The 67,415-nt window shown below is 65.7% G+C and overlaps 1 protein-coding gene across 3 annotated transcripts; it reads left to right on the top strand.

The window, feature by feature from the left end:
* The first annotated feature begins 19,109 nt into the window (after positions 1-19,109).
* SDK2 (sidekick cell adhesion molecule 2) lies at positions 19,110-67,167 on the top strand. Of its 3 annotated transcripts, XM_083805076.1 has the most exons (45): positions 34,020-35,664; positions 39,115-39,274; positions 46,872-46,978; positions 48,328-48,475; positions 49,335-49,468; positions 50,415-50,526; positions 50,736-50,926; positions 51,077-51,160; positions 51,250-51,444; positions 51,626-51,742; positions 51,894-52,061; positions 52,288-52,390; positions 52,554-52,730; positions 52,811-52,947; positions 53,189-53,336; positions 53,412-53,552; positions 53,653-53,834; positions 54,087-54,202; positions 54,882-55,077; positions 55,274-55,372; positions 55,491-55,682; positions 55,771-55,892; positions 55,962-56,071; positions 56,163-56,313; positions 56,481-56,718; positions 56,810-56,925; positions 57,092-57,281; positions 57,479-57,577; positions 57,808-58,002; positions 58,088-58,289; positions 58,511-58,614; positions 58,721-58,791; positions 59,003-59,138; positions 59,876-59,932; positions 60,154-60,255; positions 60,463-60,578; positions 61,310-61,496; positions 61,609-61,746; positions 61,813-61,974; positions 62,118-62,243; positions 62,939-63,103; positions 63,278-63,418; positions 64,184-64,322; positions 64,545-64,671; positions 65,845-67,167. In XM_083805076.1, the coding sequence occupies exons 1-45, from the start codon at positions 35,496-35,498 to the stop codon at positions 66,196-66,198; spliced, it is 6,624 nt and encodes a 2,207-aa protein (XP_083661202.1). In that variant the 5' UTR covers positions 34,020-35,495; the 3' UTR covers positions 66,199-67,167. The 3 variants fall into 3 exon arrangements, with proteins under 3 accessions (XP_083661203.1, XP_083661201.1, XP_083661202.1); XM_083805077.1 differs by lacking the exon at positions 34,020-35,664 and adding an exon at positions 19,110-19,647 and having other exon boundaries at positions 61,609-61,974; XM_083805075.1 differs by having other exon boundaries at positions 34,019-35,664; positions 61,609-61,974.
* Positions 67,168-67,415: the final 248 nt, after the last annotated feature.

Raw genomic sequence — 67,415 nt, 5'->3', positions numbered from 1 at the left:
TCCCCCGCCTGCAGGGGCTGCGGCTCTGGTGGGGTGGCGGTGGGGATGGGGACGGGGCTGGGGACGGGTTTGGGGACAGTGGCAGCATTGCAGGGGCTGCCCGTGCTGGCTGCGAGCCCCCTGTCCCCGAGGTCCTTGGCTCTGCCTGCTCGCATTCCCACGCAAACCTGACAGCCGAGGGATTTTTGTTCCCCAAAGGATTTTCTTAATTAGGAGCCTTCATAAATCAGCATCGCACGCACATGCGCTTATCTCCAGCTCTTCAAAGGCTCTGCCCACCCACCCTGCTGGGGCTCCGGGGGTGGATGGATGGAGCAGCGTGGGGGCACCACGGGGGGCCGGGCACAGACCCTGTCCCCAGCCCGGGGTGGGGGTCCCGTCCCCGCCGTGGTGCTGAGCGAGACAAAGGGAGCTCAGGGCACATCTCTGGCCCCTGAAGTTCTCTCCCCCATAATTAGGTCTGCGCTAAGATGATTAAGAAGAACTTTAATGATGGATTTTATAATCCTGCCTGAAAGAGAAACGAGCCTCCGGTTTCCATCCCCATGTCCTCTGCCCTGTCCCCTGCGGGGACCTTCCTGCGTGGTGACCCCGTGCCCACGTCCTCCCCAGCACCTCCAGGTGGGTTTTGCTCCTTCGTCGGCTTTCCCCAAACCCGGTGCTGCACACGGAGCCCAGCGCTGGCGGTTTCGGGAGGTGCAGGGGTCACTGTGTGCCGCGAGCCTCCCTGCATCCTCCTCCAGGCGGGATTTTTGGGGCCAAACTGAGCCGGGTTGGGACAGCCCGGTGGCAGTGCCAGGCGGTGCGCAGCCGGCACGGGGACGTCGGCATCGGGCGAGCAACGTGGAGCTGCCAGAGCTGCAGCAGCAGCAGCAAATAATCGCGGCGTTGAGTTTCCCGCAGCCTGTTGAGCACATTGCGAGGAGGGAATTGATCCCTGCTGTTTCATTTATTAGATGGTGTAATGCCACGGAAACCGTTTCCACCAGATCCCAAACTAAATCATTTATTCTCGACAAAAATCCAATAAAGAGCTCAGTCCTTCTCCATAGGCAGATAAAGCCCAGATTAACAGGGCTGCCTAGATCAAGAAAAAAAAAAAAAAAAGGAAAAAAAGAAAAAGAAGGAGGAAATGCTGGGAAAATGAGAGTGGGATGTAAAGGAGACTTCTTCCACCTTCTCGCTTTCCGAAATCTGCTGCAGCTCAGGGTTTTATTACAAAAAGCCACCTAAGTATTACGGGCTAATCCGTAAATCCCAGCCTAGTAAAATATGTGATGGATTTTGTAAATTGTGCCCTTTACAAATCTGATTGAACTTCTTTTTCCCTGCTAGTTCACTTTTCTTCTCCGTCCCCCCCTCCTCCTGGGGTTTTTTTTTTATTTTCTCCCTGTGGGCCGTGACGCCTCTTGGTGCTGGTGTTCTGCCTCCGCTCCCTGGTCCCTGTTTGTGGCCGTGCGCTGGTGGGAGCGACGTGGGCACAGCCTGGACCCTGGTGGAGCTGGTGGGGATGGGGACAGGGATGGGATGGGGATGGGGATGGGATGGGATGGGATGGGATGGGGATGGGATGGGATGGGATGGGATGGACGGGATGGGGATGGGATGGGATGGGACGGACGGGATGGGACAGGACCAGACAGGACGGGATGGGACAGGGAGCCCTCCCACAGCCCTGGGGATGGAGCCAGCTGCCTGCATTATTAATAGCTCCTCTCCCCATCCGTCCCCCGCAGCCTGCTGGCAGCCGGCTGAGCGGAGGCAGGGAGGCGGCTGCGAGCGCCAAGACCCGTGGGCGAAGCCCCCATCCTCGCCCTGTCCTGATTTTAGGGCTTTCTGCCTTCCCCAAGCTGCCCCGGGTGTTTGGGGGCTGGCAGGGCGCAGAGGGGTCCGTGTCCCCGTGGGGACAGACATCCCCTGGGTGCTCTGGTGCCAGCGAGGAAAGGAACATTGGAAACAGGGTTTCATGTAACTAACCATTTTGTGGAAAAAAAATCAGCCCAGCATCGCTGTGGCTATTGCAGATCCTCCTCGAACGGAGCACATTGCTGCACAGGAGGGGGATAAACTTGGGCGCATCTCCTTCCTCCAGCAATATTTCCTGTGTTGTTTTTTTTTTTTTAATTTTATTATTAAAGCAAGATGTTGCTGGCGGATCTCGTGCTCCCTTCCCTGTTTTTCCATCAAATAATTCTGCAGAGGAACATCTGGCTGCAGCGAGCGAGGGGGAACAGCTCCCTGCCTGCCGCGGCGGTGCCGATTTCCCTGCCGCGGCCGGGGGCAGCTGGTAAGTGCCACCTGCCAGCGCCGTGCCCGTCACCCCGTGCCACACGGGGACACGGGTGGCAGTGGGGACGGGAACCCCCCGGCACCGCACCCCGTGGAGCAAACCGGGAGAGGGAGAGAGGAGGAGCAGCTGCCACGTCTCTAGTTTGACTTCGTTCCACCCTGAGCTGCTTTTTGCTGTTGGTTTCGCGCTGCGGCCGGCGGGGAGCTGGGATCAGACCGGGCGGCGCTGAGCTGGGCTCCAGCGCTCGACAGCCGGAGCCGAGCCCAGGTCCCTGCCAAAGGGCTCAGACCTGTCTGAGGAGGCTGAGCAGCCACAGGTTTTGGGGGGTGACGGGTACCCACGGCACCCGGCAGCCTGGCCAGGCTGGTGCCTTCCCCCCCCAAATTGTGCCCTGTGAAAATAAACACCAGAATGAGCTCACCCTGCAAATCCGGGGTGTCGTACCTTCCCTCAAAGGGATGAGGGCTGGATTAGAGCCCGCTCGTGCAGCAAAGGGCATCCAGGCTCCTGCTGGCAATGATGGTGGGGACAGCAAGGCAGGGCCGTGCCTCAGTTTCCCCCGCACCATCGGCCACGGTGTCCGGGGCTGCCCAGAGCCCCCCGGCCCTTCTTTCCCCCTACAAACCACCCCGGCAGCAAAGGCCGCCTTCACATGTGCTCCGAGCCAGCGCCGGTGGATGCTCTGCTGGTAACCATGGCAACTGCCAGGTTTCTCTCTCCTTGCCCTTGCCACTCACCTTGAGGTGCCACCGGGTCCCGGCCACCAGCCGGGCACCCCCACGCAGCTGCCCCGGCGTGCGGGGATGCGGCACCCGAGGGGCCGTGCCGGGACCCCCAGCACCCCCGGCCGGATCCTGGCGTCGGGCAGCAGCCGCAGGGCCCTGCCCCGGGCCGGGTGCCCGCGGGGAGGAGCGGGGAGCCCCGCGCCAGGCGCACGCAGCAACATCTGCAAGCGTTTACCCAGGCAGCCCGGGCCAGGTCCTGCCAGAAATAGCTCTCGGCGAGCTCTCCCGTGCCAGCAAGTGATGTCATTTGCTTTTATTTCCCTCCCGCCCGCTCCTTCCCACTGGAGCCCACCGTACACTTGTCAGCCCTGCGCCGCGCCGGGGCTTTTGCTGCCCGCACTGACGCAGCCTCGGCGCTGCCAGACGGTGCCGGCCCCTCGTGCGGACGCGCGCGGCCGATGCTGCCCGCGGCGGGACCAGCCCTGCTCCTTCTCCCGGCAGCGTGGGCGCTGTGGATGCGGGGAAATGTTGGAAATCCAGGCTGACGGCTCCTCCGTGGGGTCAGGGAGCGCTGGAGGGGGGTCCTGGGGCCCCACGGAGCTCTACGGGGTGGGGGTACCCTGGGTGCTGCAGGGTTTGGTCGGGGAATCCGATGGCTTTGCAGCCCAGCACGGTCCCACAGCCCCGGCTGCTCTTAGCCCGGGGTTCACTTGGCCCCCGCTGCGCAGGCACAGGCACAGCCCGGGCTCGGAGGCAGCCAGCTGGCTGCGGCCCCTCGGCTCGCTCCAGCACAAGCACATGCCTCCGGAGCGACGTCTCCGCGCCGCGAGCCGCCAGCGCGGCCTCTCAGGGCTTGTCTCCATCCCTGCCGCTGCCTTCCCGCCAGCTCCGGGCCGCCAGCCAGCACCGGCGGCTCCCAGGGCCAGGAAGCAGCCTCTCCCCTGGGCTGGGGGCCGCGGGGGTGCGGGCGTCCCGAGGTGCCTCTGCTGGTGGCAAAGCTCCCGCAGCAGGCGCAGCCCGGCCCTGCTGCGCGCGCGGGGCTCCAGCACGAAGGGGACCACCGGGCACCGCATCCCTCCCGCCCCAGTGGCTTCTCATTGCTGCAGGTCGCTGTTACTGCCGGACCTCGTCCTCGTGCACAACCCGCTGGTGCCAGGGAAGGTGGCGATGCACCCAGAGGGGCTGGGGGCACGGCAGAGCGCAGGCAGCACTGCCAGAGGAGGAGCGAGCAGGGGCCGGCACGGCCCGAGCACGGCGCCGGGCGTCTGCCAGCTCAGCCACCCCCGCTGCCGCTCGGAAGTGGAGCTTCGTGCGGAGGTTTGCTGCCATTTCGCGGAAAAATGGGTGGAGCGAAACGAATCCTCCTCGTACGGCTCAGCCGGGCAGACCTGACTGCCTCTTCTTTTCCCCAGTTTCCAGCTCCTCTTCTCAGTGCTGCCTCCCCCAGCAGAGGGGGGGTGCTTGGGGGTGCTGCGCACCCACACCCGCAGGACTCAGTGCCAGCCCTGTCCCCTGCCTGGCACGGGGTGTCACCGGGGGCCTCAGTGTCACCCAGCAGGATGTGATCAGACCCACGCCGTCCATGCCAGAGCAGGATTTCTGCCCCGCAATAGCACGGCGGGAGGGGACTTGGGGGTCTCCTCGCCCTGAACACAGCTGCTGGGGAGCATCCCCTTGGATGCATGGGGGGGCAAAGCCCGCAGCCCCTCCGTCATTCACCTGTGCTCCCCCCGGGACGTGCTGGCTGTATCCACCTCTCCCCTTGTCCTCTTCCCCTGCAGGAACACATGGCATCACGTCCTCAAATAATTGCACAATTATGGGCTAATGAGTGCAATTAGGTGAGCAGCGCTCCTGTGAGTGCGCGCCAGACCCGTGCCCGGAGCCACGTCTCCTCCAGCCCCTTGCAGCCCTGCCAGGCACAGCCTGGATGGACGCGAGGGCCGAGCTCAGCACCCTGAAGGGCGCTCACCCCCCATGGGGACCCCGAGAAGAGCGCAGGGCCGGGCGTGTGAGTTTTCTGGCCCCTTGTAGCTGCCTCGGCCAGCACACGCCTCCCTGCAGGTCACCGCCGGCCGGGCACGTGCCCGCAGCGCTGCGCGGCTCTGCTCCCCGGGCTCTGCGGTGGCACTGGTGACATTCACGAAGGGGCTGCCGTTCTCCACTGACCTTTCATGCCTTTGCTCGTACGCTGTGGCTCCTGGCACCCCTGGCAGCTCCGTGAGCGGGGCCAGGGATGTGCCAGCGGCCGCAGCCCGGTGCCGGCCGGGAGCAGGGCTATCTGAGGGCTATCCGTTTCAATTAGCGCAAGCGGGGGAGCGGCTATTAAGTGCCTGGCTATTATGGTAATGGATCTGCTCTGCATGCACGGGGGAAGCCCCGCGCCCTCCCACTAGTGTCCAATTTTTTATCTTTAATTTCTCCCCTGGGTCTCCTCCCGTACGTGGCATGAAAGAAGAGAACCGCGGATGGCTGCAGCCCAAGGGGAGAAGCAGCTCCTCTCCCGTGCCCTTCAGCGCTCCCAGCCCAGGGACAGAGTGACGGGTTCCCGCACCGCGTGCCTTGGGGTTCCTCTCAAAGCAACGGGAAGGGGACCCTGGGTGTGTGGAGGCAGGATGCGGCCCTGCAGGCTGGGCTGGCACACGGGACCCCGCACTCCTGAGAGGCTCCAGTCTGCGCCACCAGTGGGGTGTTGCGGGGGGATGCTGCGGAGCCGTGGGGTCCTTTCATCTGCTGCCGCGCGCTGTCACAACGGGTGCGTAATTGGGCTGCGCTGCACCGGTGCGGCGGCACGCATCCCTCCCGCCCCGGTGCGCCGCTGCGCTCGCGGGGAGCCGGACGGGTGACAGGATATTTTCCCGTAATTGGCTTATTTGCTTTCCTTTGTAGCTGCGTTGTTGATACAGGAATCGCTTACGGTGACACGGCCGTGGGCGGTGTGCGGCTGCTGAATGGGGGCCCCCCCCTCTGCATGCAGGCAAGAACCAGATCTGCTGCTGGGGGTGCAGCGGGCGCAGAGCACGCGTGTCCCCGGCTGTCCCCCAGCACAGGGAGCGAGCAAGGAGTTGGGGTGACAGGCGGTGGCCCCCAGGTGCACCCACCGTCCCGGTGCCGCCGTGCGGGCAGGGAGCGCTGGGCACAGCGCGTCCCGTGCCAGCGACCGGCTCAGCGCCGCTGTCAGCACCGCTGCCTGAGCCACGGCGATGCTTATGAATAAATGAAGTGAGAGCAAAGCGTCTGCCTAATGGAATGATGACAAATGTGCACCGAAACCGAAGGGAAAAGGGAACGATTTGAGGAATTCAATTATTTAACAGAAGCTTGTTACTGGTGTGCACCGGAGAGCTGTGCCAAGCGCATTCCCGAGTGCCAGCGGCGGGAGGCACGGCATGTCCCGAGGCGCCCCATGGGACACTGGGGACCGCATCGGGGACCGCAGGGGACGGGAGCACCCCAGGGTGGGGACCTGGGGGAAGCTGGTGGCCAGGCAAAAGTGGGCAGAGCAGGGGCAGCGCAGGGACAGCGCCATCAGCATTGGGACCGCGCGGGGAGCGTGAGGGATTCATTCGCACCTCGCCTGGGCTGGCGGGGCCGGGGCAGCCTTGCTAGGGAGGTGCAAATGGATTCAGTGGGAGTCCAGTGCGTGCTGCAAACCCCCCTTTGCTCAGCTGAATTGCAGGCAGCTGAAAGTGGCTCGGGGCCTGATCCTGCTCAGCGGGGCCCCGCACACTGCGGTGCCCATGGATGCTGATCCTGTGGTGCGTGGTGACCAGTCCAGCCCCAGGGATGCCGGGGTTTGACGTCACATTGCTCAGTGCCAGGTCTCGTGCAAGGGAAAGTGCATTTCAGAGTGATTTCAGCCAGTCTGTGCCACCAGCACCCAGCGACCTGTGTCCCCACGGCCAGGCTGGAGTCAGTTCTGCATGGCACAGGGGACGAGGGGCACAGACGGGGGCTCGGATGGGTCCGTTCTTCCCTTGGGGAGTCGCAGCGGTGATGGGGACCACTTTTTCCACCCCGTACCACCGCAGGGAGCTGTGGATCAGCGCCTGTCCCTCTCCCTCGTGCAGCTGGCAGTGACAAAACCTGGCAGGGGACGAGAGCGTGTCAACACGGGCAGGCTGCTGGCAGGGGCCGCGGGCTCTGGCAGCCAGCTCCCCGCGCACGCCCGGCTGCTCGCCGCGCTGCCTGGGGACCGCTCGCTCCCGGCTTGCATATGCTGCGGGGTGACTCGCTTTGTTCCCCTCCTGCCTCCTCTGGCCGCAAGCCACCAGCACCCGGGACCGAGCCAGGGCAATGACAGCCCAGCACGGCCCCGCTCCCCCCTGGTCCTGCTGGGCGGGGGCACGCGGCGTTGCATGGAGCAGACCCCGTATGAGGCCCCGCGTGGATGCTGGGGGACGTGCCCCCATCCTGACGGTGCCAGCAGGCGCTGGCAGCTCGGTTACATGATGAAGTGAATGCGAACCTCGCACAGGTGGCTGAGCGCTGACAGCCGGTCACCTTCAGGGGGACAAGCAGCGCTGGAAGGAGGGCCCGTGCCCTGCCAAGACAGGGAGGGAGCAGCAAGGACGTCCCTGCTAATCGTCAGGGGCACTTTTCAGCAGGAGCCATCGGGCGTTTGGATGCCGGCATCTTGTGAGCACAAACCCGGTGCTTCCAGGTGCCCGTGCTGGGGGAGCCGGGCTTGGCTGTGCCTCTGAACAGCCCCGGGGGTGCTGGTTTTTGGGGTCCCCTTTGCAGGGCCTGAAGAGGCACAAGTGCCCCATGGGCTGGGTGCCCACGGTGCCCCTGTTCCCACTCCCCAGGCCTCCAGCAGAGCCCAGCGGGCTGGGCGCCCGTCTGGAGGGAAGACAAATGCCGGCATCAATCAGAGCCGGGAGCGGGAGCGCAGCCGGGTGATTTAGGTGACTGGTCACTGCCGTAACCGATGATGAGCTGCGAGTCGAGGAGAGAGAAATAAGGAAGCGACACAGCCTGGCGTCTGTTTGCATAAACTATCTTATCCGCACAGAGGATACGGCACCGGGGGAGGTGATAAATCCCCCTCTCCGCGGCTGTGCGCGGAGATTAGATGGCTTTTGAAGCGAGGCAGCGGCTCAGCCAGGAGTTATTGGCGGGGAGAGCGCGCGTGCAGACAGCAGGGTGGGGGTCCTGGGCTGCGGGGACCCCAAGGATGCCGGCTTGTGGCGGGGAGGCTGGCTGTGACTGAGCTGTGCAGGGGACCCCCGGCCGCCCCAGTGCCACCCCATGTCAGGGCCACGCTGTGACGCCTCGCAGAGCCCGGTGGGGGTGGCACCACGCCGCACCAGGTGGGCCCCCCGCCTCCATCCCTCCCAGCCCTTCCGTCTTCTTCAGCTCTCATTTGCGAGCGGGCTGCGGCCAAGTGAAGGCACGAGGAGGAAATACGAGCCAGCTTTGCCGGAGCTGGGTATTTCATTACCTGCACACCTGTTCCGCAGCGCCATATGGGCAGAGGTAAATAGGCGGTAATTGTTTATCCAGAAGCGGCTCTGCGATGCGGCGAGAGCCGTCTCCCGAGGAGTCACCTTCCTCCGCAGCAATGGGGCAGGAGCTCAGGTGCGGGCGCTGGGGCTCCTGCACCTCCTGCTCCTTGGCACTGCCTCCGGGTGACACTGGCGCAGCCCCCGCGGAACACCCCCGGCGGTGCCGTGCGATGTGCGATGGGTGCTGCTGCTCGCCCCGGCCTCGGCACCTCTGTCTGCTTCGTGCCAGCTCTGCGGGCTCCCCGTCCCGCCCAGGGCTGCCTCCTCGCCGGGGGGAGGCTGTGCAATCACAGCCGTGGGCCCCCAGCCAGGCCTTGGTGGCACAGGGCGATCGCTCCCTGCTCTGCCGGTGGCCGAAGCCTGTCCCGGCTCTCGGAGGCGGTGAGGCTGCACGGTGCTGAGCAGAATGCAGAGAGGAACGAGGGTGTCCTGGTGCCTCAACCCCGTGCCCTGCTCCCGGTGTGGCGGGGAGGCCGTGCTGCTTTCGGGGACAATCAATCATGGGCAAAATAAAAGCGTTTATTCGCGCCCAAGCAGTCCCTGGGCAGGCGGGGAGCCACGTGCTGCAGTCCGCCTGCCTCCTCGGTGCGGTGTCGGGGAATTGCTCTCCCCCGCCGCTCCGAGTTTACATTTCTCTCCTCTGCTCTCCCTCAGCTGTGTAAATTTCCCCTCTTTTTATTTAGGCGCACGAGCCGCTCTCAGTCCCCAGGCCCTGATGCTCACGTAGCCGAGCACAGCAGACGATTTGCGCTGGAATAATGTACGACCTGCTCGCTCATCGAAGTTCGTGGCTAAGGCTGTGGCTGCAATTTCCCTGCGGGGAGAAGGGACGGCTTTGAGGAGGGGGAGCCTCCTCGCACGCTCTCTCTCGGCTGTTTTGATCGTGCTGTTTGAGGAGGGGCTGGGGCACGGCAGCAGCACATCCTGGCACCACTTGCCTGCTGGAGGTTTCGCTTTTCCCTTTAAATGAGGTTTTTAAACAGCTCCGCAAATCGATCCCCGGTCACCCATTGCCTGCTTCTGCCTTGGGTTAATGGCAGGCAAACGGGTCCCTGGCTCCCAGGCAGGAGCACAGGCTCTGCCCTGAGGCTGGTGCTGGCGGTGGGGGCTGCATGGCCCCGTGTGAGCCCGGGGGGCACAGATCTGCCCCGTGTGCGTGTGCGTGAGCAACGTGTGTGTGCACGGAGCCTCCCCGTGTGCCACGTCTGTGTGCACGTGTGCCGGGACTTGCCGTGCATGTGTCTGCACATCCATATTTCTGAGCGTGCGTCCTCGCTCCCTCTCTCTCTCTCTATGGGTGTGCACAGCTTTATGACATCTGAAATAGAAAAGACAATTGGATGTCAAAACCTATCTGAGGAGCCCATTTATACCCACCGACTTTTATGGGATTCCCACTGATTGATTCGGGCCCCATAAAACTTCCCGCAGCAGCTCCCACCCCTCGCAGCCGCCTCTGCCTCCCCGCACCACGGCGGCGTGATTGACTCCCCGGCCGCACCGGGATGGGATCAGGGAACCCAGGGCCGTGCGGCTGATTTCCAGCTCCCCCCCCCACACACCCCGCAGCCGCGCCAGATAACGGATGCGGCGCATGTGCCGCGGTGGCAGGGGCTCCGCCGCCGCCATCCATCACGCTGTCAAAGCATCCATCAGGACGGCTGGGCCCCCGCAGCCCCCTCCGCGGGGGGCCGCGACTTTCCATTCAGAGCCGCTTTCGTCTCCTCGCTGAGGTGAACCTCGCGCCCTGCTGACAGCCTCCAAGTGCCACCTGTGCGTTAGAGGCAGGAGCCTGGCGCCGTCCCAGCAGGACCACAGCTCTTGCCCCGTGCCAGTGTCGCAGGGCGCAGGCTCCCCAGAGTCCCTGCAGCCCCCCGGAGACCCCCGGTGTCCGAGGGTCGAGCGGGGGCTGCGGGCGGTGGTGTGCCGTGGAGATGCTGGCGGCGTGTGCGGGAGGGACGGGGACGCGCTCGCCTGAGGCTCACCGGCATCAATCAGCGCAGCTGCTCTCGGGTAACGGGCAGCAGGCAGATTGGGGAAGGCACTGAATCTCCGCGTTGACACAGTGCATCTCTGTCAAACTCCAGGAGCGAGGAGGAGGGCAGCCTGGCCGGCAGGAGTTGGGATGGGGACAGGGAGCTCTGCTCCCCGCGCACCTGCAGAGCGGCTGGTCCCCAGCCTTTGGGACACACCAGGCTGTGTCCCCCACCCAGAACGGGACAGGGATGCAGGGCTCAGCCTCGTCCTGCATTTATCTGCAAGAAAACCCAGCAAACCTCTTTACAAATGAGCGCGCAGCTGCGAAGGTCCCCATTACCCGTGCAGACAGCGCAATGACGAGGAGCACACGGGATCGGTGGCTGTCCCTGGGGCGGGCATGGCCGGGGGGGCTGGTGCAGGTCTCCCTGTGTCACCGGGAATCACACAAGCTGTGCAAACCCTGCACAAGTCTGCGTGAGGCGCAACACATCCCTCTGGCCTTGTTCGCTGGGTGCTGGCCCCGTGCTGTCGCTCCCTGCTGCGGGGCGGGGGGGGGAGCTGTGGCAGTGACAGACCCTCCCTGGCGTCCCCGAGCTGCTGGCACTTGTCGGAGCGACTCGGGCAGCCGCTGCCCGGCAGCGCTCTCCTTCCCCTGGCTGAGCACGCTGACCTTTCCCTTTCCCAGCATTTCACAGCTCAGCCCCCAGCCCGCTGCTCCTGCCGGCTGCAGCGAGGGGCGGGGGGCACGGGGGAGCTGCTGCAGACGGGCAGCCCGATCCCTTCCCCCCCCCTCGCTCTCCTCCCAGCCCTCTCCTCCCCAGCACTCATCCGGCACCTATGAATATTTATACCTCCCGGTGTGCAGTGAGAGCTTGGACACAATCAGGACACTGAAATCGTTACGCGGGAGCTGCCGGCGTGTGCCCGGTGAGGGGGGGGGCACCTGTGGCACCCAGGGAGTGACGGCGGCAGACGAGGGTGAAAGGCAGAGCCTGATCTTCCTGCTCCACGGAGAGGATGGGGAACACCACCCCCCAGGACTCCCGAAATTCGGCCTGAAGAAGCTCGGCACAGCCTTCTTCCTGGGCAGGCCACCCGATTTCGAGAGCACGGGAGCGCAGCTGCTGCGTCGCCATCGCATTGCCGCTGTGCTGCCGTTGCGCTGCGGCTGCACAAAGCCCTGGATAAACCCCCCTGCCCCCTGCTCCCTGCAGCCCTGAACCCTGGCCGCATCCTGACGCCCGCGGAGCCCCTCGGCAGCACAGCCCTGGGGCTGGCACTCAGCCCCGGGTGTCACGGGAAGGGCAGGCACACGTCGGCTCCGCCGTGCACCGCGCAGGGCGACATCTTCCCACCCCCTTTTATAAGGAGCAACGCTCCTGTAATAAAGAATTTAATAACCCGCTGTGCCTGTGTGGATAGAAAACTCATTTGTTTAATAGGCAGCAGTTTGGCTTTGTCATGTTCATTTAGTTTTTAATGACGCACAGTTGTGCCAATATTGATTTTAGCTTATAGGGACTCAAAAAATTTACTATCTGGAATTATCTGAAATGTAGCCGTTTTATCTGGCAGTCAGGAAGACGGATCGCTCCCCTGCCTCGCTGCCGGGGCCGGCACGGCTGCACAAGCTGCACGTGATGGGCTCCGCGTGGTCCTGAGCCTCTCCGTGTCTCACCAGGGTGCTGGGGACACGGGGCAGGGCTGGGCTGCAGCCCCCGTCCCCACGGATGCACCAGGTCACCCAGCTGAGCGCCACCAGCTGCTGGTGCTGGCCGGCCCCATGCATGGGGAAACTGAGGCAGGGGGCAGCGGGGTGGCCCTAGGTCAGCCTCTGCCTCCATGGAGAGGACTGGGCACACGCTGGGGCTCTCCGCCTGATTTTGTGAGGCTGTTTGGGGCAGGAATAAACATTTTGGTGGATCCGGGACCGGATTGCCTGCTGGCTCCCGGGGGCTGCAGGCGGTGAACCCCCGGGTAAGCAGGGGGTGCTGGGGGCAGAAGCAGCCCCGTGGCTCTCCACCGCCAGCCCTTGCAGCACAGTCCTGCCTCGACTGCTCCAGCACGGAGCCGTCTCCATTTCCTCGGCTCCTTTTTAATGAGTCAGCAGTCGGTGCGCAGCCCGTCCCCCTCCCCGCCTGCCCCCAGTCGGCTGCTCGCTGCGCGGGGTGACAATTGGCAGCGGATCGCATCGACAGGCTCTTATCGAGCGTAATCACTCGGCAGGAACCGGCCACGATCCATTTCCCACATGTCTGCGCACATCTCTGCGCCCGGCCCCGGGGGAACGCGGGGATGGCTCGGGGTGCACCCCCCTGCCCAAAACCCAGCAGAGGGGAGAACCGGAGGGGCGCAGAGCCCACCCGGCAGCACGGCCATCCTGCTGGGTGCTGGGCACGGGGAGGGGGCTGCGCAGAGCCCCCCATGCCCAGATTCCCCCGGGGTCCTGATCCCAACCTGACTTTTTGCCAGTGCGCGCGGAATAATTCACTTTGAGGTTTTGCTGCTGTTAACAGGATTGATTGAGGAGCTGGTAACTGCGTCTCCCTTAAATGCCCCCGGGGCTTTGTGGGCACGCAGGCAGGGGTAAGGAATGGCTGGTATTTGGGGTGGGGAGGCTCTGGGGGCCCCGCAAAGCAGCCTGCTCCCCTCCCCAGCTCCCCGCTTGTGCCCAGTCCCCTTTGCGGGTTCAGCAGCGCTGCTGCAGCCAGCTCCACCAGGCATGGCGATTCATGCTCAGCATTATTCATTATGCAAGCCTGTAAATATATTATTTACTATTTCTACTATTATTATCCATTATTTATGACCTAATCCTGTAGTGCTGGAAATCAGTGCAGCACCTGAAGTGCCCTGTGCTGGGAAAGCACCCACCAAGTGACGGAGAGCCCCCCGCACCGCGCTGGGCTGGAGCACCGAGGCTGGGGCCGAGGCGGGCAGGCACGGTGAGGTGGGGGCAGCTGGGGTGCAGGGGGCTCATGGGGGGAGGGTGGATGTGGCCTCGCTGGAGGAGATGGTTCCTGCAGTGGCATCACGTGGAGAGCCAGCAGCGTGACCCACATTGCGCGGCGAGCAGGCGGGCGAGCCCCGCTGAGCGTCACGGCACACGAGGGCACACAGGGCTGGACCTGATGGCCATGGGGAGCAGCCCCCCACTTCGGGCACTCCTCTGTAGTTTTCTAACTACAGCATATCAGGGACCAAAACACACTGCGGCCCACCGCGGGCGTGCAGCGGAAGGAGCCAGCAGCCCCCTGCCCTTGTTGTAGTCGGGGGCCTGATCCTGCCTGAGGCACAGCAGCGCCCAGCGAGGTCCCCATCCTTTGCTACGGGCTGTGACCCTGTCAGCGAGGGGACGGGGCTTCCCCTCCCCTCCATATCAGCCGGGGCAGGAGGCTGGCACAGGGAGATGCCGAGGGGCTGAGCACACAGGTGTGTCGCATCTCCCCGCTGAAGGCAGATGCATTAAGTGAGCCTGAGCCAGCAGCGCTTGGAGGTGCCTGCAAGGCTGGGGCCAGGAGCCTGGGAAGGAGCAGGCATGGGCCGAGCTCTGCATAGAGCCCGGTGAGGACCGGTAAGAGGGGCTTTGGCTCTTGTTTCTCTCTTTGTGCTGGTGCCGTGAATTGGGGTGCCCAGGGCCGCCATGGGTCTGCGCGGCTCTGCGCACACTTCAGTGCGGTGCGGTAGTTCCGAGGCCCAGGGGTGCTGTAGAGAGCTTGGGTGGTTTTGATGCGTGCTCCCTAAAAAGGGAGCTGGCATCCTACCAAGTGCTTTGCTTTTGGGTGGGGTGTGTCCGTCAAAAATCCCTTCTCTGAGTTTCAGATATGTGGGGAGCTGGGGGTCAGAAGTGTGGTTACTGCAGGTGCCCTGCCCAGGGGCACAGAGCCGGGGGGGCTCAGACCTGGCCAGCTTGTGGGGCTGCCAGCACACGAGGCTCAGCAGTGGGCACCTCTAAAACCTCACCTTGCGGGTGCTGGCGATTAAGCGAGAGCCTTGGATCCAGCTCCCAGCAAACCCGGCCGGTCCCCAGCTGCTGTTAGCGAGAAGCACTCAGGAAGATGGCCTTTAAATGTTAAGCAACCATTTAAAATGAGCCAAAGCCTTCGTTTAAATTTTTAATCTCTTGATTTAAAAGTCAGCCTTGTGGCTGGGGCTGCTGGTGGAAACCAGTGCTGGCTCATGGGCATTTCCGTGCTGGTGGCTGTGGAGTGGTTTCACCTTCATCCTGCCCACATGAAGAGGAGCCAGCTTTCCCCAAACCCATCCTGGGGGCTCCTCTCGGCTCCTTGCAGCCTGCAGGAAAAGCACAGCTCAGCTTTGGGGTGGCGGAGGAGCCGTTGGTGTGTCCAAGCCTCAGCAGTGACTTTGGGGTGGGGAGCCAACCCCACAAAGCCCGTGTGCAGGGTGCTCTTTAGCCCTAATAACAGGGGAGGGCTGTGGGGCTCGTGGTCCCTGGGCTGCGGTTTGGGCAGTTCGCTTTAACGTGGGCATGTTTAGAAATGCTTCCGCTCCCCGGTAGCTGCTCCAGAGGAGGATTTCTCCCCAGTTGGAGAAGGGCTGAAGAGTTTGGAGCTGTCGGAGCAGGGCTTCCCTGCCGTGGGGCTCAAGAAGCCCCCTGCCTGCCGCAGCACTGGGGTCCTGCTGTGCTCCCGAGCCCCCTGCTGCCCTCCCCATGGGGAGAGGGGCTGGCAGCTGCCCCCCTGCCCTGCCCGGAGCTATGGGGGAGCTGATAAAAGCTCTGTGCCGGAGCGAAGGCTCCTGTTCATGCCCGCTTCCCAGCGGAGCACGGCTGCGGGGATGAACGCTGCCTCCTCTTGCATCTCTGGCGCGGTGGGGACTGATGGCGTGAGGGTGGAGCGGGGCTGTGGAAACGTTTCCCTGCTCCGGGGAGTTTCTGGCTCTTTCTGGCTCGTTCCCAAACCACTGCTCGGCACGGGGAGAGAAGGATCCTGCTCAGAAATGGGGCGGGAAGATGTCCCTGCTTTGCTCTGCCGGCTCAGGAGCCCCTCAGCTCTGCAGCCCCTGCACCGAGCATGGGGATGTGCGGCTCGGGCTCAGGGAGGGTTTGAAGGACGGTCTTAATTGGGCTGAGACACCCCGAGCAGCTGATGCTGGGAGAGAGCTCCCGGCTGGGAAAGGGAGCAGAGCTGGCAGGTAGAAGGCGTTCACTCCTCTTGCTATTCCTCCTCCTGGTATTTTATTTTAAAGTCATCAAATATTAAAGATGTTTCTGTTCTGAGCCGCTTCGGAGGCCCCTTGCACAGCATCCGGGGGCAGCGTGGAGCCCCGTTTGATGCCCTTCAGTGGGAGGCAGCTTCAGTCCTGCTGAGAGCGGAGCATCTGCTGTGTGCAGCCCTGCCTGGGGGCTGGGAAGCCGTCCCGCAGCCCGAGGTGCGCGGTGGCTGCCTCGCCCCGTGCTGCCTGGGCTCTCCTGGGGAGCAGGGAAGTGCCTGAAGCCCAGCTTTTAAAGAGAGGAGCTAGCAGATCAGAGTCTGCTCGTGGTCTGTTGAACCACCTTGAATTCACCCCTCCAGGAGAGCAGATGCTTCTGGAAAAAAAAAATAAACTAGAAAAACAAAACACAACTTCCAATCTTAATTACAAAGGAGAAGTATCGGGGAGCCTTGCTGCAGCCAGTCAGTTATCCTGGCTGCTAGGAACGTGCACCTTATTGCTAGTCTGGGTATGTCTGGCTTCAGCTTCTGCCGGTGGGAGCTTGTTATACCTCTATCTGCGAGACTGCAGAGCCTCCATTATCCAATTTCTCTGCCCTGCGCCGGTGCCGACAGCCTGTGGTTACATCTGCCGCCTCTCCCCTCGCATGGCAGGAGAGGGCTGAGGGGCTTCCAGCCCCTTCCTGGGGCTCTGGGGCCCTGGGTCCCCGTGGCACTCGGGGACGGGAGGTGGCATGCTGCTTTCCTGCTCATGGAGCTGTGCCGAGAGAGCTGGGGCCTCGTCTGAGGAAGACAAGGGGTGCCGAGGACGGCTGAAGGAAGCTCTTGGCTGTTGTCCTGTAGCCTTTGGATAGCGCTGACTCTTGGTCCCCAAAGCGCCTGACATCTGAGCAAAGACTTCTACATTTCAAACAGCCTTGATCTTTTTTTGGAACTTGCCTTGGTTTCAGACAGGAGTTTTTTAATTCAAGCCTAGCGACGTATTTTGGGTTTGACTTTGATGCGCCCTCTTCAAGCAGGAGGCAAAATAACAGCTTTCAGTTCTACAAATAGGCCTGAGGCTGCCTTCTGCTGCCTGCGGGGCTGCGCAGGGCAAACCCCTCATTAGCAGAGGCCCCGAGCAGCAGCCGGTGGCCGTGGGGCTTCTGTTGGGGGCTGGAGCCCCCTGCTCTGGGGGCCAGGGAAGGGGATTTCTAGAAGGGAGCTCAGAAATTCACCCCCCCGATGTGCACTTGGAGACCTGCGCCTTTTCACCCCTTCCAGAATAGTCTTGGAGAGGCGAGAGTCATGCAACCGGCTTGCAGCTGGTCTGTGTGCGAGCCTCATCGTAATTACAAGTGACACTGCCCCGAATCGTAGCTCAGGAGCTGGGATGCTTCACAGGCCACGGGATGTTGCTGGAGGATGGGGCCAAAGCTGATGTGAGATGGAGAGTTGGGGCAGGGGTCCACAGATATCGCTCAGTTTGTGCCAGGGTCATAGGGAGTGGGGGCAGTGTGGGTGCCACCAGAGCTGGGTGCCCTCTCTGCGGTGTAGCAGCATTGCCCAGGGGAGGTGTCAGCTTTTCCAGCCACCCCTGGAAACAGCTACGGGGCTGCGTGCGGGAACTTGCTCCTGCTTGGACAAATCTGGGCAGAGGAGAGCTGGTATGGAGCAGGCAGGGCTGGGTGGGAGCGTTGCTGTGAGATCAAAACTCTTCCAGTCCGCCCGGGTGGCTGTGGGGAACCAGGTACCTCTGAGAGTAAGTAATAAAGGGCTCACACCTTGGCAAGATTAATTGTAATAACCATAAATCAGCGCTGGCAGCAGGGGCAGGTGCTGAATTTATGGCCCTGGAGACAGGAATTCCTGTTCTTTCAGGAACAAAGCCCTGACCCTGCGGGGGGCTGGGAGTGTGCTGAGTGCTATCGCGGCTGCTCCCCGCTGCAGCACGTGTTAGTGCTGCGGGACCGGGCTCCAAGCCCACCGCGGGGTGCTGCACTCGCCCCTGGTGGGGCAGCCTTCCTCCCCGCTGGTTCCAGCCCGTGCTGGGGAACACCTCCTTGAGGGGCGAGCCAGGCTTGCAGCCTCCCACAGCACATCGATCCCTGTCGTCTCGGTTGAGAATGCCAGCCACGGAGCTGATTAATGCTGGGGTGGGCAAGTGCTGGGTTATTGTTCAGTCTCGCCTCGAGAGGTCGATGGGAAATTTGGCAGTAGCTCTCCAAATATGCAACATGCACACAGGCGTTGTCCCCCTGAGCCCTGTGCATGATTTACATCTGAGCCTATATCACGTAGTGAAAATGCACGCCGGTGCCCAGGCACCAACACGCAGTTGTATCATGGCTTGTGTGAGAATGCTCCCCCTGTCCTGCCCTGATTTGACCCTCTGGTGCTGGGCCTGGCTTCAGACTAACCTGCTCGTGCTCTCACCCTGATCCTCATAGGTCCCTTGGCTCAAAGGTACTGCCTGTGCTCAGGAGGCTGATCCAGCATTCAGGGCGCATATCTCCTTCTGTGTGAATGTTTTAGGTCCTTGGATGTTAATGCTCAGTAGCAGCCCTGACTGAGCTGCTCTCCCCCACCAAATGCGAGGCACCATACTGACATAAAGCAGTCATTTTTGAAGGATGTGTGATCAAGGCCTGATCCTGCTGGGAGATCTGGGCTTGAGGAGTTGCAGGATTGGGCCTGAAGAGGTGGTATGTTATCTGGGAGGTGCCGTTGGCTTCTATTTTTTCCAGAAGCCTATACCGTTTGCGTTGATAATCTTGTGGCAGCGAGTTCTGCTTTTGTGCTGCCTCGGGGCCCGCACTCCGTCCCCTTCCTGCAAAACGGGGACTGGGTGCAGATGCTGGGAGTGCTGTCGGGGGAGGGAAGCAGCGGGGAGAGGGGCGGCTCCAGGCGCTTGGCGAGGCGAAACCTGCGGAGGGGCAGCTCCTACTGCCGCCCCGGGCGGGGGCAGCGGACTCGGCTGGACATTTTGGAGGCGGGGGGGGGGCCACCCGCTCCGCACCAACCGGGGGCGGCCGGAGAGGACGCGGCCGCTTCCCCCCCCTCCTCCTCCGAGGCTCCGTGCGCGCCCGGCCGCGGCCGCTGGGTAGCGCTCGGAGCCGCGCCGACTCCCCGCCTCCCCTGCTCGGGCTGCCCCCGGCTCCGCCGAGCCCCGCCGCCGCGGCTCACTCGGCCGCCGAGCCGCGCAGGAGGAGCAGGCAGCCGGCCGGAGCGCCCAAAGGGGTCGGCGCCGCGCCGCCAGCCCGCCCGCCGCGCCCCGCCGCCGGCTCCGAGCGGGACCCCGCGCCGCTGCGCGCCGCCGCCGCACTTTCCGCGGCTTCCCCCGGCTGGCGGGGCGCGACGGGGGGGGAGAGACGCCCCCAACCCCCCCCCCCGCCCCATCGCCCGGAGCCGCCGAGGCGGGGATGTCCCCAGCAGGGAGCTGAGCGCTGGGGAGGGGCCGCCTGCAGCCCCCCCGCCCCCGGACCCCAAACTTTGTGGTTTTTGTGTTTTTTTTTTTTTCTTTCCCTGCGGCTGCGGTGTGCTCGGCTCCGGGAGCGAGCCGCGGGAGCGGCTCCGGCCCCGATGGTGCCTGGGGACGCAGAAAGGGCCGGGGGCGGACAGCCCAGCGCTTCCCACCGCCTCCCCTGACGAGGGGCTCGGCTGCCGGCCCCGCTCCGGATTTTGGGGGTCCCGGCTCTGCACGCCCCCGGGGAAGTTGGACACGGCGGGGAGCTGCCTGCGGAACCCCCCCCCGCCCTGCCGGGAGCCTTGCCCATCGCCTTCGCCTCCCCCCGAGCAGCGCTGCTGCGGGGGTCCCTGCGCCGGGGGGGGGGTGCCCGGAGAGCAGCGGGGGCTGGCGCGGCGGCCGCCCGGATTATAAAGTCGGGGAAGTTGCCCCCGCCTCGGCGGAGCCATGGCCCGGCTCGGGAGCTGGGCGCTGCTGTGCTTCGTGGTGCTCGCCCTGCCCGGCCCCCCGGGAGCCGGAGCCCAAGGTAAGGGGATGCGAGGGGGGGGTCCCGGCGAGGGGTGCAGCTCCTTCGCCCCCCAGCTCTCCCGCTTTGATGCTGGAGGTGGAGCAGGAATTTGGGGAGAGGGGGTCCCGGCGTTGCTCACCCCTTCAGCTGAGCCCACTGAGGTGGGAGCTCCGGGGAGCCCCCAGACTGCCCTGGGAAGTTTGGGTGTCAGCCGGGGGGGCGGGGAGCGAGGCAGCCCCGGAGCTCGGGGCGAGGAGGGGGCACAGCCCCGGCGGTGTTTAAGGAGCCCCCCAGGGGCTGGTGCCCAGGGCTGAAGGGTGCGGAGCGCAGTGCCTGGCAAGCAGCACAGCTCTGCTCTGCCTCCTCCTCCCCCCTGCCCCATAACAGCCCCTGCTCTGGGGGTGGGAGGGAAATTTTGCCCTGAGCATGGGGTAGAGACTGCGCCGGCCTGCTCCGGGGGGGCTGAGCACCCTCCAGGGACAGCGCAGGGCGAGGGCACCCATTTCACCCCCTCCCGGGGGAACCCACTTGTGTGGCAGGACCTGGGGCACAAGTTTGGGAGCTCCCAGGGAGCAGCTCTTGCACTGGTGTTGGTCCCATCGACCTCCAGCCGGCTGGTTGGGCTGGGCAGGGTGCTGGGGCTGGAGGGGGGGCTGCATCCCCAAGCCCCCATGGGTGCCCGGGGGCTCCTCGTGCACCCAGCCGGTCCCTGGGGCGAGTTGGTACCGCTGGGCAGGGCGAGCCCTGTCTGCTCGTCACCTCTGGGGCTCTGGCGTGGCACAGTCTGGTTTTAGCTGCTCCGTTACCCTGGAGAGAGGTAGAAATAGTTCCTGGCCTTTTTGGGGTGCGACTGGGGTTCAGGGGTGCAAGGGGGGGCCCTCCTGGGGTCCTGCCCCTCCCTAGCAGAGAGGATCCCCATGAGGATGAGGAGGAAGGTCCTGCCTGGCAGGGCTGCAGTGCAGCTGCCTCCGTCCCCACTGCTTGGACTGAGTGGATCCAGGCTGCAAAATGGGGGGGGGGGGCACGGCGGGGTGCAGCGCTGTGGCTCGGGGGGGTCCCTGCCGGTGACATTTCTCGCCCTTGTTTGCAGCAGCGAGTGGAGCCAGAAGTCCCTGTGCGTTCCCGTCCTCCTGCTCCCCCTGAGCCTCCCCTAGCACTGCTATAATTTCTCAGTAATTAAGTTCAGAACATAACATCTAAAGCGGCAGTATATTATCCGGGCAGGCCCTGTGTGGGGAGCTGTGAAGGTCTCTTTGATTGATTCACTCCCTTGCTGAGTTTCTCTCCTCCTGGCTGGCGTCTCCAGCTCGCGAGTCCCCCACGGTCCGTTTGTTCCCGGCTGCGGGATGGGCTCCTGGCGGGACCCGCTCCCCTCCCGTTTGTCCGGGGGGGGGGCTGCAGGGGCTCCTGGGGGGGGGCTGTCCATGCCTCAGCTGTGCCTGGAAGCGAGGGGAAGGAGCTTTTCCTGGCGCGCGGTCTGGGCTTTGCCTCTTCTCTCCCTGCAGCGCGCCCCGCACGTCCTGGCGGGCAGCGTGACATTGCGCTGCGTGGCGGCCGGCAGCCACGGGCGAGCAGCCGCTGCCTGCGACGGAGCAGCGCGGGGAGCGTCGCCAGCCTGGCGCGTGCCCGTCCCCCGTTACGGGCTCGGCAGAGGCCCTGGGGACACGCGGGCAGGGTCACCTCCCCGGCTGCCGTTCCCCGTGCGCGGGGGGCTGAGGAGGACAAGCATCGCTGCAGCCCGTCGTGGCCAAGGTGGAGGAGCTGGAGGAGGAGCGGCCCCACGGGCACGATGCCCTCATCGGCTGCGGCGGGGCAGGCGGGGAGCACGGGGTGATGCCCCGCGGGGACGGCTCGCTGCGGGCACCCCCGGAGGGCTGGCGGCCCCATGGCCAGGCCGGGAGCGGAGGCAGACACCCGCTCGGTGCAGGTGCTATCGATTCCGGCAGCCGAGGAAAATGGGATCAATAGAGATGGAGAGCAGCGGGGGAGGAGGGCGCGAGACCTTCCCGGCCGGGGCGCCGAGCTCCCCAGGCGCAGGAGGAAACGCTTTTAATACCTGCAGTTACTAAAACAAAGGTTCCGTACCGCTGGGAAGAGATGGGATGGAAGTTTAATTACAGCCTGGCTGCGCTGCGTAATTATTAATTACCCGTGGCAAAAAATAACTTATTGATTAGGGCCCTCGCACTAATTACCCGGAGGCGAATGCGGTGCTGGTGGAAGGCTAATCAGTCAGCGCCGCCCGGGCGGGAGCTGTGTCGCAGTGCGACCCTCGCAGGGGGTGCGGGCAGGTTTTGTGGCCCCCAGGGATGCAGTTTTCCCTCCCCTGGGGCTGGGGGCACAGCCCAGGACCCCCCGCACAGGCACAGCGGCTGTAATGGGATTGAGGAGGCTGCGGCCAGTCCCAGGAGGGATTTGGCAGGCTTAAGGTTCCAGACGGGATTTGGGGCAGGGGCCTGAAAAGGCAGCCAAAGAGGCTTATTAGGGGCTGGAGTGGAGGTGTGGATCCTTCTGGCACCCCCGCGTGGATCCTGGGCACGTCTGCGCACACGGAGCCTGCGGAGCAGAGCTGGAGGGGAGCAGCCCCTGCCCCTTCCTGGGGATGTGACAGCGGCGACGGGCTCGTGCGAAGGTGCCTTTATCCATGAAAGGGTCCCTGTGGGGTTGGTAACGCCCAGCTACAGGGTGGCAGTCACCAACCCAGGGCTGGCCAGGATGGGGCTGGCACCCACCCACCACCATGCTGCCCCCGGAGCACTGGGTGGCTTTTTCTCTTGGGCTTTCCTCGGGCCAAGCCCCTTGCAGCAGGGCAGGTCGGTGTGCGTGGTGCTGGGGGGGCGGTGGGGCAGGGACGGCCGAGCGTGGCTGCTCCTGCGCCTCCTCCCCTTCCCCGTGAGCTCGGCTGCTGCTTCAGCCGCTGGCCTCGTGCAAAGCTCCGGCTCAGGAAGGAAAGTGGCTTTTAGGGGAGAGGAAAGGGAGATTAAAATTTGATGCTTCTTTGGAAGCCATTAGTGGCCAGGCGCAGCAATGAAATTTTGATGACCCGATAACCGTGCACGGGAGGGATGCGATCCGCTCGCGGGCAGCCCAGGTCGCCGTGCCTGGTGCCCTGCTGGGTCCCTGCAGGGTTGGGGTGCAGGCACGGCTGCTTGCTCGTCCCCCCCCTTTGCACGGAAGCCCCTGTGCTGGTGTGTTTGGGTGCGTTGGGGCGGCTGAGCTGCCCCTGCCCAGCGGTGCCGGCTGTGTGCGCCCCGTCGAGTGCTGCCCGTCCCTTAATGTCAGGGGCCGGGCTGCGGTGGTGTTTTTGCTCAGCGGGAGCAAGTGCAGGAGCTGGAGGAGAGAGGGAGGCAGGCAGGCAGGCGGATGCAGGCTGCTTGTGATCCTGGGAAAACGCTGATAATTAAACCTGGGAGGAGGGAGGCTGGCTCACGGGCTGCAGGAGGGGCGGGTGTGATGAGGAATGACCCCGCGTCTGCCTTTGTGGGTTTTTATGAACTGTGTCCTTGTCCCCAGCCCAGCTGCTGTGGCACTCGGGAGTCCTGTGCTTGCGGATCTGCCGGGAATGGGGCAGCTCCAGCAGCTTCTGCCCGGGGCTGTGAAGCCCGAGGTGCTGCTTTGCCCCGTTGGGACACCCCCTTCCCGACCCAGTGCGGGAGGGGAGCGCCCGTCCTCCTCTTCCCCTGTCTGGAGCTGGTCCCTGATGGTGGTTCCTACCTCAGGATGAGCTCCAGCCGCAGCACGTTATGTAGGTCCTACATAAACAGTGGCTGGTGGCTGCGTTGATGTTTGCAGCAGCCGTGCAGGCTGGGGAAAACGAAGCGCTGCTCACATCAGGGTGCGGAGCTGCAAGGGAGCAAATCCCTCGTGGTGCTGGGTCCCAGCTGGGTGGGTGAGCAGCGGGTGTCCTTGCCCATGAGCCCTCGTTACCTCCCTGAGCTCGTTAGCAGGTTGCGTGTCATTGGGTGAAAAATGGTCAGTGCTGGGCCCGGAATAAATATGCTGCTGTCAGACGTGATGTGATCGCGCTAACGGAGGGTGAGCTGAGCCCCACTGCGGCTGTGGGGCAGGGCAGAGGGGCCGGTGGTGCTCTGCTGGTGCCACGCAGCTCCTGTGCGTGGTGCTGAGCCGTGGCTGTCCAAAGTGTGGTCACCCGTGGGGATCCGGCACCCTTGTGGGGCTCAGAGCAGTGGGTGCAGGGGACAAAGGGGTGTCCTGGGAGCTCCTGGGGAAGGACAGGCCAGGGTGGGAGCTGTCCTGTGCAGGGGAGCGCTGCGTGGAGCTGCTGGAGGGGGCACGGTGTCACCCAGGGGCTGGAGACGTGGTGGCAAAGCCAGGTACCCCACCCAAAATCCCTAGGCATGCTGCTTTCTGTTCTGGGGGGTCCCACCCTTTGCTTCCCCAGAGCCATCCATGGCCGTGGGTCTGGATTTGGGGCAGGATTTTGTCAACTCACCCTGCCGGCAGGCAGGAATGTGAAGGCAGTGGCTCCCCACTGTGCTGGTCCCTCCTGGCATCCCTTGCTCCCCAGGCATGCCGGCGATGCCGCCTGCAAGGGCATGGCCCCGGGCACCCCTCCGGTGAGCTGGAGCCAGCTGCTGGGAGTGCATTCCCCCCCCCTTGCTCCCAGCAATGGTTTTGGGGTGCATCCATCCCCTACTTGCTCCCAGCAATGCTTTGGGGTGCATCCATCCCCTCCTTGCTCCCAGGGATGTTTTGGGGTGTATCCTCCCCCCCCCCTTTTGCTCCCAGGGCTGCATCCTGCTGCTGCCACCTCCCTCCCCAGCCCCCGCAGACCACCTGCCCGCGCCCCCTCGGCGGCCCCCTCCCTTTGCCCCCAGCCCCGCGGGGCGCAGGAATGCCTGCGCCTGGAAAAGCTGCGCCGGGGCTCGGGTTGCCTGGGAACTGGGTAACCTGATCCTTGGGAACGGGGCCGAGGGCAGGGGACATTCCCCTCCGCAGCTGGTCCCCGGCCCCCTTTGTCTCCCCTGCTCCTGTGGGGCCGGTTGCGCCCTCGCCCCCACCCCCCCAGGAACGGGGAATGTGGGCGCGGGGGGCTCCCAGCCTGCGCTGTCCCCGGGGATGCTGTGACTGGCAGCCACCGGCTGCTCTGGGCTGCTACCTCCCCGCACGGATCGCTGTCACCTCCTGGCCGGCGGCCACCGCGGGCCGGGGATGGCCCTGGGCACGGTGGCCAGCTGCCGCCACGTGCCAGCAGCTGAGCGTCCCGACTGGGAGCGGGGGACAGCGTGATGACAATGCCAGGAATGCCAGAACCTGTCCCCGTGCCAAAGCCACCCTCGCTTCCCTCCCCGGCAGCATTTTTGCTGTCACTGTCCCCATCTCGCAGCATGACAGCTGTCCTGAGCGCTGCGCTCTGCTGGGGAAACCGAGGCAGGGGACGGAGGGGGGCGAGGTGGGGACGGGGACAGGGGCACTCTGACCCCTGGGGCTGTTGGCCAGGCCGGTGTCCCCCTGCTGAGCCCCCTGGGGATGGGCTTTGCTGCCCGGCACAGGCACACACGTGAGCGGCTCCGTCGGCTCTCATCCATCACCGCCCGCCTGCGCGGGGACGCCGAGGCCCCTGGTGTAGGGAAACCTTGATGGGTTTGACCATTAGCAGGAAGAAACCACGGAGCTAATTTTAGCTGCGATAGCTAATTGCTTTTTTTGTGCTGCCGGGTGGGGAGGCGACAACCTGCGAGTCCTCGGCTGTAACCTTGAGCCCTCCTGCCTGCGTGCCGGGGTCCTGCGGGACGTGGGGGGCGGTCATGGGGGGGGCACCGATCCCTGTGTGGGGGTTCACCGGGGAGCGAAGCCAGGTGCTGCAGGGCTGGGGTGCCTGGGTTTGCATGGGCAGGTGTCCCTTGTGCCCCTTGGGGAGCGGGGACGCGTGTGGCATTGGGGGAGAGGCCCCTGCAGGTGGTCCGGGGCCGGTGGGAGACGTGGGCTGCATGGCGGCGTGCCCCAGCGCTCAGCACCATCGCTGCGGTCGTGGCTCACAGCAAGGTGATGAAGGCAAATGCTATTTTTAGAGCCCTTTAATTGATCAGGGCGTGCGTGCCCGCTCCTGGGCACGTGAATCGCCCAAGCCAGCAGGCGTTTCCCTGGGGAGAGCGTGGGGCTGAGGGCAGGATTGTGTCTGCAGGGCTGGGCTGCGTGCGCCGGGCTGCCCGGAGGAGCCTGGCCCCAGCGCGTCCCCGCTGTGCTCCCCAGGGCCAGGTCCTGGTTCATGGGGGGGGTTTCCTAAATTAAGAAACTGGGCCGAATGTAGGCCAAGCGCTGGGCGTTAACCGGGGTTTGGTGTCATCGGCATCTTGTTCGTTGCCCTCCTTCGGGAACTGATCCTCCCGGCGGGGAGCGCCGAGCACTGGGATGTGCTGGTGGTGTCCTGGGGGTGTCCCCGAAACTGTGGGGTCAGTGTGGGGGGACACGCGGGGCTTCCTCATCCTCCTCCTCGCCTGGGCTTGGAGCACAGGGTCCTGGGGGAAGGGGACACGGGGAGCAGCTTCCGCAGGGGCTCGGTGCCGGGGTGGGAGCGGGTGCGGGAATGCTGCCGGGTGCCTGGGCCCTGATGGATGGAGGGGGCTGGGGCGGTGCGGCGGACACAATAGCTCTGGTTTCAGCAACCCGCCTCCTGCATGCCTGAAAAACAGCTGATGGCCACGGAGGGGGATGAAATGGGATTAGCTGCTGATTCCAAAGGGAGCACGTCCTGCCGAGCCGGACAATGCGCCCGCTGTCCCCCGCTTCACGCCTCGGCGATCTGGCCCCAGCTGAGAGAGGGGCTTGGCACGGGCTCCCCAGGGTGGGTGCCTCCTGCCCTGGCTGTCCCCAACATCCTTGGGGGCTGCTGAGTCCCCAGCACCACTGCGCTCTGGTGCAGGGCAGGCTCCCGGGGTGCTTGTGGGGTGCAGCGGGGTTGGGGCTCAGCCTGCCCAGCACAGCCCGGAGGGGCCGTGGTTCATCTTCTGCCCCTGCAGCAGCACCGAGCGGGTCCTGTGGACCAGGGGACCTCATCCTGCCCGTGCCAGGAGCTGGGGCCATCCTGTCCCAGCAAACGGGAATGCTTCGTCCCCCCCTCTGGAGCCCCGCAGCCAGGATGGAGAAGGAAACCTGGTGGTGCGAGGCGCTCTGCAGGGTGGGTGGCTGCAGCCCCCGCGTGTCCCCGGGGTGTGGGGCCTTTGGGGGTGGAGGGAGACGGGCACCGAGGGGACCCGGGGCAGGAGCTGCGCCTGGTCCCAGCTGCAGCGCTGCCGGGGCGCGTGTGCGCGGCGCGCTCAGTGGAGTGAATTGATGTTTATTTTGATAATGAGTTCTCAATGCATTCGCAAACTAATAAAATCAACTCATTAGGGTGGTATGTTTAATTCAAAGCTCTGCTGTTGGGAGAGCCCTCCCCGGGGGCTGCCGGCAGGCGCGGAGCACCCAGCCTCTGCCTTGCACGCTGGGTGCAGGAGGAGGAAGGTGATGGGCGCCTTCATCTCCCTGCCTTTGTCGTTTTGCTCGCTTGCACCAGGGAGAGAGGGACTGGGAGGGCAGCGGCAGGGAGCCGAGCTGTGCAGTGGAGGGTGGAAATAAGGCACGCGCTCTGAGCAGGGGAAATAAGCCGCCGAGCCCTTCACCTGGGGCGATGGCAGAGCCTCGCTCGGCTTCTCCCCCATAAGCCGCACGTCAGGCTGGGCAGCGGCGCGGGCTCTGCTGCTGGAATCGCTGGCCTGGCTCCGCAGCGCTGGCTGTAAAAGCCCCTCTGGCTGAGAGAGAGCCACAAGTGTGTAAATAAGGGCAATAACCGGAGTTCGCTTCTCTGCCCTGGAAAGCCGGGGCTGTCGGGAAGGGCTGGGGGGGGGCTGCCAGGCTGCGAGCTGTTCCCGTCCCTCGCCTGCGAACGAGGGCGTCTGGAGAGGAAAGCTTTGGAAAAGGCTTTTTCCAAGGAAAAAGTCTGCTTGCGCTCATGCTACAGCTATTTATGTTTGAAGTGAGCAATGCAATGACTAATTAATAGTCTGAATAAACGATATCTGGACGGGGCCCCCCAGTAAATCCCTGCCTGCCTGTCCCAGCTGTGCGGTGCCTGCTGGCTCGGGGGACGGGGACACGGGCAGGGGACCTCGGCCACCAGTGGCTTTGTCCCACTCAGTGCTGGGGGGGCCGTGGGGAGCTGGTACAGCCTTTTCCATCCCGCAGGGCTGGCGACTTAATTGCGTCAGCGCCCTGGGAAAGGCTGAGTGGGGCTTTTCTTGTGGTTTCTGCCTTCTGTTTTTCTTTCCCTGTCGTATTTTTTCCGTTGGGAAATGCTGCCTTGTGTAGACTTCGTGGTGAGCCTGGAGAGCGGCTGGCTGGCTGGCTGCGAGGGCGGTTGCAGGACCGGGGCTGTGCTGAGCATCCTGCATGGCCAGGGGGTGCGGGGGGCTTTGGGAGCTTGGGGGCTCATCCTGCAGAAGCGAGGGCCCAGGCACTGCCGAGGAGCCCCGTCGGCTGCCGTGTGTCAGCCAGGGCTGCTCACAGCGTGGGCTTGGCAGCGCCTTTGCTTTCCTGCCCCTCACCGGCCGCAGTGGCCCTGGGTCCGCGGTCTGGCTTTTGGGGCCAGGAGCCACTGCTGCCCTCCAGGAACACCTGGAGGATGCGCTCGGTGCGCCCCGTGGGGCCAAATCCAGCCTGCAGCCGTGCTGGGCTGCACTGGGCTCGTGTGCCATCCGTGCCACGGGGACGTGCCCGTCCTCGCCCTCTCGCTGTGCCGGGGTCGCTCCCGGGGAGCCAGCGGCGCGAGCCGGCCCCTCTCCGGCAGAGCCCTGGCGGCGTTGAGTCACCTCCCGGGTGTCCGTGACTCACGCCAGTGACCCAGATTCGGAGGAGCTCAGCAATCGCAGCGTCAGGAGGATTTGTGGCCTCGGAAGGAGTTTGCTGGGGAAGGAGTTTTGGCCGGAGCCCGGCAGCTTGTTAAGTGGCCCCCAGCTGGGGACAGGGCTGTGCCACGCGTGGGGACGTGCTGCGCTCGGAGGGGACAGGATTGCTCCAGCTCGTGGGGACACCCAGCCGTGCCCCCCCAGAGCTGGGCAGCCCCTGGGCTGGGTGGGCTGCAGCGCCCCGTCCCCCTGCTGAGCCCCCGTCCCCCTGCTGAGCCCCGTCCCCGCGCTTTGTCCCCTGCCCGGTGCTGATGGATGCAGGGGGACGTGTGGCTGGAGCAGGGAGGGGACATTGGAGGTGGCTCCCGTGCTGATGCGGGCTGACAGGGGAGCAGGACAGGAGTGCTGACGTGGCCGTGGGGACACGGGGACGCTGGCACGTGCTGGGCACCTTGTGTTGGGGCGCGCGGGGCGCGGAGCTGGCCCGGGCAGGGGGAATGGGGCAGCGGCTGATGGGGACCTGATGTGGGGCTGGTACTGGGGGGCCACTGGGATCAGGGCCAGGCAGCAGGGTTCACGCGTTTGGAACCAAGCGATAGGGTCCGTGCTTTTGGGGCCGGGGTTTGCGGATTTGGGGCTGGGATCGGGGCCAGGCACCGGGGGCTGTGCGCGTGGAGCTGCGCAGCGTTTCGGAGCACAAAGCTCTGCTTGTTGGCCCCCCCCACCCCCCGGGCTCAGGGGCTGGGAACGCACAGCGGTGCCGTGTGTGCGCTCCTTGTTGGGGCTTCCCACAGGGGGAAATGTTGTTTTTTCCAGCCGGAGCTGCCGGTCCGGGCGGGCAGAGGGGCTGGGTGTGCGAGGACAGGCAGGGCTGGGCACGCACACAGCCCCGCTCTGTTCCCTCAATGAGGTGCTTGCTGTTCCCTGGCCAGGGCTGGCGCCTCTCCCTCCTCTCCGTGGGGGTCTCGGGCTTTACCTGGCCCCCGTGGGCACCGAGCTGCCCCCAGCCGGGTCCCCGCTGCCAGGGCTGGGCGCTGGGGGTGTCCCAGGCCACCATCCTTGGGCAGGGGGCTGGGGGCTAAGAGGGGGCGATGCTGGCATGGCCTCAGCTCCGCAGCTTGGGGCACAGGGGGAGCTCCCCCGCTCTGGGACCCGCCGGTGGCCATGGACACGTGCTGGGAGCTGCGTGGGGCTTTGAAGGGGTCCTGGGAGAGGGTGCAAAGGGAGGTGGCTTTGGGAAGGGAGGTCCTGAGCGGGCACCGTGGTGCTGCGGGGCTCAGCACCCCTTTTGCAAGCGTCCCTCGTCCTGGGGGAGCCGTGCCCGCCTCTCCCCATGCGCCCTGTCCCTGGTGGGGCTTGGCCGGGCACGGCGAGGCCGCCAGCCCCCTGCAGCCGATGGCCTGCTGAGCCCTCCGAGAGCCCGGCTGCGGAAGAGGAGCTTGTTATGGAGCCATCCTGCTTTTAATTAACAAATTAAAATCCTAGTTAACAATCCAGCCCCAGGGCTGTTGGAGTCTGGGAGAAGCTGGAGCGTTTGTTATGGAAACAGCAGTTAATTAACAAATAAATAAATAAGTGTGGGCCTGGAGACAGATCTGCGGGAGGAGGAAGCGGGGATGGCAGCGGTCGGGGCGTCCTGCCGGCCTGGGGAGAGGCAGTGCAGGAGGAGGGTGTCTGTCTGTCCGTCTGTCCATCAGTCCCTCTGTCCTGGGGGGTGCCACAGCCCCGCTGGGCAGTGCTGACCCTGCTCAGAGCCGTTGGGTGCGCGGGGCTGGATCCTGGCTGTGCCACGACGTTCCTGGCCCCGTGCCGTGTCCCTGCGTTGGGCTTTGCAGGGGGCCCCAGCGGGCGCAGCCTCTCCGCACCCCGGGGCCGAGGCTGGGAGCTCCGGCGGCGATGGATGGAGGGTGACAGGGGCACAGCCGCCGCGCGCTCGCAGGTGACACCGGTGCCGTGCCGGGGCTGCAGGGGCCGTGTGATGAGGCGGGGGGGTCACTTTGTGCACCCCAGAGGCGGGGATTGCTGAGGTCCCCCGTCGGCGTCTCCTCTGCCCTGGGGCTGGGTGCGTGCCGGGGATCCGGGCAGCTCTGTGGGGCTGGGCGCAGCCGGGGGTGCTGAGACCACGGCCCCCAGCCCTCCCCGTCCGTGCCCTGCAGCACCCCGCTTGCGTTAACCACAGGGAGCTGGTGCCAGCTGCCAGCTGGGGTTGTCACCACGGGTGGTGCTGACGGGGCTGTGGGGTCACCGTGCGGGTGTCACCTCGCCCATCTCGCCACCCAAAGGGTGCCGGAGCCGAGCGCAGGGGTGGCTGCGTGGGGAGGTGACCCCGCTGCCAGCCCACGCCTGGCCCCACAGGGTTTTTGTGTGGGGAGAGGAGGCGGCAGAGCCACCGTCCCTCCCGCAGCTTCTCCTTTCTGAAGGCTTAAGGGAAGAAATCAGTTTAAAAGCCAGCTCTGCAAATCCTGCCAGCGTCACACGGGCTGCAGCGGTGCTCCGCTTAGCAGCCGCTCCAGGTCTGCCTCTCTCGAAGCCTCCCACCTAATCCAGTTAACACACCTCTGCAATCGGCTTATGGCATGTAAGAAACCCCAAATCTCCTGCGAGGGAGGCGCAGGATGCTCCACCAGGTCCCCGGGGGCGGCGCCCAGCCTTGGCTGATTCGGGGTCATGCCGTGGCAGCTTCAGGGCAATTTGGAGGTGCAGGGGACCCCTCCTGCCCCTTGATTCCCCTGCCTTTTCCCCCCACCCCCCCAGCTGTACGCAGTGTGGATGTTGTGTGCACACTTGCACGCTCACCGTGAGGCTGGCCGCGTCCCCCGAGCACCCTCCCAGCACCCAGACCTTCCCTGTGCCGGGTGTTTGCACCCCCCTGCCTGCGCTGCCTGCTCTCCGTGCCGGTGCCCACCCAGAGCCGTGACAGCGATTCCCCGCTGGCTCAGGGCTGTGCAGGGCTGTGCAGGGCTGTTTGTTCGTGGTCGGGGTGCGTTGGGAGGAGGCACCCCGTGCCTGCATCCCCCCCAGCTGGGCAGGAGTCGTGGTGTGAGCCCCAAGCGGCTTTGCTGCCAGCCCCGCGCCTCTCCGCTGCGGTCAGTGCTGATGGGCTCGGTGCAGGGCATCAGCGGAGACGGAGCCGTTTCCACGGGTGGCCGAAGGGCCCTGGGTGCCCGTGCAGCACCGGGAGCCTCTCGCTGCTCCGGGACCAGCTCTGCCCTCGAGGGGGGCACCGGGCATGGGCTCGGAGGAGGCTCAGCCTGGCGTGGCTCTGGGCTGTGCTGCTGGAGGGAGGGCTGCGGCGGCTCCGAGACCCTCCCGCGTCCTCTGAATGCAGGTGGTGCGGCTCCGCTCCAGCCTGCCGACAATGCGGGGCCACAAACCCCGTTTCCGTGCAACGAAGGTGGTTTTCTTCCTTAAAAACCGCTCAGATCTCCGCGCGGCTGGGGCCGAGCGAGGGAGGCTCTCCGGGTTGCGCTGCCTCTGTTTGAAACCCTCTCAGCTCCGCTCTGCGATCGCTTTAGGAGAAGCCGCCTCTTTTCGGCACGGCTCGCGGCTCAGCCCCCCCCTGCTGCCCCTGCAGTCTCTGGGCTCGTTGTGGCCCCGCTCGGGGCCTGGTGCTCGGGCAGGGATGGAGCCAAAGCTCCCTGTGCTTGCCCCAGGCAGTGTGGAAGCAGCGGGGCTGCAGGGCTGCCTTTGCTGGGCAGGAAAATCACAGCTGGTACGGGAGGGGGCTGCAATTAGCAGCTCCAGCGTGGAGAAGGAGCAGTTGTTGGGCTCTGGTTTTTGGGGGCATCGTCCCCCCAAGGCTTGGGGACACCCCATGGGGCTGGGGAACTGCTGGAGATGGTGGCTGAACGGGAGATCCGGGCTCGGGGTCTGCCACGGCCCGGCTGAGCTCTCAGTGGGGATGGGACCGGGTTTGATGGTGATGTTTGTGGGGCAGGGCCGGGACACAGGGTCCTCACCGCCACCCTGTGCTCGTCTGGGGTCCCAGAGCTGGAGCAGCACCTCGGGGCGCAGTGGGAGGGTGCTGTGTGGGTGGGGAGAAGGGAAACCCTATGGAGAAGGTGCGTAGGATCAGGGGGCTTGGGCAGTTTTGGGGGCCAGGCTGAGAGGCGAGCGCTGTCCATGGAGGCTGTGGATAAACGCGGTAAAAGGCTGAGAAATGGAGCGTGCCTTCGGGGAGCCACCCCCACGCTTAGCCCGGCCACCGCGGGGCCTGAGGGACAGGCCGGGAGGTGGCGGGGACACGGGGAGGGGACACGGAGCGGGGACAGGGAGCGGAGCCGCAGCCTCTGCTGGAGCATTGGAAATTGCATTTCACGGCCGGGCGGGCTGGGATACCGACTCCAGCACCGGGCGCTCGGAGAGGAGATAAGATTTGATTAAGAAGGCCGCTATTAATTTATGGCAAGTACACTCATGATAGCAGAGAGGTTGCTTTTAATTAATAGCCAGAAGGAGATTTATAAAGCTCTTGGTCTCAGCGGGGGGAGAAGGGGAGGGAGGGGAAAAGCAGGAAAGGAGAGGAACAAAGTAAGTTGCGAGGATTAACGGACACATCTGCAATTATAAGTCTTTTTATTGGTCAAAAAGCAAAAAAATGTTAAAAACACACCAAGGAGCCGTGCTGGGAGGGGGGCGACGGGGCTGAGACGGGCAGGGTCACGCTGGGTGCTTTTGGCACCTCTCCATGTGCCAGTGGGGACCGGAGCTGCTCCGTGCCACTGCACGGCCACCAGCCAGGCCCGGAGGGGACAGGGGGGCAGCCGGGGTGTCCCCTGTGGCCATCTCAGCCGCGCTGACCTTCCTCGATCGTGCCAAGGTTGTGCAGGGGCTCGGCACGGGCTGCAGCCCGCTCACGCGCACGAGGCGCTGCGGTTCCGGAGGGATCGGTCGGGGTGAGGTGGAGTCGTGCCAGTGCCTCCCGTCGCCCCCCCCCCCGGGCATGTGGGCACCGAGCCCCCCTGGCAGAGACCCGGGGAGGGGTCAGGGGCTCTGGGCACACCGGGATGGGGACGGCATGAACGGTGCTTTGGGGCTGGTGGGGCTTTTGTCGAGCTCTTCAGTCACTCCTGTCCTCCTCGGGTGGCTGAGCTGCGGTTTCTGGGTGTCCCCGGGCGGGTTAATCCTGGCACCAGCCCCTGGTGCTGGGGACGTGCCACCGCCACGGGGCGAGCAGGGCTGGCACTGCCTGAAACGCTTCTCCCCGCTGCACCCAGCGGCGGGAGACGAAAGTTGGGCTGTGCCGAGAGCCCCGTGCCGGGGATGCCGTGGGCGGCGATGCCGGTGAGCGGCGCGGCGTGGCTGCGGGGCGCAAGCCGTGGTCCCCGCTACCGCCTTGAAGCACCGCCTGGTGCCTCTCCAGGGCTCCTGCCCCGTGTTTGAAGCTGGCGGCGAGTCGCTGCGGGGAAGCCGATGATCGGGGGTGGCTCTGGGGGTGAGCGGGGCTCGGTGAGGGTGCCCACACCGTCCCCACCCCGCGCCCACCTTCCCTCTCGGCCCCCTCGGCGCCGTGGCACGGGCGCATCGAGCTCCGCGTCTCCCCAGGTGCCGGCAGCGCTTGGCATTTCAATTCTGTTTGCTTTTTATTAAGGGGAAGAGGCCTCGTCTCAGGAATACTAATGGCCCTGGCAGCGGTGGAGAGCGCTGCTAATCCGCCAGCACCTGCCGGGCACCGCGGGGCCACCGGCACCGTCCTGGGGGACGCGCGGGGGCAGCGGGGGTGGCTGCCAGCGGCGGGGCCGTGCGCGGTGCTGCAGCAGCTCCTGGCCTGTCCCCGTGGTGGGACCGTGCCCTCCGTGCTCCACGGGGACGCGCGCCGTTCCGGCACGCGGTGGCTTTACCAACACGACGAAAAATTGATGCCTCCCCACCGCACGCTGGCGCTGAGCGAGCAGAAAACGGAGCTTAGCCAGCGCGAGGCTCCCCGGGCACCGCTCGGGGCATCGCCTGGCCCCGGGTCAGGTCCCTGGGCACGGGGACGCCGTGCTGGGGTGGCGGCGGAGGGGACGTGGTTCATCCCTGGGGACGGGCAGCCTTGGGTGACCTCTCTTTGGAGAACCGAGGGGCTCCGAGGGGGTGGCCGGGGCTGGGGCGGTGGCACGGACCCGTCCCACAGCCAGGGGAGCCGCGCGGCACCGCGCACCCACCAGCCAGGGCTGTGACCCCACCGGGGTCCCCCGTGGGTGCCGTGCCTGGCGGTTTTAACCCCTTCCCTGCCACGCTGCCACCCGCCCGCCCGCCTCCCCCAGTCCCCCGGCTGCGGAGCGGCTGCTGCGGCGCCAGGGAACTGCTCCGCGAATATGTTCCACAAATGAATAATAAAAACAAAGGAAAATTACCCTCTTTATTGAAACTCGTTTTATGAATAAAACAATTATTCTGGTAATTGAAAAAATGTGTCGTTAAATTAAATGCAGTGGTTCCTATTAAAATTTTAGTGGATTTCTTCTTCTCTGCTCCTTTTTTTCCCCCCTTCTCCTTCCCGCCCTCCCTCCCCTGCCTCCGCTGGCGGCTAAAGGCTGGTAATTATAGCGGAGGGTTTCGCTTTCTCTTTATTGTTTTTTAATCTCCTCGTGCTGCGTAGCGCCAGCGATAGTCTGATGCAGAAGAGATTTAGCTCCGTCTCCCCTTGCTGGGGGGGCTCTGGGGGGCAGAGCGGGGGCTGCGCAGCGGGGCTGCCGTGCAGGGACACCCCAGGAGGGATGGAGGACCCTCGGGGGCTCTGCTGGTGCCAGGGCCGGTGCTTGCAGCCCTACAAAGCCTGGGGGAGCAGGGACGTGGCTCTGCCACCCCCGTTGTGCATTCGGGGTGTCCCCCGGGGGTCCGGCTGCGTGATGAGCAGGGATGGGTTTGGGCTGCCTGGCGCATCCAGCTGCTCCTCGCCCTGATTAACGGCAATTAGCAGGAAGCAGGCGCAGGGCTGATCAGCTTCCGATTAATGAGCCGGGGAGGGGAATGTCTGGGTGTCGCCTCCCTGTCCCAAGGGGCAGCAGGGTGGTGGCCCTGTGCTGAGCCCAGGAACGGATGGGGCCTGCGGTCCCCCCCCCGCTGTCCCTGGGGTCACCGTGCTGGGCGGGGGGGGGGGGGACGACCCAAAACCTCTCCGTGCTTGTGCAAGGCGTCCACAGCAAGGACGGGGGAAGGACCCGGGCATCTTGTGAGCTGCTGGTCCTGCACGGAGGGCTGGGGACAGGTGAGCGTGGTGACGGAGCTGCGGGGACCCCGTGCTGCCTGCGGGGCCGTGCCTCGTGCCCCCAGCCCCATCTCGGCTCCTCTTGCTGGGGCTCATTGAGCACGGGGGGGCTGAACTCAGCCCCTGCCGCCAGCAGCTGCCCGGCAGAGCCGTGCCCTTGGCAGGGCTTCAGGCTGGATTCCTCCGGGCTTAAAACTCCCCGTCTCTTCCCATCAGGAGGGATTTGAAGCTGGGGGGGGAGATGCTTAGATCCCAGCTCGCCCATTACGCCCTGGTATTAGGATCCATTACTGCTCTGCCAGTGAGGCCGGGCCCCCCTGCCCTACATCCTCATGCCCTCCCCAGTGCTAATGCACCGGCCGCGGGCTCAGACCCAGCTCCCGGTGCCCATTATGTAAATAAAGGGTAACGACCAAAGATTTTGATCCCGTTAGGCTGGATTAGTGCCTCGCGAGGCCTTGGCATTAAAATGTCAGAGGCAGCGGAGGGAGAGAGCGGGGAGAAGGGAGCCGGGGTCACCCCCCTTCCCCTTCCCGTCCTCCTTCCCCATTACCAGCGCTCGGCACCCCATTTATCCCCTCCGTCACCCTGGCAGCTCGGCCAGGGGGTGCGCTGCCGTTCCCCGTCCTCTGCACTGCAGGCTGGGGATGGAGGGGCTTAGGGGGGCGCCTCTCGGCGTGCAGGGGACTGTGCTGGGCTGGCAGAGGTGGCACGGCATGGCACGGCATGGCACGGCACCCATCCGTCTGCCCCGGGGAGCCCAGCGCCGCCAGCAGATGTGCAGCTGTTCCCGGGGCCGCCTCTCCCTCTCGCTGCCGCCTGTGTTTGGAAAGTGATGAATTTCTGCACCAACTAATTAGTCTCTAATTAGCAAGTGGAGTGTAAACAGTCACAACAGATGGGGGAGAGGCAGAATTAGCAGTAATGACCCTCCGTTTGGGGGGGGGGGGACGTGGCTGGCACGCCCCAGGAATTCTCCCGCTGGGCTCAGGACCGAGGGCGGCGGTGTCGATGCTGCGGGCACCGACCTGCACCCGGCGCTGGGACCCTGCCGTGGCCCATCCTGCCCCGGGCAGCGGGAGATTTTTGGGGGGAGGAAACATAAATTGTTTGCAGGGGGACCTCCCAGCTGCAGCTCTCTGTCCTGCTCCGGCTGGGCGACGCGTCTGCGAGGCTGGGATTGCAGAAGGGAGACGGGGAGGGTGGTGGTAGCCGTGCGGGGAGGGTGCTGCGACGCCTCTCCCCTCCGAATGGTGCTGAGTTGTGCCCGTGGCTGGAGCTGGTGAGCAGGTGAAGGTCGGGAACAGCCCAGCCCCTGCTCGGAGACCTCTCTGAGATGCCAGTGGTAAATCAGGCGTCCTCCTCTTCCCCAGGTTCCTCTGCTCCTCCTGCCACCCCCGGTCCCCGTGCCGGGGCGCGGGCGCCCTCGTCACACGTCGGGAGGGCAACGAGGATTTCACACGCGGCCGCCCCTGCGTGCAGCCGGAGCTGCTCCAGCGCAGCCACTGCAGGGGGGGGACGAGGATGGAGCCCGGAGCTGCCCCCACCCCGTGGGAGCCCCAGCCTGGCTGTGCCCTGCCGGGGGGGTTTTGGCTTCCTGGGGGGAGCGGAGCAGCGGCTCATGGGGGGGGACAGGGGAGCTGCTCCGTCCGAGGCGGCTGCCGTGACCTTGGTGGGCGGATAACGATCGCATGATCAATAGCGGAATTAGGATGCGCCTCTCCTCCTCGGCACCGCTTTCCACCCTTTAATGCAGAACAGATGGCTGGGGCGCTTCAAAGCGAGCTGAGACTTAGCTGCTTAAAATCAAATTAGGATGTATGCAAACAGCGAGCTGCCCCGGGGAAGGTGCGGCGGGGGCACCCTGCTCCCAAGCGCCTCCTGCGCCAGCGCCGGGCTCGGCGTGGGGACGTGCCCCGGGCACGCCGCTCTCGGGGCCGCCGCGGCGCCGCTGCAGCACATGGGGGCAGCGGGGGGCCCGTAGCAGCCCCCCGCCGGGCGTTCCCATGGGTGCTGTGCCTGTGGATCACGCTGTACTGCCCCAGGTCCCCAGGTGCATTGGCAGCATCCGTCCAGCTGGGCTCCAAACCGGTCCGTGGCTCATTTACTGGTTTTGGCATGGGGTCGGTGTCTGGCTGTGCCTCAGCCCCAGCCGGGGGCTGTGGTAATCCCAGGGGTCTCCATCTCCAGCGTGAACTCATCCGGCGTGGGCCAAGCCCTGGTGTTTGAGGTCAAGCTTCTCTCTGCTGCTGCCCCTGGCACGTGTGCGGCCCCGCGCACCCGCGTGCAGAGCAGCGCACGCCATGCACGGACACGGCTCCTGCAGCTGGATGCGCACCCATGGCCCTCCGAGAGCAGCTCTGTAACCCCCTGCAGTGTTTGGGGCTTAACGGGGGGGGGGGGCAGGAGCCGGGCTGCTGGGGGGTTCAGCCCTGATACCCACATCCAGGGGGCAGCAGGACAAGGGCAGCCCCCGGCAGCCCGCGTGCTGCTGGGGGTCAGGCTGGGGGCTGCAAGGAAGGAGCCATCCCCACCTGATGACCCCCCTGGCGTCAATGCTTCTGGGCCCCCCCCCCCCGGGCACTGGGAGGATGGGGCTGTAAATTGGTGCAGCATTTCAATATGGGTGCAGCAAGGGGCTGGGGCACCCTGGGGCATGCTGGCAAGGAGGAGAGGGAACAAACAGACCCCCAGGGAGGTGTCTGGGTGCCTCTGAGCTCCTGCACACCCCCAGCATCCCTCCCAGGGTGGCGGGGGCCCCGCGGCGGGCTGAGCCCAGCATCCCTCCCGGCCCTGGGCAGCTCGGGGCCGGCGCTGCTTTGCTGGCAGCTCGCAGTGCGGAGCGCCGGGGCTGGAATTCAGCAGGCGCACACAAGAAAGCAAAGCCCGACCCCAAAGAAAAAACCCAAAGCCGTGATTGAAAGCGCACTTGAAAGCTGCTGGGGAATATGAATGTGTCTTTGAAGTAAAAGGGCTTCCATTTGTTAAGCAGAAAATGGAGCTGTGTGTTTCGATTTATAGTTTTACTTAGCAAATAAAACAGGAGACGAGTAAGTGTTTATGTCTCACTCTGCTCCCAGCCCCTCCGCCCCATTTCACCCCCCGAGTTAAAAGCTCCGTGCTTCTGAAACGCTGCAAAGGCGGCCAGGAATAAAGCGAAGAAAGCAGCTTAGAGAAACCCTAGATGGGCTAAGCTCCCGCCGATACGCTCGGGAAATGGCTCGGCTGGGGGGTGGCCAGGTGGAGGGGTCCCCAGGCTGGGCTGGGGGCTGTGGTTTGGGGGACAGGGGAGGCAGAAGCTGGGATCCCCCGTCCCTGAGCCCTGCTGGAATAAAGCCGTGCCCGGGATGAAGTGGCCGGGGCCCCGGTGCTGCCCTGCTATGGGGGCGTTGCTCCTGGGGTGGCATGGGGCAGGTCCCGGCTCTCACCCCTCTCCCTTCTCTCCCCCAGACGACGTCTCCCCGTACTTTAAGACGGAGCCGGTGCGGAGCCAGGTGCACCTGGAGGGGAACCGCCTGGTGCTGACGTGCATGGCCGAGGGCAGCTGGCCCCTCGAGTTCAAGTGGCTGCACAACAGCCGGGAGCTGACCAAGTTCTCCCTGGAGTACCGGTGAGTGCCCGCCTGGGGATGCGCGGGGCAGGGGGGGGACACCAAATCCTGCCCGGCGTGCTGGTCCCCATCGGCTCTCCTCGTGGCAAGGGGACACCTCGCGGGCACCGGGGGCCCGTGCCGAGGCTGGAGCTGTGATTAGCATGCCGGGAGCTGCCTCGCTCTGTTTGGAGAGCAAACGGGAGCAGAGCAGTGGATTTAAGCGGGTCGGCAGCGAGAGGAGGCGTTTGCGCAGCGCAGGATTAGCAGCGGGCCGCAGATCACGGCCAGCTCGTGGCCAGGTTTGGCCTGCCCGGGCCAGCACCGGTCCCAGCCCCGTGCACCGAGTAATCCTGCCAGCCCCCGTCACAGCCCGCTTCCAGCTCGCCTTGAAACCAAGCCGGGCACCTCTCGCCGTCTCTTCTGCGCGCGCGCGTGTCATCCTCTCTGTTTTAATCAATAATTCAGCCCGAGACACGCCGTTCCCCGTTTAAAGGCATTGCATCCGAAGGCTTCGTGTTGCTGTAGCAACGCGGGGCTGCTCCGGGATGCCAGGAATGCAGACAGCGGGGCTGGGGGACGTCCCTGTCCCTTCCCCTGCACCGGGCGGGGTGCTGGTCCCCTCCCCAGCACCATGCCGTGGTGGCTGCGGGTCCTGGGGACCCGTGGGGTGCCCCCCACCAAGCCCAGGGGTGCCCCAGTGGCTGCAGCTCTGCGATGCTCCTGGCTCGGTACCAGGGCGCTCCAGCGGTGCTCGTCCCAGTGCTGGGTGCCCGGTGACCCCGTGGGACGGGTCCCTTGTCCCTAGGCCTGGTGGCAAAGCTCGGGTGCTCGTCGAGCCCTGTGATGCCGGCGGTGCAGGACTCCAGCTGCAGCAATGCAAAATGTCAGGCGTTAAATGGGGCTGTGGAAGTAGGGTGGGGGCTGCAGAGCCCACGCAGGAGCAGCATGTGCCCCGGGGGCCAGCACTCGTGTCCCCACACAGCCCTGCAGCCCACGTCCCTGGCGCGAGGTGACTGCCTTCCCCCGAGCCCCCTGCCTCCGGCTCCAGCTCGCAGCCAGGGAAGGATTAAAGAAGAAAGCAAGAAAACAAACAAAAACACAGGGAAAAACCCAAACAAAGCTCGCTGCCGAGCCAGTGAAGCACGCAGGCTCCCTGCAAATCTCTGCCCGGCTCCCCCGGCCCCGCAACCTGCCGGCAGCGGCGTCACAGCCCGGCACACGCTGCCCGGCCCCGGCTCCCCGCGGGGATTTTGCGTGGCGAGAGGAGATTTCGGACGTCTCGTCTGCAGTTGGAGGCTGCCGGAGAGGAAGGCGAAGTACCAAAATTAGTTATGATGGGCATAAATTGAATTTTAATAGAGATGTAGGTGGCTCGGAGCCAGCCCGCTCAGGCAGCGGGAAGGTAGTAATTAAAAGTTAACGAGTTTAGAAACAGAGTAATCCTTGGAGGGGGGTGGAGGGCTGGGGCTGATGGCCGGGAGCGTGCAGGGATGCTCGGGCTGTGGGTGCCTTGGTGGGGTGGGTGAGGGATGTGGGGTGCAGCCACCCCCTGCTCGGGGCCAGCACACGCCCCCCAGTGTGCCCCCGCTCTCGGGACAGCGGGGACCCCCCCCAGGACCTTGCTGTGCCCGGGGCAGGACGCACTGTGCTGCCCACGTGCTGGGCCCGTGCCCGTGAAGCTGCAGTTCCCAGCCAGGGCAGCGTGCCACGGAGCCTTCGGCCTCAGCATCCTCCCCTCTCCTCCACCACCCGCACCTCCGGCTGCTCCCAGCCCCGCGCTTTTCGCCCATTTCCCTCGTGCCCCCTCGGCCCCGCGCCCTCCCCGAGCAGCTCCAGCCCGTCTGCACGGCTTCGCTCCCGCGTTCGAAGGCGAGGAGCCGCTCTCCCAATTTTCCAGCGGGTTTCCATGGCAACTGCCCTTTCCTTCCCGCAGCAAGCCAGCCGCCAGCTCGCGGCGGGAGCGACTCGCTGGCACGCGGCGAAGGGCAGGCGGGGAGCGGGCTCGGCGGGGCCCCGGCGCTCGGCCAGCGAGGGGCAGGGACGTCCCCCCCCATGGGCAGGGGGAGCCGTCCCCATCGGGAGCATCCCTGGGGACCACAGGGGACCGTCCCCTGGCCACTTCCCTCCTTCATCGCCTGCTGCTGGCGTGGGGACGGCTCTCCGGGGGGACCCCAGCTGCCCCCACGCCTGGGCACCCCGCAGCACCCCGATGCCCGACGTGACCTTGGTTAAGATGAAGGTGGTGGCGAGGAGGGCGGTGGCGGAGGCTTGCCCGGTGTGCTCCGTGCCCCGGCACGCCGGCACCACGCTCTCCGGGGCCGGCTCTGTTTTTCCGTGCGTAATCTCGCCGGTGCCGGGCTCTCCCGCGAGCTCTCCGGGGCCTGACTTCTCCTCGTAGGAGGAATCACAACATGCAAATCAGGCAGCTCGATGCCTTTAATGAAATCCTCTGAAGGAAAGCGCTTCTCTGGTGAATTGAGGATATTTATTTCTCATACAAGAAATTTAACATGCAGATTAGTTGGGTCTGGTAATTTATCACATGAGATTGTCCTATTAAGGGTTGCGTCGAGTCCTGCTGCCTTCGGAAATTGCCTTACGCATAGATTACCTCTGGACAGCCTCCCATCCTTGGAGATGCATCTTCCATCTATGCAATCAGCCCTCCCTCCTCCCCCCACACCCACCGCAGCTGCTGGGGGAGCCCAGCAGCCCCTAAAGGAGCCCCCGGCGCTTCCCAAGGGCCCGGACCCCCCCGTGCCAGGAGCTTGGAGCCCAGGAAAGCAAAAACACAGCTCCAACTTGTGTGGCTTTGCCCCATTTTTCTGGGGCTCCTCGGCTCCCCTCGCTGGGCTGTTTAGCTGGATTGGGGTGTTTTGGGGAGCACGTCCCCCGGGGGATGCAGCGCGCCACAAACACGGGACTCTGCCAAACCTTTGTGGCCCTCCGGGGGTCCCAGGTGTTTGAAGCACGTACTTCACCCCCAAATTTTGTAAAAGATGTGGCAGAAAACCCTGAAAAGCAGTCCGGGGGCACGCTGGGTGGCTCGGCCCAGGCTCCCCGGTCGCACCCCGAGCTGGGACGCCGCCAGCCAGGAGCAGGGCCCGGGGCTGCCTGCGCGAGCTCTCTGCCAGCCCAGGTGTGAAGTGCAGCCGGCCCCCTGGGGAGCTAATTGCCATTCATTAACGTAATTAGCAGGAGTTGATGAACATAAGAGGGGGGTTGCAGCCAGGCTAAGCGGGGTGCTGTGCTGCTTCTGTGCTCGGCACTGCCGTGCGCTGCTCTGGCACCGCGGAGGCTGCGCCCAGCGGGTAAGGGCAGCGTGGGGTGCGCTTTGCTGGTGCCACCCGTGGCACAAAGCCTCCTGCCTGTCCCCGGGGGCTCGTTTGGCTTCCTGGGTGTTACGTGGGAGACAGTGGGATGGAAGCTCCACGGGGGGCTGCTGAGCCCAAAGCTGCGGCTGCTGGCACCGCGGATGGGTTCACAGGGAGCAAAGCGCTGGGGCCCCTTTGGGTGCCACGTCCTGGGCTGAGCCTGGTGCCCTGCCGCAGCCACTTGCTCCCCTCCCTGCTCCGCAGGAGGGCAGCAGATTGATGTGTGGGCATTAATTATTAAATGGCTCGTTGTCCTAGCAGGGCCAGTTGAGGCAGTGACTCACAGGGCCGCTGGTGCCCGTGCCATTCCCCTGACCAAAGGAGAACACCGCTGGCAAGCGGCGAGGCGATGGCTCCGGCCACATGTGTCAAAGCAGAGCCCTTTCCAATCAGGAGCTAATTGAGATTCAATAATAGAGCTAATGGGCGCTGATGAAATCCTAGGGGGAGTATTTAAAAACATATTGAGCAGAAGCCCGGCGTGGTGTGGGTGAGGTGCTGGGGCACTGGGCTCAGATGCTGGGAGTCATTAAACCCTCGCTAAGTGTGTTTTAATGCTCACTTGACATTTCATTATCACACAGTAACTATTCAAATACATGTCCCCTCTAGAATTAATTAGTTGTTATACAGGATATTAATCAAGGGGGGCTGTGCCAATGTGCTTATGCCCAAAATCCGATCCAGCTGTTGCTGTTACTGGGCTGCATTGGAGGAACCGCTCAGGTTTCTGCGCTCTCCTGGCTTTAAATTTGATGGATCGGATCCTTTGGCTGGTGCTTTTCCCGGCCCCTCTCCACCCCCTCAATCTAATAATAATTCAGCAACGTCAGCCCCACGCTTCTCATCAACCCTACAATAACAGAGCCGCTGGCATCAGCCGAGGCTGGGGCATCGCTCTGCTGGGGCGTGGGGGCCCCGCGGTGTTGTGAGCAACCCTACAATAACAAGGCAGGGCGTGCACCTGGGTGTGCTGGGAAGTGGAGTAGGAAGAGTTTGGGGACCCTGTGCCCATGGTTTTGGTGCTGCCGGTGCCTTGCCAGGGTGGCACGGTGAGGGGGCTGTGGCTGGTCTCGGCGCTGTGCCATACAAGCAGGGTGATGCTCTCCTGGCTGTGGGGTCCCTGCACAGGCACCCATGGGAGGGGGGGGGAGGTCCTCGGGGCTGCTTTTTCCTTGGGGCACCCAGGAGCCTCCCCTCGCTGCCCCTCCAGGCTGTACTGTGGTGTCTCTGCCCCAGGGCAAAAGCAGCTGCTTGGGATCGGGTTGGGGCTGGGGGCTCTTCGCCCCATTTTTCCATGAGCACGGAGGGGAGCTGCAGCCGAGCTGTTACGGGGAACGTGGCAGGTGCTTCCCTGGTGCAGTAGACGGATGGAGAGGACTTGGTTTCCAACGGGAGCCCGTCCTTCTGTCAAACCCAGCCGGTGCCAAAGCCGCCTCCTGCTCGCTGGATGCTGCTGCAAAGCCGGCGGTCCCCTGGCACGGGGCTCCTGGCTTCGGGGCCCCCCCGGTGCGAGCACAGCACAGACGCTTCCTGAGCGAGCCTGGAGACCGCGGCTGCTTTCCGTCGTGGCTTTCTTTCGAAGCGCTGGTCACTTCTTGCCTTGGAAGTGCTTTTCCCCGTGGATGATGCCCTGTCAACCTCTGTCTGTAAAAGCAAAACGAACAAGCCCCTGAAACAGAGGAGTCAGCAGCACGGGATGCTCCCGGAGCGAGGCAAGATTTCCTTCCCAGCTTGAACTGGTGCAACACGTGCTTGCAGGCTCGTGTCCTGGCAAAACAACCCCTTTGGGTTGGATTTTGGGTGCTGCAGCCCCTGCCCCCCTGAAACTGGGGGGCTGTGGGCGAGGGGCTGCACCCTTCGCCTCTCCCGCTCCTCGCGCCGAGCCCCCGGGCAGCGCTCACCCCCCGGGAAGCGTGAATTTGGACACCGTCCTCCTGCATCCGTGGCTGAGGAAGGGAATCGCATCGGAGCAATCTGGGATAAAAGCCTCTGCAGAAGCCAAGTGGCAGAGAACGCCGTCTCTGCTCGTGTCGGTTAATAACTGCAGGCCAGACTGCGCCCGGTAATTGATTTCCTTTCTCTGGGCTATTTTCATCCGCTTAGGTGTGTGCAAAAGCTCGTCTCCTTAATAGCTCCTCCAGCTCCGGTGGCGCAGGGATGAGGCCCCGTTAATTGGGCTTTGCAGGGCTGCCTCCGTCGGGGGGGGTGGCGACGCCTCCCCGTGCCCACGGAGGTGTCTCGGGAACGAGGTGCTGCAGAGGGAACAGATCGCGCCGCGGCGGGCGCCTCGTGCACAGAGGGGACGTGGCGGCGAGGAGAGGCACGGGGGGGCTGCAGGGGGGGCTCTGTGCGCCCCTCTGCTCTGCTGTGGGCAGCTGGCCTCGGCTGGTGTCTGTCTGTCCGTCCGTCCGTCCACCCACGTGCAGGCGTCGCGGTGTGCCTGCGTGATTTATTAACGAGGACAACGCAAGGAGAGCGTGCCCATTATTTCTGGTGTCCGCCTCAGTTCCTGACAGCTCCCTGGAATTGAAATATCTTATTTAAAGCCTGTAGGGATCGTTTTAAATATCAGCCACGACACTCAAGGACTCGCTCCCAAAGGGCACCCTCCCTTCTCCCGTGGGGACTCACGGGCTCTGGCACACCAAGTGCCCTTTGCTGCCTCGGCGCACGGCCCCAGAGCAGCGCAGGAGGTGGACGGGGTGGGGGGGCTGGGTGTCCCACCCCAGGTTCCCTTTGCAGGGTAAGTTGGGACCCCTCCAAGTCTGTCCCTTTCTGCGGCCGCGTCGGTGGCAGTGCTGTGGCTATGGTGGGGCTCCGCATGATGCTGGCGCTTCCTGGAGCTCTGAATGCCACCACCGCCGTGCGGGACGGGGGGGACACGGCTCTTCCCCAGCACATTTTCCCTCTGGACGCGCACCCGGCTGGTCCCTAATGCCACTGCTGCCGTTGGAGCATCCCCGGGGCAGCCCAGGGCCAGACCTTGGAGCCCCCAAAGCCTGGGGCCCCTGAGGGTGGGTGCTGGCAGAGGTCCCTCCGAGGTGCCCAGCCTGGCTCGGGGGCAGCCCCGCACCCCCAGCGCCGTCTCCCGCACCAGGAGATCCCCGCAGAGGGGAGACGCGCTCCTCGCATCTTATGAAAGTTTAATTTACGCTCTGTTATCAAAAGAACAAACAAAGCTCTGCCGAAACAGCCCGCGGCGTGCTTTAATGCAAGATTGGATTTCGGGCGAGGAGGGCTGAGCTTTCTTCTTTATTCCCCCTCCGCTTCATCTCGGAGCGCTCCCTGTTCGGGGAGGCAGCGGTGCGGAGCCTGCCCGGTCCCCGGGGGTCAGCGGGGGGGGCTCCAGCCCGTTCTGGGGTGCTGCAGGAGGACCTGTGGTGGTCCCAGGAGCTGAGAATGCCCTGGGATGTGCTGAGCGGGGTCTGGTGTGGGGACTGGGTGATGCTGGGAGCCGAGCCGTGGTTATTTCCCCTATCTGCAGATCAGCCTGCGCGGCGCTGGTGCTGATAAGAGCGGCGACGAGGGCGCTGGGGCTGATAACGCTCAGCCCTGGCTCATCAGAGCAGTGCTGGGCTCAGAGCCTTGGTGTATGTGGGGCAGGGGGGAGCACGAGGAAAGGGGCTCCTTGCTCGGATCGGGGTGGGAAATGCTCTGGTCCCCGCAGGGCAGCCCTGGTGCCACGTCCCGGGTCCGTGCCCTGCTGAGGCTGTCGGAGCCCCGCGTGCGAGGGGCGGCAGCCTGGGCAGACCTCCCAGGCCTGGCTTTATGGAGAAGGCAGCACCGCCTGCAGGTCCCAGGTCGAATCCTGCTTCTGACAGCTCCAAAGCTGCTTACCCAGCACCTCCCACCCAGGACAGCAGCACCTCGGGCAGGCAGGGGGGTGACGGCTGCTGGCTCGCAAAAGCTGGGGGCTGCGGGGCCGCCTGCGGGCAGGGGTCACCTTGGCAGCTCCGGGAAGGAGCAGGGCAACGAGCTCCGTGGCTGGCGGCTTGCACGTGAGCACGTGAGTCCCTCAGTGCCGGGGGGGCTCTGCGTTGGCCCCCCAGCTTGCACACACATGTGCACACGTACCTCCAGCAGCTGCGGTTTGGGGAAGGGACCTGGCGCGGGGGTTGCTGCCCAGCAATTGTGGTGCTGGCGTGGGACCTGCAGCCCCTCCTGGGGGCTGTGGCAGTCGCTCGCTGTCCCCCGCCGGCCGCAGCACGCCGAGTGCTCAGTGCTGCTCCCTCCCGCAGGTACATGATCACCTCGCTGGACCGCACGCACGCCGGTTTCTACCGCTGCATCGTCCGCAACCGGATGGGAGCCCTGCTGCAGCGCCAGACCGAGGTGCAGGTGGCCTGTAAGTGACAGCCCTGGGGACAGCGGGGACAGCAGGGACGGCAGGGACAGCCAGCCCGCTGCGGCAGCGGGGCTCTGGGCTGGCCGGGTCTGTGCTGCGGGACAGCTCGGGGACACACGCAGCCGAGGGCCGGCATGGGAGCCTGGAGCATCCCCCGGGGTGATGCTGGCAGGGACAGGGCCATCACTGCCTCTTGGCTGCTCTGCCCCCTGCTCGGTGCCACGGCGGTTCAGGGGTGCAGGATGTGCCCCACGGGCAGGGGGAGCGCAGGGGCAGGTGGAAACCCACGGCAGCACCTCGTGCAGGGCGGCTGCGGCTCCCCGGAGGTGTGCAAGGCAGCACGGTGTGGAAGCAGCCCCGCTCCTCCCTGGAGTGCGTAAAGCAAACGCCGTTTATAATCATTAGGGAAAGCAAACAGGAGAGCGCCCGGGGCCGGCAGCGCATCCATCAGCGCGGAGCTCGGGGAGCAGCGGGCGGCCGGGCTGGGGCCGGGTGGGCGGCTCAGCACCGGGTGCTGCTGCCAGTCCTCGGCACCGATCCTGCAAACGGGCGTCCCTCGGGGAGCGGGGGCTCGGAGCGGGGCGAGGCGGTGATGTGTGGGGCCTTGGGGCGGTGCTGGGGGTGGTGGAGGGACCCGAGCTGGGAGCACGGGGCACATTAAGCAGGACAGGAGGGTGCTGGGGCCTGGGCTGTTGGCTCCGTGTCCCAGGACCTTGCTGCTGTTTGCCGCCCCCTTCCCTCCGGGATACCCGCAGTCCCATCCCCATAAACCCCTTCCCGAGGAGCAATGACAAATCAGGAAGCTAATGAGAAATTAATAAGGCAGCTGTGCTAACAACTAATGATAATGGCAAAGTCGTTAAAAAAAGATTCTTTACATGTTTTTAATTACAGCAATTAAGGGAAGTCAATAAAAATCCCCCTCTTCCCCTTTCTCCACGCACCCTGCTTCGCTCTTTTCGCTGTTGTAAATCTGCAGCCCGTGCGCAGCCGCGGGCACCCCAACCTTGCTGCGGAGCCAAGGTCGTGCCTCGGCTCTCCCTGCCCAGGGTGCTCGGGGGGGGGTCACCGGGGAGCCCCGGGGCTGAGCCCTCCTCACTGTCCCCATCCTCTGTGGAGTCCCCGGTCTGGTTTGTTGAGATGGGGATAAGCTGCTCTGGGGTCCGCGGGGATGGGTCCTGGGGCAAGGGCAGCGCCGGGCACGTGGGAGCAGTGCGGGGGCTCAGAAGGGAGGAGCAGACCCCGGCGGATCCTCCCCGCCCCTGTGGGAGCCCGTCCCCGTAGCCTCCAGCCTGCTCCCGGGCCGGATCCTGCTTTGTCCCCATGCCGCTGTCCCCTGCGCCCCGCAGACATGGGGAGCTTCGAGGACAGCGAGGCGCAGCAGAGCGTGTCCCACGGCGAGGCGGCCGTCATCCGAGCGCCCCGCATCGCCAGCTTCCCCCAGCCCCAGGTCACTTGGTTCCGCGACGGGAGGAAGATTTCCCCCAGCAGCCGCATGTGAGTAGCCCCTGCGGAGCCCCCCATACCCCAGTACCCGCCCAGTATCTCCCAGTATCCCCCCAGCATCCAGGGGGGCTGCTCTTTCCGTGTTCAGCCGGCAGTAAGGGTGCTCAGCAGCTGTCTGGAGCGCGTTGCACTAAAACCCGGGGAGGGACTCGGCGACTGACGGCTCCGTTTGCCATCAGGGAAATGGGTGTAAAGAAAAATAAGAAAATAGGAGGGAGGAGGGTGGGCAAAGGGGGCTCGGCACGTGCCGGGGCAGCACCGGTGCGAAGGAGCTGGCACGGCACACGTGTGCCAGGAATCCCTGCGGGGCCAGGCTGGGTCCCAGCGCTGCCGGAGCGGCGAGCCCACTGCTGGCAGACACACGCAGCCTGTGGGAATTGAATTTGTAACCCACATTATGCAGGAATTGAACTGGGCTCCTTTCTATTTGCAAAGCAGGATTGAGGAGATAAAACTCCTTTATCTCATATTTAATGGTAAAATATATTCCCCAAACCATTTTATGTTTCCAGCAGATTAGATCGTTCCGTATAAAAAAAAAAAAAGGAGGGGAAAAAAAAAAAAAGCCCTATTAATCTGCACCATCCGATGCGCTCGGCGGCTGCTCGGCGTGGGAGGTTTGTGGGCGGCGTGGGGCTGGGTCCTGCCATGGTCCTGGGGCCACCAGCTGAGCCCTGCGCCCTCTGAGGGACGGGGACGTGTCCAGGTGCTTGTGGCAGGCTGGGGTTGCACCCGTCCCATCCGTCTGGGTGTCCCGGGTCTGCTGCAGCCGTGGGGTGGGGGAACGGGGGTCCCGGCACATCGCTGTCCCCGTTGTGCTCACGTCCCCCGTCCCACGCTCGCCCCGCAGAGCCATCACGCTGGAGAACACCCTCGTCATCCTCTCCACGGTGGCCCCGGACGCGGGGCGCTACTACGTGCAGGCGGTGAACGACAAGAACGGGGACAACAAGACGAGCCAGCCCATCACGCTCACCGTGGCCAGTGAGTGCGGGGGGCCCCGCGCCCCCCGGGCCCCGCTCCCCAGCGCCGCCTGGCTCGCGCCCAAAGTTAATTTGCAGTAAATCTCCTCAGAGGCTTCTGCTTCTGCTGACTCAACAGTTCGGCTGCCTCAAAATTTATACGGGCACCGTGGCCCGTGCTGCAGAAGCCGGCGCCGGGGGCTAATTGTCTGGCCGAATGAGCCCTCCCCGCTGTCCCCGGCTCCGGCTCGGCACTGCCAGGATGCCCACGGGTGCTGGGATGGCTCCGTGCCGCGGGACGGGGTGGTGCGGTGTAGCCCCACGTGGGAGCAGCTCTGCTGTGGGTCGCCCTGCCCTGCACCTGCCCCTGGCCTGGCCACGGACCCCTCTTGGTCCCTGTTGCTCTGGCTCAGCCCCTGTCTGGAGGAGACCTGAGTGGCCCCAAATGTCTGGACCCCTTGGGATCCAGCCCAGGGTCCCCGCTCAGTGGTGACGCCAGCCCAGGGAAGATGTCCCGAAGTGGCCTCAGCCCTCCTGGAGCTCTCATCCCAGCTCCCCCCGCCCACCGTTTGCTCCGCTGCTGCTTTTACACCTTGGTGCCTGTCCCCCTTCCCTCCCACCCCATTAATCTGCTGCTCTGTACCTCGGGCATCCCGGTGCGTAATAAACAACTTAGAGCCCATGTTTATGGATTCAGCTATATCAGCAGCTTTCAAGCCGATCACATTTTTACAACGTCTACATGAGGGTTTTTTATTGTCGCAATTATTTTGCTTTATATACTCCCTCCTCCCCGCCAGCCGGCGCTGCGCAGGGACCTGCTGCTGCCCGTGGCGGGTGCCGGGGGGTCCTGGGGGAATTGGGGGGCTTAGGGGGGGAGCCGAGGAGGCACCCAGAGGCCAAGTGATGGGCTGGACCTGCTGCGGGAGAGCAGAGCCCGCAGCCCTTTGGTTCCTGCTTCTCCCCAGACGTGGGTGGCCCGGCCGACCCCATCGCGCCCACCATCATTGTCCCACCCAGGAACACCAGCGTGGTGGCCGGCACCTCGGAGGTGACCATGGAGTGCGTGGCCAACGCCAGGCGAGTAGCGGCGGAGGGGATGGGGATGGGGATGAGGATGGGGGACCCCCCATCAGCTCTGCGAGCACCGGGGTGAAGCGTGAGCCCCAGGGCTGGGTGTCCCAGCTCCCCCGGTGCCATGCCAGGTCCCGCATGGTGGAGGGAGGTGGGGGGCTGAGTAGGGGGCCTAGAGCTGGTTCTTGACACCCTCCTGGCCCCCCCGCCCCCAGGCCGCTGATCAAGCTGCACATCATCTGGAAGAAGGACGGGGTGCCCCTCTCCAGCGGCATCAGCGACTACAGCCGCCGCCTCACCATCCTCAACCCCGCGCTGGGCGACAGCGGCTACTACGAGTGCGAGGCCGTGCTGCGCAGCAGCAGCGTGCCCGCCGTGGCCGAGGGCGCCTACCTGTCCGTGCTGGGTGAGTTCCTGCCGTGGGCAGCCCGAGCCACGCGTGCAATGAGTTGGGGGGGGGGGTCTCAGCCCCCCCCGGGATGGGAAGTGGCTGCCGGGGATGGGTGAGGGGGATCCCGGCGCTACCGCCGCCCGCCTCGGCGCTTTCCCTCCGCAGAGCCCCCGCAGTTCATCAAGGAGCCGGAGAGGCACATCACGGCCGAGATGGAAAAGGTGGTGGCCATCCCGTGCCAAGCCAAAGGTGAGGAGTGTCCCCCCCCCCCCCCCCCAGCCTGTCGCAGCCCCGTGCCCGCCGCGGCCCCATCCGTGACGCGGCCCCGGCCCTTGCAGGCGTGCCGCCCCCCGACATGGCCTGGTACAAGGACGCGTCCCTCCTCCGCCCGGAGCAGCTGCCCCGCTTCCAGCTGCTGCCGGATGGCAGCCTGCAGATCAGCGGGCTGCTCCCCGACGACACCGGCATGTTCCAGTGCTTCGCCCGCAACGCGGCCGGCGAGGTGCAGACCACCACGTACCTGGCCGTGACCAGTAGGTGCCAGCCCCTCCTTGTGCCCCGGAGCCTGGGGTGCCCTGCGCGGGCTCTGGGTGGGATGGGACCCCCCCCACTGGGCTCGATGGGGACCCCCTCCAAGCAGGGACTGACCCCCCGTGTCCAGTCCAGGCACCGGGAAGGGCTTCATGGGTGGCTGCCCATCTTTTTGCCCCACAGGCATCGCCCCCAACATCACCAGGGGCCCCCAGGACAGCACGGTGATCGATGGCATGTCCGTAATCCTCAACTGCGAGACCTCGGGGGCTCCGCGCCCGGCCATCACCTGGCAGAAAGGTAAAGGGGCTGGGGGCACGGGGGCGCGGGCAGCCCCGGGTGGTCTCTGCAAACTCATCGGCCCCGGGTTTGGTCCCTGAGCGCGCATCCAGCGGGCTTGGCTGACGGCTGGGTGCTGCGGGTGACGGGACCTCCCCCCCGTGCCACCCAGGGGAGCGGATCCTGGCCAGCGGCTCGGTGCAGCTCCCGCGCTTCACCCTGCTGGAGTCGGGCAGCCTGCTCGTCAGCCCCGCGCACCTCGCCGACGCCGGCACCTACACCTGCCTGGCCACCAACTCGCGTGGCGTGGACGAAGCCTCCGCCGACCTGGTGGTCTGGGGTAAGGCAGCCGCATCGCCCCGCTCTGCGCGCTGCGGGACGGGCCCTGCTGGGTGCAAAGCTCCTGGGATGCCAGGGATGGGCACTGCTGGCACGCTGCTGGGCTGCTTGGAGGGATGCACAGACGTGCTCCCACGAGGCCACGTGTGGCACTGTCCCCACTGTCACTCCCTCGGTGGCTCTGTCCCCCCACTGATGCCCCGTGGCTCACCCTGTCCCCCCCACAGCACGGACGCGCATCACCGACCCGCCGCAGGACCAGAGCGTCATCAAGGGGACCAAGGCCTCCATGAGCTGTGGGGTCACCCACGACCCCAGCGTGGATGTCAGGTGGGTGCCAGGGGCCGGGGACGGAGCGGGAGATGCTCGGCACCACTCGGTGGTCCTGCAGTGCCACCTGGTGCCCTGCGCACGGGGATCCCGGCCCTGGGTCCCCTGTGCTGGGGGGCTGCAGGGTGCTAGGATCCCCCCCCCGGGTTCCCACCCGGCGCAGGTACGTCTGGGAGAAGGACGGGGCCCCGCTGGGCACGGAGAGCGGCCCCCGGCTGCGGCTGGACGAGGCGGGCACGCTGCACATCTCCCAGACCTGGTCGGGGGACATCGGCACCTACACCTGCAAGGTGCTCTCGGCTGGCGGCAACGACTCGCGCAGCGCCCACCTCCGTGTCCGGTGAGACCCCCGCCCCGCGGGCACCCCCGTGCTCTCAGCTGTGCCCCCTCCCTAACCGCTGCGTCCCCCACCCCGTCCAGGCAGCTCCCCCACGCCCCCGAGAGCCCCGTGGCCGTGCTGAGCCCCCTGGAGAAGCGGGCCATCAACCTGACCTGGGCCAAGCCCTTCGACGGCAACAGCCCCCTGCTCCGCTACGTCGTGGAGGTCTCCGAGAACAGTAAGGGGCTGCCCCCGCCTGCCTCATCCCCGTGTTGTCCCCGTGCTGGTGGCTCTGCCGTCCCCATCCGGTGACACGGGACGAAGTCCCGTCTTCATCATCACCCCGAGGCAGGCTGAGGTGGCAAGGGGGTGACGAGGGAGGGAAGGGGATGCCGCAGGGAGCCTGGGGACCACAGGACTGCTCAGCCACCGGGCAGGGGATGCGGGCACCCTGCAGGCTGCCCCCTCTCCCCCCACAGACGCTCCCTGGACCGTGCTGCTGGCCAGCGTCGACCCCGAGCTGACGTCGGTGGTGGTGCGGGGCTTGGTCCCCGCTCGCTCCTACCAGTTCCGCCTGTGCGCTGTGAACGACGTGGGCAGGAGCCAGTTCAGCAAGGACACGGAGAGGTGAGCTGCGGTGGGGGGCCGAGTTGCTCTGGGGGGGCATGGGCCAGGCACTGACCCTTGCTTCGTGCCCCGTAGGGTGTCCCTGCCCGAGGAGCCACCCTCCGCACCCCCCCAGAACGTCATCGCCAGCGGGCGCACCAACCAGTCCATCATGATCCAGTGGCAGCCGCCCCCTGAGAGCCACCAGAACGGTGTCCTCAAGGGCTACATCATCCGGTAGGTGCCGCGGGGGGGGGGGGGGTGCGGGCACCCTGTCCCCAGCATCCCCGGGGTGCTCGTGGGGATGCCAGTGGCTCTGATGGTCCCTCGTGCTCAGGTACTGCCTGGCCGGGCTGCCCGTGGGCTACCAGTTCAAGAACATCACCAACGCCGACGTCAACAACCTGCTCCTGGAGGACCTCATCATCTGGACCAACTATGAGATCGAGGTGGCGGCGTACAACAGCGCCGGCCTGGGGGTGTACAGCATGAAGGTGACCGAGTGGACGCTGCAGGGAGGTAGGCAGGGACGGGCAGGGGCTGGTGGTGGTCTCAGGGGGGCCAGGGCTTTGCTGGCCTTGTGTCGTGGGGGTGTGGGGCTCCTGGGGGACAGGGCACGATGGAGGGGATGAGCACGGGGACCAGGCATGGGCTGCAGGGCCATGGCACGGCTGGGGGATGTCCTGGGACACCATCCTGGATGCCCGGGGTCCCTCTGCCAAGGGAGGAGAGCCGGCAGAGCCGCCACCAGCCTCCCCTTTGTCCCGGCAGTCCCCACCGTGCCCCCAGGGAACGTGCAGACCGAGGCCACCAACTCCACCACCATCCGCTTCACCTGGAACCCCCCCAGCCCCCAGTTCATCAACGGCATCAACCAGGGCTACAAGGTGAGGGGGGATTCCCCCAGGACCCCCCGAAATCCAGGCAGCCTGCGGCGGGGAGCCCCGGGGCCGCCCCTCACAAAGCGGCTCAGCGTCCTCGCCGGCAACCCCAGCCATTTGATTTGATTCCAGCCTGACTTATTAAAACAATATTTACCGAGATTTAACACTTGCATGGGCTCGGAGTCTCTGTAATTAATTCCAATTTGCAATTAATTCAAATTTACATTAATTAAATTGAATTAAAACATTGAACTTGTTTCTTAATCCACTCAAAAGAAGTTCAGGAATTTAATTGCCGCTGAGTGAGATAACCAGAGCAAGTAGGATATTTAACGTTCTTATTAAATGCCACTTAGTATTTTTGATTAGTATTTTTAGGGCCTAATTAGTGTTTAATTAAGTTGCTATAGGCTATTTTGCACAATAGCAATTAAATGCCCAAACATCCGTCCTAAACGGAGCCGAGCGGGCGATTACGCGCCGTTATCGTTGGGAGTTAATCACAGAGCGTGCGCTCAGGATGGGCTCGCGCGGGTAAACGCGCGCCTGTTAGGCAGCACCGAGCGCTCCCCGCACCCTTCGTTGATATTTAATCCGCTTTGAATAAATACGGGGCTGCCGGGGGTGCTCGGGGTGGTGCGGTGGGGACGCCGGCACCCGCTCCAGCGCCTTCTTCCCGCAGCTCATCGCCTGGGAGCCGGAGCGCGAGGAGGAGGCGACGGTGGTGACGGTGCGGCCCAACTTCCAGGACAGCGTCCACGTGGGCTACGTGGCGGGGCTGAAGAAGTTCGCCGAGTACTTGACGTCGGTGCTGTGCTTCACCACGCCGGGGGACGGCCCGCGCAGCCCGCCCCAGCTGGTGCGCACCCACGAGGACGGTACGGGGAGGCTCCGCGCACCCCCGCGGCTCCCGGGGCGGGAGCGAGCAGCCCCGTGATGGGGATGGTGACGAGGGAGGGATGTGGCACGGGGTGCCCCCGAGCCCCCTCCGTGCTCACCCCGCTCGGGGGGGGGGGGTCCCGTGGGCTCCGTCGGGTGCGCGGCTGCGTGCTGACCCCGGGTGTCTTCGTGCAGTGCCCGGCCCCGTGGGACACCTGAGCTTCAGCGAGATCCTGGACACGTCCCTGAAGGTCAGCTGGCAGGAGCCCCTGGAGAAAAACGGCATCCTGACGGGTGAGGGTGCTGAGGGCAGAGCACGGCCCCCCCCTGACCCCACAGCATCTCTCCCTGCACCCCGCTCAGCCCCGTGGGGTGGGCGACGGGGGGGCTGACAGCTCGGGGTGCCCTCCAGGCTACCGGATCTCGTGGGAGGAGTACAACCGCACCAACACGCGGGTGACCCACTACCTGCCCAACGTCACGCTGGAGTACCGCGTCACCGGCCTCACCGCCCTCACCACCTACACCATCGAGGTGGCCGCCATGACCTCCAAGGGCCAGGGCCAGGTTTCCTCCTCCACCATCTCCTCGGGGGTGCCCCCAGGTGAGCGCAGCGGCGCGGGAACGCTGCGGGATGTCGCCGGTGTTTGGGGCGAGCAGCCGGTGCCGACCGCCCTGCCCCGTCCCCGCAGAGCTCCCCGGTGCCCCCACCAACCTGGGCATCTCCAACATCGGTCCCCGCTCCGTCACCCTCCAGTTTCGCCCGGGCTATGATGGCAAAACCTCCATCTCCCGCTGGCAGGTGGAGGCACAGGTATGGGGTGGCTTTAGGGGATGGCGCGGGGGTGCCGGGGGGGCAGCTCACCCCACTGCCGCCCTGCAGGTAGGGCAGAGTGGCGAGGCCGAAGAGTGGAGGCTCGTCCACCAGCTGGCTAACGAGCCTGACGCCCGCTCCATGGAGGTGCCCAACCTCAGCCCCTACACCTACTACAGGCGAGTGGCCGGGGCTGCGCTGCGCCGTCCTCCCTGGGGGTCCGGAGCCCTCTCGCCCCCCACCGTGACCCCCCCGCTTCTCCCCTCTCAGTTTCCGCATGCGGCAGGTGAACATCGTGGGCACCAGCCCCCCCAGCCTGCCCTCCCGGAGGATCCAGACCCTGCAAGCCCCCCCAGACGTGGCGCCCGCCAACGTCACCCTGCGGACGGCCAGCGAGACCAGCCTGTGGCTGCGCTGGATGGTGAGGGGGGCACCCTGGGGTGCCGCACCCTTGGGCGCGGTGCACATCGGGGCAGGCTGGAGGCTGGGGGGGCTGAGCTGGATGGGCCTGGGGGACCAAGGGGGATGGAGCTGGGGTGGCTGTGGGACACCGGGAGTGATGGTGCCTCTTTGTGCCCCCTGGGCCAGCCCCTCCTGGAGCAGGAGTACAACGGGAACCCCGACTCGGTGGGCTACCGCATCCGCTACGCGCGCTCAGACGGGCGAGGGCGGGCGGCGCTGCACGTCGTCCACGACCGCGTGGAGCGGGAGTACACCATCGAGGACCTGGAGGAGTGGACCGAGTACCGCGTGCAGGTCCAAGCCTTCAACGCCATCGGCTCGGGGCCCTGGAGCCACCTGGTGCTGGGGCGCACGCGGGAGTCAGGTACCACCAGCCTCCTGCAGTGCTGGGCGCACGCCGTGGCCAGCCCTGATGCTGACCCCCGCTCCTGTCCCCCGCTCCTGTCCCCCTCCAGTGCCTTCCTCTGGTCCCAGCAACGTGTCGGCACTGGCCACCACCTCCAGCAGCATGCTGGTGCGATGGAGCGACATCCCCGAGGCGGACTGCAACGGCCTCATCCTGGGCTACAAGGTGAGCAGCTCCGGCAGCCCCGGCGCTGCGGCTCTGCCTGCCCCAGGAGCCGCGGCTTGCCCGGGTTGTGCCACCTCCGAGAGCCCGTGCCGGTCCGTGCCACGCCGCTCCGGCCCGGGGGTGCTGGGGGCTGCGGTCCGGCCGCGTCATGTAGGGTCTGTTGCAGGTGATGTACAAGGAGAAGGACTCGGAGGCGCGCGCTCGGTTCTGGCTGGCGGAGGGCAACGCGTCCCGCAGCGCCCAGCTGACGGGGCTGGGCAAGTTCATGCTGTACGAGATCCGCGTGCTGGCCTTCACCAGGATCGGCGACGGCGTGCCCAGCCGGCCCCCCGTCCTCGAGAGGACGCTGGATGACGGTGGGTGCCAGCGCGTGGACGAGCAGAAAGACACGAATGGGACGAGGGGTCCCTGCGGTGCCAAAGGCCATCCCATCCCATCCCGTGGGGCAATCCCTTTTCCCAGGGATGCCATTCCCAGCGGTGGGGGACGGGCCCCGTTTGTGCTGTGCCCTCCCTCGTGCTCCTCACGGTGATCCCCATCTCTCCCCCTCCAGTGCCCGGCCCCCCTGTGGGGATCCTGTTCCCCGAAGTGAGGACGACCTCGGTGCAGCTCATCTGGCAGCCACCCGCGGCACCCAACGGCATCATCCTGGGTAGGTGGGGAGCTGTCCTGTGCATGCTGCGGTGCTCTGCAGGGGGGTGCAGATGTCCCGTGGGAGCAGGGATCAAGGTGGCGGGGCAGGGCCATCACCAAGCACCTCGGAGCCCCCAAGGCTGGGACAACCCCCCCAGCTGCCCCCGGGCAGGGCAGGGAGGAAGGAGGGGTGCACGGAGAGGGGCTGATGGCGGGCCCAGCCCCACGGTGCCGCTCCCTTCCCCGCAGCCTACCAGCTCACCCACCGCCTCAACACCACGGCGGCCAACGCGGCGGCCGTCGAGGTGCTGGGCCCCAGCACCCGGCAGTACACGGCCACGGGCCTGCAGCCCGAGTCCACCTACCTCTTCCGCATCGCCGCGCAGACCCGCAAGGGCTGGGGCGAGGCGGCCGAAGCCCTCGTGGTGACCACGGAGAAGAGAGGTACGAGGGGTCCAGCTCTCCTTGGGGGGGGACGCGGCGTGCCTGGGGGGTGCCCGCAGCAATCCCAGCCCCGTGCCTCTCGCAGATCGCCCGCAGCCCCCCAGCAAGCCCCTGGCCCGGCAGGAGGACGTGCGTGCCCGCAGCGTGCTGCTCTCCTGGGAGCCGGGCAGTGACGGGCTCTCCCCCGTCCGCTTCTACACGGTGCAGACCCGCGAGCTGCCCGACGGCCAGTGGGCGCTGCACCCCGCTGCCGTCAGCCACAACGCCACCGCCTTCGTCGTGGACAGGTGAGGCACGGGCTGGCCCCGAACGAGGCCGTGTCGTGATGGGGATCCCGGGAGATGGGCGCTGCTTTGGGCGCTCGCCCCGTGCCTCGGTTTCCCCATCCGATGGGAAGTACTTGCTCCTGGGTTGTGGTGTCCCCTGCTGCGTCCCCTCTCCTGGGGGGGGGGATCTGTGGGGCTGCCCGCCTGCCTCACTGTCCCCGCCCTGCTCTGCTCCCGTGCAGGCTGAAGCCCTTCACCTCCTACAAGTTCCGCGTGAAGGCGACGAACGACATCGGGGACAGCGAGTACAGCGAGGAGTCGGAGTCGCTCACCACCCTGCAGGCGGGTCCGTGCCCGGGGGGGCCGGGGACGGTGCCGTGGCTTCCCGCCTGGGACCGGTGTCCGGTGCCCTGGGCATCTCCGGAGCCTCACCACCCGCTTCTACCCCGCAGCCCCCGAGGAAGCCCCCACCATCCTCTCCGTCACCCCGCACACCACCACATCGGTGCTCATCCGCTGGCAGGTACTGTCCCCTGTGCCCCCCCGGGGGGGGGTGTCACGGACCTGCCCCGTGGGAGGTGGCACCGAGGGGTGGCCGTGCCAGCCAGGTCCCTGGGGCTCTCCAAGGCTGCGGATTGGGGCTGTGCTGGCACAGACCACCCTGCAGAAGCCGGGGGGCAGCAATCTCGGGGTGCCCCAGGTCCAAGCAGCCCCTCCCTGCCCTCTCCCCGCAGCCCCCAGCCGAGGACAAGATCAACGGGATCCTGCTGGGCTTCCGCCTGCGCTACCGCGAGCTGCTGTACGACAGCCTGCACGGCTTCACCCTGCGCGGCATCGGCAACCCCGGCGCCACGTGGGCAGAGCTCACCCGTGAGTGCCTGCAGCCCTGTGGGACGTGGGGACACGTGGCTGGGGGGTGGCATGGCGGGGGGGGTGCAGGGCAGGGCAGCGTCCTGCATCCTGCGCTCACGCCGGCGTCCTGCGCTCCACCACCTCTGCCGGGTGCCAGCCTGGAGCCATGGAGGCCGAGCGGTGCCCCGCGGAGTTGTCACCGTCCCCTTTGTGTCACCGACCCCTTTGTGTCACCGAGTCTGTCGGTCCCTAACGCACTCGTCTGTGCTGGTGCTGGCTCGGTCCTGCTGTGCTCAGCTCCCTCTGTGCCTGCAGCACGGGTGTCCACGTGTGCGCACCTAACGCGGGGGGGCCGTGTGACGTCCCTGCCGTGTCTGCACGTGCTGCCATCCTCAGACCCTGAAGGGGATGGGGTCATGGCCGCTCTGGGGACAGCAGGGATGTCAGGGACAAGGGCAGCACCCGAGAGCAGACCTTGCCCTGCTGCTGCTCTCGGGAGCAGTTGGTTGGTCCCATGTGGAGACCCCGCTGCCCAGACCCCACTCGTGCCACACAAAGGATGGGGGCCGGGGAACAAAAAGGCTCCTCAGTGCTGTGACAGCCCCATCGGCACCCAAGGGTGACGAGCTCCTTGTGGGGCCCCCCTGGCCCACCCCGGGGTGGGCGGCTGTGCTGTGGGGGGTGCTGGGAGGAGGGAGCCCCCCCCCGCTGTGCCACGACTAACGCTGCCTGCTCTCCCCGCGCCGTGCCGCCAGCCGTCTACGCCGTGCACAACCTCAGCGAGGTGTCCCTCACCCAGTACGAGCTGGACAGTAAGTCACCGCTCCTTGTGCCTTCCCCCCACCCCCGCTGCCACCCCCCTGTGTCTCCCCCCTCTGCCTGCCCACGCTTTGGGGTGAATCCTCGCGCCCTGTGCCCAGGGGACGCCTCCGTTCGCTCCTGCTGCTCCCCGGGGACACCCTCCTCTTCCTCAGCGAGGGGCCCCCCGCGGGTGGTGGGACCCCGCTCATCCCTTCCCTTCTCTCTCCCCCAGACCTGAGCAAGCACCGGCGCTATGAGATCCGCATGAGCGTGTACAACGCCGTGGGCGAGGGTCCCCCCAGCCCCCCCCAGGAGGTTTTTGTGGGTGAAGCGGGTGAGTCTGCCGGCACACCCGTGTCTTGCCGGGGCGCTCAAATGCCCTGGGGTGCCCCGTGCTCCCCCGTGTCACCACACAGCGGCCCCGTGGCCCCCCATCCCCTCTGCACACCCCTGACGTGCCCGTGCATCCCCTACATCTGGGGGGTCTCTCCCCCTCCCTGGCCGCAGCCGGGCAGTGACGCTGTCCCCTCCCTCGGCGCAGTGCCCACCGGCGCGCCGCAGAACGTGGCGGTGAAGGCGGCCACGGCCACCCAGCTGGATGTCACCTGGGAGCCACCACCCGCCGAGAGCCAGAACGGGGACATCCAGGGCTACAAGGTACTGAGCGCCGCCACCGGGCAGCTGGCACTGAGCTGGGGCTCGGGGAAGGTGCTGGGTGCCCTGGGGTGGTGCTGGGTGCCCTGGGGTGGTGATGGGTGCCCTGGAAAGGTGCAGGGTGCTACGGGGGCATGCTGGGCTCCCTGGGGAGATGCTGTGCGGGTGCTGTTGGGGGGAGCCCTGGGAAGGTGCTGGGTGCCCAGGGAGGTGCTGGGTGCCCCGGGAGATGTCAGGAGCGCCACCGGGAAGGGACGCGGGGCGCTGCGGAGCGCAGCGGGGCACCAGAGGGCGCCGTCGGCCCTCGGATGCGCCCGGTGCGGGGCCGCGGCCGCGCTCTGCAGCCCCGGGTGCTGCCACCCACCCACCCACCCACCCACCCACCGCGGATCCCCGGGGTCCGTCCTGCGCCAGAAGCACAGCATCACGAAATATCCGAGTTGGGAGGGACCCCCAAGGGTCATCGCCTCCAATTCCCGGCTCCCCAAAGGAGCACCCGAAAAAATCAGTGCGTGCGTGAGCTGCAGGCAGGGCGCGCGGCCGAGGGGAGGCTGCTGCTTTCTCTCCAGCACACCCAGAGCCCCCAGACCTCCCAGGACAGGGCCTTAGGAGCCCGGGCAGGACTTCACAGGGTGTCTGAGCATCGCAAAGGACCTGGAGGGGTGTGGAAAGGGGACGAATCGGGCAGGCTCCACGCTGCGCCCAGCCCTCAGCGCCTCGCCGTCCTCCTGCAGATCCACTTCTGGGAGGCCCAGCGGCAGAACGAGAGCGCACGGGTGAAGACGCTCTTCCTGCCCGAGACCGGGGTGAAGCTGAAGAACCTGACGGGGTACACCTCCTACTGGGTCAGCATCGCCGCCTTCAACGCTGCAGGAGACGGGCCCCGCAGCCCCCCCGTCAAGGGCCGGACGCAGCAGGCAGGTGGGGACACGGCACGGGGCCCCCCCGGCGGGGAGAGGGGCCGGCACGGTGCCAGGGGGGGTCCCCATGAGCACTGAGCTATCCCCCGTCCCCCCGCCCCGTTCCCTTGCAGCCCCTAGCGCCCCCGGCTCCATCCGTTTCAGCGAGCTGACCACCACCTCGGTGAACGTGTCCTGGGAGCCGCCGCCGCTGCCCAACGGCGTCCTGGAGGGCTACAGGCTGGTCTACGAGCCCTGCATGCCCGTGGACGGTGAGGGCACGGCGGGGGCTGCTGGGGGCGCGCGGGGGGGGCCCGGCTCAGCCTCGGTCCCTGCAGGTGTCAGTAAGATCGTGACGGTGGACGTGAAGGGGAACAGCCCGCTGTGGATGAAGGTGAAGGACCTGGCCGAGGGAGTCACGTACCGATTCCGGATCCGGGCTAAAACCTTCGCCTACGGGCCGGACATCGAAGCGAACATCACCACGGGGCCTGGGGAAGGTAGGGGGGGGGCGTGAGGGATTTGGGGTGAGGGAGGAGATGTGGCTGGGGACAGCCCCCCGGTGCTGTTCCTCACCACCGGGACTGCGCGGGTCCCGTGCGGGATGTGTCCCCGTGCCACCAGCTCTGCTCTGGGTCCCCAGGTGCCCCCGGCCCCCCCGGTGAGCCCTTCATCTCCCGCTACGGCTCGGCCATCACCATCCACTGGTCGAGCGGGGACCCGGGCCAAGGCCCCATCACCAGATACGTCATCGAGGCTCGGCCTTCAGGTACCGCAGCCCCGCGTCGCCGCCAGGGGTGTGATGGTTTGGGGGAAACTGAGGCAGGGAGCACCTGGCTGCGTGGTGGGGGCCACGTTAGGGATCGGGACCCGGCGCTGGCCACGTGCCTGCCCCAAGGGTGCTGACAAAAGGACTGATGGAAAGGGGCCAGCGAGCTGCTGAGCCGCTCTGGTCGATGCTGCTCGTTTCACGGTTACGGAGGTGCCGACGTCCCCTGGGCCAGGCAAGGGGGCACCGAGGTGTCCCACACTGGGGGGGGACAGGAGCCCCCGTCCCCCCCAGCAGGAGCCCGCGGGCACGGCCACGCTTTCTCCTGCAACCTGCCTTAATGACTTCTCCCGCTGCGGCCCCCAGCACCGACAACCCGATTGATGGCTAACGGGGCGTCGGTGCCGCTGCCCGCGGTCCCTGGGGAGCCGCCTCGCCCTCGGTCACGAGCAGGGAGGTGATAAATCAGCCCCGCGCCTTGCTACGGCTTTTTAATGATGCTGCGGCGAGGGCTCGGCGCCAGATGGAGCCGGGCAGGTGGCAGAGGGCACGCTCCCAGCACGAGCCGGGGGGAGAAAAACGGGAGAGGGGCTGGGAAGGGGCACGTCCCCTGCCTGGGTTCAGGGGGAGGGCAGCCCCTCGCGCTGGGGAGTCCCGCAGGGCTGGTGCCACCCCGAGCCCCTTCCCTCCTGCAGACGAGGGGCTCTGGGACATCCTCATCAAGGACATTCCCAAGGAAGTGACCTCCTACACCTTCAGCCTGGACATCCTCAAGCAGGGGGTCAGCTACGATTTTCGTGTCATTGCTGTGAATGACTACGGCTACGGGACCCCCAGCACGCCGTCCCCCTCGGTCTCAGGTAGCTGTGGGGGTGTCCCGGGGGGGGTGCCATCTCCTCCTGCCGTCCCCACCTAACCAGCTCCCTCGCACGGACCCAGCTCCCACAAAATCCCTCGGGGTCTCCCCATCCATACTGCTTTGCCCCCCCCGCCTGCCCCCCCCCCATTCTGATCCTTCCTGCTCTGTGCCCCAGCCCAGAAAACCAACCCCTTCTACGAGGAGTGGTGGTTCCTGGTGGTCATCGCCCTCGTGGGGCTCATCTTCATCCTCCTGCTCGTCTTCGTGCTCATCATCCGCGGGCAGAGCAAGAAGTACGCCAAGAAGTCGGACTCGGGTGAGCGCCGGTGGTCTGCCCTCCTGGGGTGGGGACGGGGGTGGGCGCCCACCGGGGACCTCGGGGGGGGGCTGCCTGGGATGCAGGAGGAACGAAATGCCCGTGGGATGGGGAGGCAGCATGCTGGGCATCCTTGGACCCATGGGGTGCCAGCTGGGGGGAGTGCAGAGCCCTGATGCCATCAGTCTCTCCAGGGCATCCCTGCCTGCTTTTGGGGTCCAAATGGGTCATTGAGAGCCCAGGGCAGTGCCCAGCCCGTGTCCTTGGGGCTGCCTCCTCCCGAGACCCGGTGACATTCCAGAAGGATGCAGCAGGCTTCCCGGAGAGCACTGGAAGCTATAGAGATTAAATAAATGACTCGTCCCGCTGTCAGCTGCGGAGGCAGGGCAGCGCAGGGGCTCGGCAGAGGTCACCGGGATTAGTCAAACACGGCTCTGTTTTCTTAGCTGTATCAAGGGCTCAAATTGTGGGGAAAATCCAGAGCTCCTCGTTAAGCAAACAGAGCCGTTGAGCCGGGAGCTGGCGGCGATGAGGCAGGTCAGGGTGGGAGCCAAGGCGGGCTGGTGGCACCGGGCACGGGGCCGCTGCAGGACCCGCGGCTCGTGGGTGTCCCCAGCACCGGGGCTGGCACTGCCCCCTCCTGCTGCCCCCCCACCCCCCCGAGGAGTCGGCGCAGGGGCTGGGGTCAGAGCACCCGGCGCTGCGTCACCCTCAAGGCGGGGGGGGCTCGGGGAGGTGTTGGGAGGCTGAGCCCCTGTCCCGCAGGGAACGGCTCCAAGGCGAACGCCCTGAGCCACGGCGAGATGGTGAGCCTGGACGAAGGCAGCTTCCCCGCCCTGGAGCTCAACAACCGGCGCCTCTCCGTCAAGAACTCCTTCTGCAGGAAGAACGGCATCTACACCCGGTAGGGACCCCCCGCCGCAGCCCCCCTCCCCGGGCGGGAGGGCATTTTCAGCCATCGTGCCCGTCCCTACGGTGGGCGCTCACCCACGGGCAGCGTCCAGGAGGGGGTCTTGGCGTGGCCGGGGGCAGCCCGTGGCGGTGTCCCCGAGCCTGCCCTTTGGGGGTGCTGGGGTCTGGCACGGCCCCGAGGTGGTCCTGCGCTGAGCACCCGCCTGTCCCCGAGGTCCCCGCCGCGGCCCAGCCCCGGCAGCCTGCACTACTCGGACGAGGACGTGACCAAGTACAACGACCTGATCCCCGCCGAGAGCAGCAGCCTGACCGAGAAGCCCTCCGAGGTCTCCGACTCTCAGGTACCCCCCTCCCCGGGGCTGCGCGCATGGACGGGATGGGGAAATGGGGGCGGAGGGGCTGGGGGCAGGAGGGGGACGCTTCTGGGAGCCCTCACCCCGCTCTCTGCCCGGCACCACGCGGGTCCCGGTGTGCGTTTGGCATCGGCGCTGCCAGTCCCGTGCCCCATCCTGCATTTACGCGGCGCTTCCCCGTGGCCTCGTGGCACGGCTCCAGCAGGAAGCTGGCACAGCCCCCGGCCCCTGGGCACCACAGGGGATGGCACGGGGCCCCCCCTCCTCCCTGAGGGCAGCGGGCTTGGGGACTGTCCTGCTTGCCCGGTCGCTGGTGGCAACGGCGTCGGCTCTGCCAGCCCCACAAAATGGCACCTTTGTGTCCTCCCCGAGCAACGGGCAGCCCTGGCCGGGCAGGAGCCAGCCCCTGGGGAGGCCACGGAGCATCGCCCCTCAGGGCCGGATGCCGGGAAGCAGCTGAAAAGCGGAGGCTGAAGCTTGGGGCAAGGTCCTGGGGGTCCCCGCGGCACAGCCGTGTCCCCGAGCAGGAGGGGGGCTGGCCCCGAGCCCCCCCCCCCTTCCTCCGCCCGCGCCAGCTTTTTTTCCACCATGGTGCAGCGGGATCCCGTTCCCTCCTGCCTTAGCGGGGATCGAGTGTCTTTTGAGGAGCTGTGGAGAGCGGGCGAGAGCTGAAAGCTGGCGCGGCGCTGCCTCCCCACCGCCCCTCAATGGGCCCTTTGTGCGCGGCCAGGAGAAGCTGAATCCAATTACCGCGAGCGGGGAGGCAGGGGGGCCGCCCGCCAGCACCCTCGTCCCCACCACCCTCACAACCCTAACCCTAAAAACCCTTACAACCCTAAAAACCCTAAAGCCCTAACCCTAAAAACCCTTACACCCCCACCACCCCCGGTCCCCACCACCCTGGGGGCCCCAGGGCCACGCAACCCTTTTGTGTGGAGGTTTTATTGCGCTTTATTTTTGTGTGGAGGCTTTATTCCGCTTTATTTTTGTGTGGAGGCTTTATTCTGCTTTAGCAAAAAGGCAGCAACACCCCAACGGTGCCGCAGCCGTCGCAGCCCCCAAGACCCTTGGGGCTGCCGGTGCCGGGAAAGCTCTCCCCATTTCTGGGGCTGGGCGGGCTGTGCCCTCTGCCCCACGCTCACCTCTTCCCCCGTCCCTTAGGGCAGCGACAGCGAGTACGAGGTAGACCCAGGCCACCAGAAAGCCCACTCCTTCGTCAACCACTACATCAGCGACCCCACCTACTACAACTCGTGGCGGCGGCAGCAGAAGGGCATCTCGCGGGCGCAGGCGTACAGCTACACCGAGAGCGACTCCGGGGAGCCCGACCACGCGCCCCTCTCCACCAGCACCTCCACGCAGCAGGGCAGCCTCTTCCGGCCCAAAGCCAGCAGGACTCCCACCCCCCAGACCCCCGGCAACCCCCCCAGCCAGCCCGGCACCCTCTACCGCCCGCCCAGCAGCCTGGCCCCTGGCTCCAGAGCCCCCATCGCCGGATTTTCCTCTTTCGTTTGATATTTAAAGAGAAGCGAAAAAGAAAGGAGCAAGAAAAAAAAAATACGAAAAAAAAAATACAAAAAAAAAAAAGCCCCAAGGAATCAAGAAAAAAGCGACGAGAAGAGGAGGAGGGGGAGAAGAGGAGGGGGACGCTGAGGGCCCCAGGGCTGGCGGCGCTGGGGCTCGCAGGGGGCAAAGCCCCGGCTGCCGCGGGACAGGCACGAGCTTGGGCTTTTTCCTTTTCTCGGCAGAACTTGGAGCAGGACGCCAAGTGACTTTGCTGGGCTGGGGAGCAAAGCCCCAGCTCGTCTTTTGGCCAAAGCTTTCTGCGTTACAGACTCCTCGGCAGGGCTCGGGGCTGGCAGCTCTGCGCCCTGGGAGCTGGGGGGGGCGCGGGGCCCTCGCCGTGCCAAACCCCGGCCCCTCTGCTCGGGGTCCCCCAGGGACGCGGGGCCGAGCAGTGACACAGAGGACGACTGCAGGGGGAGAGGGGCTCTGCTTCTTGAAAGCTGCTGGAGCTGAAGCCCCCAGCCCGGACCCTTTGGGGAAGGGGGCAGCCACTGCGCCGGGAACCGTGCGGATAATTAATTCCTCTCTTCAACACGGCCCCCCCAGGAGTAAACCCCAGGAGAGCCCCGAGAGGTGCAAGTGGTGCTGACGTCCCCTCTGATTTGCACCCCGGGGCCACGCAGAGGCTCTGGAGAGGACTCAGCGGGGGGGATGCAGTGACCGTGGCCACCCCCCTGCCTTCCTGGGGCTTTGGGGCTGTTTTTTATTTTAATTCTCTTTGGAGCGGAGGCCTGCGAGCACGAGGGGCACGCGGGGGTGGCGATGCCCGGGGGGGCTCCAGGGCCGTGGAGGGGGGGGGGTTTCTGTGGTCTCTGCATAGCAAAACACCCGCAGTGCCTACCGGCGAGCCGGGCACCAGCCGGCGGGGCCGCGGCGCCCGGGGCGAGCCGAGGGAGATGCCAATAAAGAGCCTGAGGATGACCCCGTCTCCCCTCTGTCACCCTGCTGCGGCAGCGAAGGAGCTGGTGGGACGTGTCCGTCTGTCCTGCAGCGGCCGTACCGCTGCGCGTTCCCATCCCAGAGCAGCGGGGTCGGTGCCCGGGGGGAAAAGGGGCCGGGTGGAGGGAGGGGGCCCCGCTGCAAGCAGCAGCGCCTGCCCCGCTGTTTCTTGCAGCCAGCCCCTGCCACCAGGCTGGCCGGGGGCCTGGGGAGGGGGGAAATCAGGG

Source organism: Anser anser, assembly GCF_964211835.1.
Source record: "Anser anser genome assembly, chromosome: 19".
NCBI classification, from domain to species: domain Eukaryota; kingdom Metazoa; phylum Chordata; class Aves; order Anseriformes; family Anatidae; genus Anser; species Anser anser.
The sequence above is the reverse complement of the archived record's forward strand: the minus strand, read 5'-3'. Positions and strand labels throughout refer to the sequence as shown.

Bases quoted from the DNA above. Each gene is read 5' to 3' on its own strand.
- SDK2 (XM_083805075.1), top strand. From the start codon at position 35,496: ATGGGGCCTGCGGTCCCCCCCCCGCTGTCCCTGGGGTCACCGTGCTGG. The intron at 48,476-49,334 runs GTGAGTAGCCCC...CTCGCCCCGCAG, and splicing joins ATTTCCCCCAGCAGCCGCAT to AGCCATCACGCTGGAGAACA. The intron at 60,256-60,462 runs GTGAGTCTGCCG...CCCTCGGCGCAG, and splicing joins GGTTTTTGTGGGTGAAGCGG to TGCCCACCGGCGCGCCGCAG.